This window comes from Solanum dulcamara, chromosome 5, assembly GCF_947179165.1.
Source record: "Solanum dulcamara chromosome 5, daSolDulc1.2, whole genome shotgun sequence".
NCBI lineage: Eukaryota > Viridiplantae > Streptophyta > Magnoliopsida > Solanales > Solanaceae > Solanum > Solanum dulcamara.
In genome coordinates this window covers 67,518,986-67,591,074 of record NC_077241.1, presented here as the reverse complement: position 1 = coordinate 67,591,074, position 72,089 = coordinate 67,518,986, and the positions used below count along the sequence as shown (strand labels likewise).

The 72,089-nt window shown below is 35.3% G+C and overlaps 1 protein-coding gene and 1 non-coding gene across 2 annotated transcripts; both read right to left on the bottom strand.

Moving 5' to 3' along the window:
* Positions 1 to 27,396: 27,396 nt before the first annotated feature.
* Positions 27,397 to 54,340, bottom strand: LOC129890687 (uncharacterized). Its single transcript, XM_055966188.1, has 12 exons — positions 54,193 to 54,340; positions 53,380 to 54,110; positions 51,754 to 52,121; positions 50,057 to 50,139; positions 48,693 to 48,898; positions 47,870 to 48,009; positions 45,726 to 45,833; positions 30,900 to 31,052; positions 29,877 to 30,316; positions 28,921 to 29,297; positions 27,951 to 28,731; positions 27,397 to 27,868 (listed from the first exon to the last, which is right to left on the bottom strand). The coding sequence occupies exons 1-12, from the start codon at positions 54,338 to 54,340 to the stop codon at positions 27,429 to 27,431; spliced, it is 3,975 nt and encodes a 1,324-aa protein (XP_055822163.1). The 3' UTR covers positions 27,397 to 27,428.
* Positions 32,166 to 32,240, bottom strand: TRNAF-GAA (transfer RNA phenylalanine (anticodon GAA)). Its single transcript has one exon. It is a non-coding gene; the product is annotated as a tRNA-Phe (tRNA).
* Positions 54,341 to 72,089: the final 17,749 nt, after the last annotated feature.

Genomic DNA, 72,089 nt, shown 5'->3' with positions numbered 1-72,089 from the left:
TCATAAAATTTTGAAGTTTTGAGTGAATTGAAGTTGTGGTTGTTACTCCTTTAGTGAGGAGTTTTTCCACAAGAAATTCTTATGTTCTTTAATTGTGTTTTTCTCTTAAACTTCAAACTAAGAACCTGATTCCTAGAATAGTTGAGGATATCAACTTTCTTCAATTGGTACAAAGTGGGACTTTTCATTAAAGGCTAACATCTGAAAAGAATCGATGGCTGCACCTTAAACTATGCAGGAAGGATCTTCTTAGACACAACCACCTCTATTCAATGGTAAGTATTATGATTGGTAGAAAAATAGGATGATGGATCACCTCATTAGGGGAGAGTGCTGATCTTTGGAATGTAGTCCTGGATGGTCTTACTATTCCCATGAAGCCATCTGCAGATGGGAATGATCAAGTACCCAAGGATAGAAAAGAATGAGATGTTGCTAACAAGATAGCTATACAAAACAATGCCAAAGCCAATAAAATTTTGATATATGGTATAGGACCTGATAAATATAACAGAATATCCTCTTGTCAAAATGCTAAAAAACTTCTCATGAAGGAATCACTACTGTCAAAAAGGAAAAAATTGACAATCTCAATAAGTAGTATGAACTCTTTAGGATGAAGGAAGGAGAAAACATATAGGACATGCACACTAGGTTTACATGCATACTTAATGAAATCCACTCTCTAAGAGAAGACATTTCCACTGGTAAGGCTGTTTAAAAACTCTTTAGTGTGTTGCCTGAATCATGAGAGAGCAAGGTAGAAGCAATCACTGAAGCAAAAGATCTAGACACTCTGGCTATGGATAAACTTAGTGGAAATATAACAACTTATGAACTAAAAAAGAGTCAAGAAAAAGACATTGGAACTAAGAGAAAAGACGAGACCCTGTCCCTTAAAGCCATTGAATCTATTGATTATAAGGAAGAAAATCTTGCCTTGGTGACTAGAAAATTCCAAAGGATGTTCAAAAGAGGCCAGAACTATCAAATGAGGCCCTCCAGGACTCAAGAGAAGGAAGTTCAAGTCTGTCACAATTATGGAAGTCCTGATCACTTCATAAAATTCTGCCCTTTGTGGGCTATAGAACACAAGAAATCTGCTGCAGAGAAAGCAAGACATCAAAGTAAGGAGCTCACTCTACCATCACACAGGAAGATGACTTCACAAGCGGCTGATATAGCTGTCCAAAAAGCTCTAGCTACTATGGGAGAGCATAGTTATGAGACAGATGATAAGGATCCCCGAATCAGTCATTGCTTGATATGATTGAAGCAAAGAGGGAGACACCCTAGCTTTCCTATCCATGAGTGACTCTGATAGTGAAGGTAAAGAAGAAAAATCAATTTTAGAAACACCTATGGTCATGGAAAAGGAAGTACTCAACAATAACATTGCTCAGAAAACTGAAGAAACCTCCCTTGCTCTCATGGCAGACTCAAATTCAGAACATGATGAACCCAAAGTATGCTTTTCTAATATAAGAACCAAATTACACACTTTTCCTAAAGGAAAACTTGAAACACTGTTTGGAATTCTTATAGATGCTTATTATTCAGTATGTTATGAAAAAGAGAACCTACTAAATGATTATGCATTCCTAAGAATGGAATGTGAAAGTCTTGAGAAAACCAGTGTTACTTTAAAAAACTCTCTAAAAGAATTTTCAGACAAAGGAAAAAATCAGGCTTCTGCTTTTCAAAGATTATTAAAAGAAGACATTAAAAAACTAAACTTGAGACTCTCTGAGTTAACTAAAAAGAACAATGTCCTAAACAATGAGCTACAAAAAGTCAAATTTGAATTAGAACACAATCTAAAATTGTCTAAATCCTCAAGCCTTCTTACTCACATACAAAACAGTCAGTCTTTGTCACGACCTAACCCCGTGGGCCATGACTAGTGTCCGAATTAGACACTCATATACACACCTATTATCTATAGTCAATCGGCAATTAAACATGATATAGGATTTATACGGGCAGCACATCGTCTCAAACTGTCACTTATATATATACCAAAATTACCTATCTCGTGGGGAGTCTTAATTGTCAAAAATACAATAACATAATACGTAAGCCGACAAGGCTTCCACTTCGAATGTAAACGTCCAAAAACATAAGTCATACTAGTACACCAGACAACATCTATACACAACCCACTCATGTGTCTACAGACCTCTAAGAGGATTAACAATAGCATATGACGGGACAGGGCCCCGCCGTACCCCTAAATATACAAATATATATATTATAAGGATTAGTACCAAAAGTTTAGGCTCCGAGACAATGAAGCACTTCAAACCCGTTGAGTAAAATCCTAAGTTGGCGGCTCTCTAAAATGAGTATTTGTATCTGCGGGCATAAAACACAGCCCCCCAAAGAAAGAGGGTCAGTACGGCCCATGTACTGAGTATATAGGCATGAAATACAGTAAGAAAAATCATAGCTAAAGTAGAGGTTTCATGAGACAAGTATGATACTCAAGAAGTCACTGTACCTGTACCTTATAAAATAAAGTCATGCATGCTTATATCATATATCATATCCGGCCCTTTAGGGACTCGGTGAATCTGTCGTATACATGCATATCATATTCAGCCCATCATGGGCTCGACACCATCATTATGTCATCATGTCCTCATATCATATCATCATATACATATATACCGTACCCGGCCCTCTATTGAGGGACTCGGTGAATTATGCAGTGAAACTGTGCACGAATACATACCCGGCCCGGGACTCAGTGAAAGATACATTAAGGCATGCACGAGTAGAGTAGTGAGTAACCATATGCATTTAAATCATCATTTGAGACTCAATAGAATAATTCAAATGAACAATCATTTGAAAATCAAGACAATATTCATTTCAAGTAACCTCCGATTGACATTATAAATTATTCCAAATATGAATTATAAGAAGTATTATTTATACTAAAATATGACTTATACCAACTTGGATGGCTGGAATCATACATATGAGTCAATAAATAATGATATAAATTCTGAAAATTAAGAACATTCGCCATCCTAGTATATCTAAGAATAAGAGTTTCGTTGGAATTTTATACATTCGTCGTCCATTATTTCATAAGATCATGCCAAAAGAAAGAAAGGTTAGCTTTACATACTTTTAGCGTTTATACGAATATGTTGTCCAATATTTTCTCAACCTATATTAAAACGTTAAGCACTATGGTTAAGCTATGGACATGAATAAAACGTACTCTACCGTTACTAGGTTATTTCTAAAAAAATTTGGACAGCACCTCCCCTATACCGCTCACTTTTCCCACTTTCAAATCAGCCATATAATCATCAAGTAATATCAATAATCCAAAATATTGACATAAAACAAAATTTATTATTGACAATAAGCCTAGAATGTTGCCACCCGAATTATGTTACCCAAAATAGTAAGTTCGGAAAACCGAGTACCTCAAGTTGTGTCCACATTTTGAAATTGAAAATGGTAAAACTGGACTTAATGACCTCATGAAACTTTTATAGCTATGTCTTAAGTTTTCAACCCAAAAGAAAGCAATTCAAAACTCATTTTGTACAAAAAGATATCATCAAAACACTAACAACTATACATGAGGGATTTTTCAATCCAGAATCTCGACAGAATTTTTCTCATGATTCATCCCTTTTTTTTGATATAATAACAGCAGATATAGACTACAACATAAACATAAGAGTTGTACCCTCACAATCCCCCAAAACGGATTTGAACCCTCACAATCTTCATACACCTTTTCCCTCCAAATTCAAGAACAAAAACTCATTAACAACATCCAATCAATATCAACCATTATTATACATCATTACTAAGCTAATTCCATCCATTTCAGCTACCTAAAACAACCCTTTAACCCATAAATCTCAACAAATCACCAAACTAATTTATAACGCTATTTTCTCCGTTCTAATCCGTTAAAACTCTAACTAAACTTGTTAATAATGAAAAAGGGACTTTAATATTACCTCAAGTGTGCAGCAAACAAACAAAATCTTCTCTTTATTGGCTGGTATCTAGCTCAAATTGAAGCCAACGCGACGTACAACAATTTTCTCTTTATGAGCTTCGGATTTCGGAACTCGAATTTTGGTCAAATTGGGATTTTCTCTCAAGAACTTCCTCTCTCTCTCTCTCTGGAAATTTATAGATGTTTTCTTATTTGAGGATGAATATAGAAACTTAAACAAATCCCTTAAGGATGTGGTTATTGGGCCTGACCCGAGTTAGAATCGGGTTGGGCCGAATCTACTATTCATCTTGACCCCTCTATCTTAAAACATACATATCTCCTTATTCCGATATCACCTCCAGACCCACGACCTATGGTTGGAAATATATTTCAATTTTATACAACTTTCATTTTGAGGGGTTTCCCAAATTACCAAATTATAAAGGGGTTATGGCCTCCCAAAGTCAGCTTACCCGAAACGTGACTTTAAGAAAAAATATATTTGATGACTTCTATTTTGATTTGGCTCAAGGGTACTTCTTGAGATGTCTTTTACTTCACACAAATTATCCATATAACTAGTCATTTACAACAAATTATGTTATTTTAAAATTCAAAATTAAAAGTCCTTGAATTTATATCCATTAGCTCACGAATAGTCCAAGAAGCAAAAATACAGAATATAACAGTCTTCCTCTAAACATAAATTGAGATTTATACCTGAAACCTGCAAGGAAAAGTACTCCATGAATATGATGTGTACCACCTGTAGCAAGGAGGGGCATCTAATAAATAAATGTCTAAGGCAACAAAGTGTTGTGCAAAAAAACATGAACTTTGTTAACAAACATAACAAATGAAAATCTAGAGCTCATGTAATAGAGAATGTGTACTATGTAAATGGCCTAAAGTATAATCTGCTAAGCATATCTCAAATTGTGACAAAGAAAATAATGTGTTGTTTACTGCTGCTGACTGTACTGTAACAAATGAGAAAAGTAGGAACCTAGTGTTGAAGGGAAAAAGACACAAAAATGTCTATAAAGCTGACATCATAGATCCATTTGAATCAGAACTAACATGCCCCAGTGCTCTATCAAACAACTCACAACTATGGCATAAGAGAATGAGACACATAAGATTTTCAAGCATCAACAAATTATTGGCAAAAGAATTGGTACTAGGACTCCCAAAGAACAAACTCGATAAAACTATTGTGTGTGGTGCCTATGCTAGAAGAAAACAAGTAAGATCTTCCTTGAAACCCAAACAGATGGTCAGTACTACGAAACCATTACAACTGCTGCTCATGGATCTATGTGGACCTATGAGATTTCTTAGTAGAGAGGGAAAGAGATATGTGTTTGTGATTGTGGTTGACTACTTAAGATTCACCTGGATACTTTACTTAAGATCCAAATATGTGACCTTTGAAGTCTTTCATGCATTTGTCAAGATGACACAAAAAAAGCTGAATGTTGATAGCTAGAATAAGATTAGATCATGGTATTGAGTTTGAAAACTCAAACTTCCTTAACTTCTGCTGTGAATATGGCATTGATAATAACTTTTCTGCACCCAAAACTCCTCAGCAAAATGGGGTGGTGGAATGAAAGAACAAATCATTAAAAGATATGGTACAAAAAAAAAGGGCAGCCCGGTGCACTTAAGCTCCCGCTATGCGCAGGGTCCGGGGAAGGGCCCGACCACAAGGGTCTATTGTACGCAGCCTTACCTTGCATTTCTGCCAGAGGCTGTTTCCAAGACTTGAACCCGTGACCTCCTGGTCACATGGCAGCAACTTTACCAGTTACTCCAAGGCTCCCTTTCATTAAAAGATATGGTAAGAACCATGTTAATGGTAAGAACCATGTTAATTGCAAGTGGACTTCCTAAAAGCTTTTGGGTAGAGGTAGTAAACACAACATGCTACCTACTAAACAAATGCATGATTAGACTAATTCTGGACAAAACTCCTTATGAACTTCTGAAAAGAAGAAAACCAAATCTAACCTATCGAAAGCCTTTTGGATGTAGGTGCTATGTTCATAATAATGTAAAATATACACTCGGAAAGGTTGATGCCAGAAATGATGAAGGCATATGCTTAGGATACTCTTTCCAGATCCAGGTTTACAAAGTATTAAACAAGAAAACCAGCTGTATAGAAGAAAACATACATGTCATCTTTGATGAAGAGAAGTGTAAAATGCATTCCACTGATAATGATCCCATAATTAGTTTGTTTCAAAACTCAAAAGATGATCAAAGCGAGGAAATTAAACTCTAAAAGATCATACTACAACTGAGGGAATAAAAGATGCCCAGGGATAGGGGGAATGATCAATAAATCAAGAAGAAGAACTACAGGATTCAGGGGAAACCAGTCATATAGAAAAGTCAAATTATCAACTAAGTGAACTTGCACCCTCTCAAACTATGGTGGAAAGAAACTGGAAATACAAAAGCTCTCATACACTAGAAAACATCATCTCTCCTCTTGACTCAAGTATGCAGACTAGAAAAAAATTAAGAAACATATGTGCCTATTCAGCCTACCTATCAATGATAGAACAAACAACATCAAAGAAGCCCTACAAGATGTAGTCTGGATCATTTCTATGCAAAAAGAATTGAATCAATTTGAAAGAAGTAAGGTATGACACCTTGTTCCCAAACCTGCTGACAGAACCATTATAGGAACAAGATGGATATTCAGAAACAAGTTGGATGATTAAGGGATAGTAATCAGAAACAAAGCTAGACTGGTGGTTCAAGAATACAATCAAGAAGAAGGAATTGACTATAGTGAAACCTTTGCACCTATAGACAGAATGAAAGTAATAAGAATGTTAATTACTTTTGCAACTGGTATGAAATTCAAATTGTTTTAGATGGACGTCAAACGTTTCTTTCTAAATGGGTATCTAATGGAGGAAGTCTATCTAAAACAGCCACATGGCTTTGAAAGTTTTGATCAACCAGACTATGTGTACAAACTGGACAAAGCCCTATATAGTTTGAAGCAAGCACTAAGAGCATGATATGACAGGCTATCACCATTTTTTTGGACCATGGATATTTCAGAGGTAAAATAGACAACACTTTGTTTATCAAAAGAGAAGGAAACAAACTTCTCATTGTGCAGATATATGTTGATGACATTATCTTTGGTGCCACTAATAATGACATGAACCAGGAGTTTGCTGCTCTGATGAGCAGTGATTTGAAATGAGTATGAATGAAGAACTAAATTTCTTTCTAGGACTTCAAATTCACCAGTGTAAGACAAAAACATCAATCTATCAACAAAAATATATCAAGGAACTCCTGAGAAAAGTTGACATGGATGGAGCAAAAACAAATGACACTCTTATTGCCACCATTGCCAAACTAGACAAAGATGAAGCAAGGATAGCTGCACCTGAAACCAAGTATAGAGGAATGATTAGATCATTAGTGTATCTCACTGCCAGCAGACCATATATTGTCTTCAATGTTGGATTATGTGCAAGGTTTCAATCATCTCCTAGAGAATCTCACTTGAAAGTTGTAAAAAGAATTCTAAGATACCTGAAAGAAACTCAAGGGTTGGTTCTATGGTATTCTGCAGGGAACTCATTTGATCTTGTGGGATATGCTAATGCTGACTATGCTAGATAATTAGTAGATAGAAAAAACACTTCAGGAATGACACACCTTTTGGGTTTATATCTATTGTCAACTGCTGAAGCTGAATATGTAGTTTCTACCTTAATTACTATCGATCAAGCAACAACTTAGAGATTTTGGCATCAGTCTGGGATGTATACCTATCCTCTGTGAAAACACAAGTTCTATCAACATGGCAAAAAATCCTGTCCAGCATAAAAGAACCAAGCACATTAATATGAGACATTATTTCCTTAGAGATTGTTTTGAAAAATAACTAATTAAGATAATGTATTATGAAACTGATGACCAAAGAGCTGATATCTTCACTAAAGCTTTTGGAAGGGAGGCATTTGAAAGGAACATGTTGGCCCTGGGAATGATGAATCAACTATAAAAAGGGAAGAACATCTTCACTAGAAAGAAGAATGCATGATCAGGATTCAAAGACTTTATCTCTCTTGCAAAAGAACTACTCGAAAGTGTTGTAGGATCTGGTCCTCCAGGTATGCACATCTTTTTCAAAATAATTTGAAATATATACAAAACTTGTTATTGTCTTGCATATGAGAACCTAATCCCTAAAGCCCCTTCTTGATCCGGTAAATAAAAAGCAGAAAAATTAAAAAGAACTGCGCTTCAAATAATTACCCCTTCTTTCAAAACTGATAACCGTCATTTCAAAACATCCCTAACACTCTTTCCCACACAAAACCTTCTATCTTTCTCTTGATCACAAAGAAACCCTTCCCCCACTACACACAATATTCATCCAAATCAAACTCAAAACCTAAAAACTTCTCTCTCTCTAAAATATTTGCATCAATGACATCCTCACCTTCCAAAACTTTTGCACCCCTCATCGACTACTCAGACAATGAAGAATATAATCCATCAACGGCTCAGAAGGAACGACTCTCTTACTTTTCATCACCCACACTTCCTTTCTTTCCTCCAAAATCACCACTGGTTAGTCCTACATCACCACCGCCTTCTCCCACACCCTAAAAATCTAACTGACTAAACTACTCATGGACGTTTGAAGAACTGAAAGCTGATGTTCCCTCTCGCACTAACTCAAAACCCCCTTCTTCCAATGATGTCAAAGTCAATATCAATGGTGATAGTACTAAACCCTAAATATACAATAACTGAGTCTGTCCCCATTCTAGACACCAAAAAGGAAAAAAAAATCAAAACCCCCTAAAAACCAAGATCCAAAATCTTAATATCCTCCGCACCCTTTCAATATCTGCCCCCATGAGTACCCTTTACAAGAAAAATGGTTGCTAAAGATCAATAGGAAGCATAGAAATACAGAGTTCGTATTGTTAGGGGGAAAATGAATATTGGAGATGATGTTGAGCGTATTGATGCTGATGAAGAGGATAGGAGGAGGAAGTGTGTATTCTCCATGCTGGTAAGAACAAGAACTATGAGAATTTCTTATGATTGGGTCCACATGCATATTATGCTACTCAAGTCTTTCTAAAAGGGAGGGTTCTAGATGATGAGGTAATGACTAATCCTTTTGTATTGTGATTGGTAGATAGACTTTATATTTAGGGATGGGATCACCTATTTAGGATCTTAAATCTAGTGTTGTATAAAGAGGAGGTGGTTGAGTTGTATGCTAATTTAAAAATATTTGATGATCGGGTGGTTAGTAGTAAGGTTAAGAGAGTTGAAATTATTTTTTACCATGTCAAATTGGGTGAGGTTTTAGCTGTTCCTTCAAAGAGGTTTGAGGAGTATGTATGAAAACATGATGAGGATTACTTTCTTACTAGCAAATTCTCACAAGGGAAAGAAAATAAGGTAGCTAGAAAAGTACTTAAGGGAGAGATGTCTCTAGATCACAAGATCTAAGCTCTTGTTTGAGATAGTGAATAAGGAGATACTGCCCCGGGATGGGAGGAGACATGAAGCCAGCTTTAGACATATGAGCATAATGAATGCTCTTGATTTGAATGAAAGGATTAACTTTCATGCACTTATGATAAAACCCATGCGAAGAGTGATAGCTCCTAAAACTGGACCACATGGGTTGGCTTATGATTTCTTGTTAACTTAGATATTTAGAAGTTTTGGGTACCATTGGGAAAGGGTACAGCAGGAACTAAGAATGATAGAATCATTCATACTTTGGAAGAATGTGACTGTGCTTCTGCTCCCATTCCCAAGTAGAAGAGTTCCAACTCTATGACACAATCTTTGTTGGACCTAAGAAATGCCCTGAAAGAAACTGATCAGTTAAAAGAGGAAAATACAGGTTTAAGGGAGTGCTTAACAACTTCACAGCCTCAGGTGAACTCTCTCAAAACTGAGATGATTGACCAATAGAACAAACATCTTCAAAATATTCAGTTGTTGATAAACCTGCTTTCCAAGCCGAAACCCTCTTATCAATCCTTCACGGTCCCTTTATGCAGTTTTCCTACTCACTATCCTGATTACAATTGTTTATTCCTGGTTTTCATTGTCAGATAATATTTTAAGTTTTTGAGTAAATATTTTAACTATTTTTGAGTAGGGCCACATTGTGGCTTAAATTGTGCCCACTTAGAGTAGGCTGGATGCTATAACTTTCAATTGGTTTTTGCTGGTAGAATGCATATTTTTTGTTCTTAATGTTTGCTTCTTCCTGCTGAGGCTCAGTTTATTGCTTGTTTATACTTAATCTTTTTTTCTCTTGATCCTGTTTTTAATGATGTCAAAAAGGGGAAGATGTGTATACATTTAGCTTGTGTATGTGTATGAGTTATGAGTTACCTGCTACTGCTTTCTGTTGCCTGCTTTTTCCAAAATGGTATGTTTAAGGATATGTCTAATTTTACAAAAATAAGGATATGTTTGTCATCATCAAAAAGAAGGAAATTGTAGAGTACTTGTTCGACAAGTTTTGATGATGCAAAACTTATTTTTGGTAAAGTCAATAAAAGGCAGGAGTTAAAAGAAAATAAGAAATCAGTGTCCAACTAGGAAAGGTTTATTTCCTTCCTATCAGAGTTTGTATCCAACTAGGAAAAGCTTTTCTATTGTGAGTCGAGTTATTGCATCTATAAAAGGCACACTTACCCCAAGTCTTCAGCATCTTTTGCACGCATAAAGATTCAACCGTGTTTAAAGGCCTTAATCAAAATCAAGCAAAGCGGTTCTTCAAAGAAATATAGTTAGGATTGTTTTATTATTGTTTTGTTGAGAGTTTTGTCACAAGGAGTGGGTTTGGCTTCTTGTGAGCATTGTGATACTTAAAAACAATTCTAGTGAATTGTTTGGAGTTAGGTATTAAAGGTAGTTCCTTTGATTATTAGTTTGTAATCATAAAACTTTGAAGTTTTGAGTGAATTGAAGTTGTGGTTGTTACTCCTTTAGTGGGGAGGTTTTCCACGAGAAATTGTTGTGTTCTTTAATTGTGTTTTTCTCTTTAACTTCAAACTAAGAACCTGGTTCCTCGAATAGTTGAGGGTATCAACTTTCTTCTGTATAAAATTGAACAAGTAGACATATATGTCCTATATGGCATCCTACATGACAACTTGTTTTCTACGTGGCGTCCTACATGTATGATGCCATATCAGACACATATGGCTACTTGCTCAGCTTTATATTAGTTTAAGTGTTTACTTGTGCATATTCAAAGTTGGAGGACATAAATTAAATGTCAGTTGCTGAGACCAAATTAAATGACACATTTATGTATTATTCCATAAGATATATTGTATTAGGTACAAAAACATAAATAAAGGTAATAAAATTAGAATATGTTTTTCTACCAAATGAAATAAGAATTAGATACAGAATTCTCCGTTTGTTTGTCGCAAATTCTTAAAGAGTAAGTCAAAAGAAATAATTTAATATGAATAAAGTTGTTATAAATAATAAATTATTACTTCTCTTCCATCCACAAATACTTTACATCTGTGAATATATCTGTTACAACATTTATTTATTTCTCCTCTATCTATAGACACTATAATTTTCGATCTTCTTTAAAAAAAAATAGAAATTTAAACAAAAAAGAACGCGATTTGACTCATAAAATTTACTTTGCTCTTATCTACTTGATACTAGGTATGTCTATTGGATGATATTAAACATGTGTAAATAATGGATTGTAAAATGTAATGTTAGTTAGAGGTTAGTTAGCAATGTTAGTTAGCTGTGGGTCCCACACTAATTAAGGAAGTTAGGTGGTTAAAGTAATTAGCTAAGTGTAGTATAAGATAGGGATATGTAGATATTTGTTTCTCTCTCCCTTTTTTGGAATACACACTGCTTCTTCTTCTTCTCTCTAAATCGATTTTCTCAAAAAGTCTTTTAATGGCTACTTCTACATGGTATCAGAGCGGGATCGAGGGATTCACCGACTATTGAAGTTCTAACTGAGAAACAACAGCAGAAGATCGAAGCATATCGAAGCTAAATCAGAAGTTGAGCTGAAGAACATCGAAAGGAGCAATGGTGGAAGGTCAACGCTTGGCAACGCCAGGAGACTCCTCACAATCGCACTTCCTGCGTGAAAGGATGGTTGTTGAGCATGGGCATCCCTTATATGTACACCCATCGGACACCTCAGGGTGCGTGCTTACACCGGTAAAACTCACCGGATCTGAAAACTATGGAGTTTGGAGCAGGGCCATAAGAATATCGCTGTTGGCTAAGAAGAAATTGGGCTTTATAACAGGCACATGCACAAAGGGCTCATTTAATGAGTCGCTTCATGAACAGTGGGAGACGGTGAATGCAATAGTTCTATCATGGATCATGAACACAGTGTAGAAAAATCTACTCAGTGGAATTGTCTATGTGTCAGACGCACATCTGGTTTGGGAAGACCTAAAGGAGAGTTTTGATAAAGTAAATCGTGTGAGAATCTATCAAATACACACAGCAACGACGAATCTTAAGTAAGGAACTGATCCAGTATCTGTATATTTCTCAAGGTTGAATGAACTATGGAACGAATCTGATGTGATAGCCCCTTCTCCAAACTGTGGCTGTCCAAAATCAAAGGACTACATTGAGTACTTGCAACAACAAAGGCAAATATCAGTTTTTAAGCGGATTGAATGAGTCATATGATCAGGCCAAGAGGCAAATCTTGATGAAGTCCACTGCACCAACTGTGAATCAGGCATATGCCTTGATAGTGCAGGATGAGAATCAGCAGGCAAACACTGAGAAGTCTAATCCAATGGCAATGCAGGCTAAGCAAAGGGACAATTACAAGGGAAGTTCCATGTACTGTGAGCACTATCACATGAGAAACCACACAAAGAATGACTGCTACAAGATCATTGGGTATCTTGCAGAAAGAGATGGTAAGTTCAACAGAAGAATGAGAGGTAACTATAAAGGCTGGAGGAAGGACTCATACAAGGATAGATACAGAAGAGACAATGGTGAAGGTTGGAGAAGAGACACACATAATATAGTTGCTAACAATGTAGGTCTATCTCAAGAGAAACACTCAAACACTACTGATAACCGAAGTCAATGTGCTGAGGATAACAGAAGAGAAGATGGCAAGGGTGGCCACTATACTTCAGATGGCAAGGACCCTGAAGAGTATCAAGCTTATATGACAGGTACTATAACTTGTTTGCTATCTCAATTAGGCAAGTGTGAGTGGATAGTTGACTCTGGTGCATCCCACCATGTTACTGCAAATGAGAAGTTACTAAAGAACATATTCAGTACACATACCAGTAGAGGTTTAAAGATGCATTTGCCAAATAGAGACACAGTACCAATCACACACACAGGATGCATTGAGATATTTTACGAAAGGAAAAAATATCAAATATTCTGTTTGTACCAGATTTTAAATATAACCTTTTATCAGTGTCAAAGTTAACTAAGGAGCTATACTATTCAGACAATTTCTTCCCTGATCACTGTGTCTTTCAGGATCTATACAGTGGCAGGGTGAAGGGGATTGGTAGATTGCAAGGAGGTTTATACATTTTTCAAGGGTCAGATGAATATGCAGGGCAGAAAGAAAGTATAAAGCAGGCCTACCTAGCAGCTATTGTTGAGAGATGCAACTTATGACATATGAGACTGGGTCATCCCTCTATTTCTACTATGAAGCACATGCCAAAATTCAAAAATAAGATAGATGTTAATACTCATAACCATTGTAAGATTTGTCCCATGGCAAAACAAACTAGATTGCAATTTCCCTTAAGTACTTCTAGAGCTGATAAGCCTTTTGAGTTGATATATTTAGACCTATGGGGTACTTACAAAACCCCTACATTAGATAAGAAGAACTATTTTCTCACTATTGTTGATGATCACACTAGTTACACTTGGATCTATCTGTTACAGTTGAAGACTGAATTAATTGTTGTCTTGAAACAATTAGTTGCTTATGTTGATACTCAGTTCAATTATAGGATCAAGATTATTAGATCTGATAATGGCACTGAATTCTTCAACTCATAATGCTATGAATTATTTCATAACTTAGGCATAGTCATCAAAGTAGTTGTCCATACACTCCTCAACAGAATAGAGTAGTTGAAAGGAAACATAGACAAATTCTGGAAATGGCCAGGGCAGTTAAATTCCAGGCCCATTTCCCTACTAAATATTGGGGCTTTTGTGTCAAGGCTGCAGTGTATCTCATGAATAGATTACCATCAGCTGTTTTGCAGGGTCAGGCCCCTTATGAACTACTATTTCACAAGAAACCTAATATTGATCATCTTAGAGTTGTTGGCTGCTTATGTTTTGTAACCACACTACCAAGATCTGACAAATTTGCCTCTAGAGCCACAACAGCTGTTCTCATGGGATTCTAAGAAACACAAAAGGGTTACATTATTCTTGATTTAACTACTAATAAGTTCTTTGTTAGCAGGGATGTGGTCTTCAGAGACGCTGAATTTCCTTTTCTCAACACCTCAGCATCAGATCCTGACATGTTTCTTCCACTAGGTCAAGCTACTATATACTCTGATTCTCAAGTCAACCCTCTTCCTCCCACATTCACACCAGTAGGAGTAAGGGGCCCGCATAATAATGGTGATGATATTGTACCTGCACCTGCATCTGCTAATGATGATGCACCTACTAATGATGATGATAGTGGTGATGATGTTTTACCTACACCTACACCTGCCAATGCCAATGATGATGATGGTGGTAATGATACTGAAGCTATTGCTCCTCCAGTTGTGAATGCAAGGCCAGCTAGGATTACTAAGAGGCCTGGATGGTTGAATGACTACATCTCCAATACTAGTCATGATGGAACCAGTAACTATCCCATAAGTAGATATGTATCATATGCAGCAATATCAAATCAGTACAAGATTTATTTAGCTAAATTCACAGATTTAGCTGAACCAAAAACCTTCAAGAAAGCCTCAAATGACAGTAGATGGATAGAAGCCATAAAGCAAGAAATCAAAGCTTTGGAAGAAAACCATACTTGGAAGATTGTTGACCTACCAAGTGGGAAGAATGTTGTAGGCTCCAAATGGGTGTACAAGATCAAGTATAAAGCAAATAGAGATGTTGAAAGATTCAAGGCAAGATTAGTGGAAAAAGGGTATAGTCAAAAGGAAGGTCTCGACTATCATGAAACCTTCTCTCCAGTGGTAAAGATGGTCACTGTGAGGTCTGTGATTGCAATGGTAGCATCAAAGGGCTGGAACCTTCATCAAATAGATGTATATAATGCATTTCTATAGGGAGACCTATATGAGGAAGTATTTATGAAGCTGCCAGAGGGTTTCAAAAGACAGGGGGAGACCAAAGTATGCAAGCTGTTGAAGTCCCTATATGGCCTGAAACAGGCTTCAAGGTAGTGGAACATAAAGTTGACTGATGCTTTAGTAGCTGCAGGATTCACACAGAGTGCACATGATTATTCTCTCTTCACAAAGAAATCAGGTATTGATATTGTGATTATTTTAGTGTATGTAGATGATCTATTCATCACTGGAAACAGCAGTAGCCTTATAAAAGAAGCCAAGAGGATTCTGCATCATGACTTTAAGGTCAAGGACCTAGGGGAACTCAAATACTTCCTTAGGATTGAAATCCTGAGATCACAGCCTGGGATCATCCTCAATCAAAAGAAGTACACATTGGAACTCATATCAGAAATGGGCCTAGCAGGCACAAGACCAGCTGCCACACCATTAAAAACTAGAAACAAGCTGACCACTGTAGAGTATGACAAGATTGTTGGAATCAAAGGTGATGAAGTGTTAGAGAATGCTTCAAAATATCAAAGATTGATAGGTAAGCTCTTCTACATCACCATTACAAGACCTGATATCAGTTTTGCTGTCCAGACACTGAGCCAATTTATGCAAGAACCAAAACAGTCACACTGGGAGGCAGCCATTAGAGTGGTCAAATATCTCAAAACTGCACCAAGACAGGGCCTCATCTTCAGATCAAATCAAACATAAGAGCTGACTTGCTAGTGTGATTCAGACTGGGCAGCATGCCCAAACACAAGGAGGTCCATCACAGGCTATGCAGTGAAGTTTGGAGAATCTTTGATCTCCTAGAAATCAAATAAACAACAAACTGTGTCAAAGAGCTCAGTTGAAGCTGAGTATAGGAGCATGGCAGCAGTAGCAGCAGAAGTCACATGGCTGCTAGGACTATTCAAGGAGCTGGGAGTACAAGTACGTCAACCAGTAAAAATTTGGAATGATAGTAAGGCAGCCATCCAGTTAGCTGCGAATCCAGTGTACCATAAACGCACTAAACACATAGAAATCGACTGTCACTTCATAAGGGATAAAATAAAAAAAGGCACAATCAAAGCTGAGTTTGTGAGCACAAGTGATCAGCAAGCAGACCTATTGACGAAAGGGCTTAGCAGGCAGCAGCATTCATACTTGATGGCCAAGTTGGGAGTGCTGGATATTCTACACCCTCCAACTTGAGGGGGAGTATTGGATGATATTAAACATGTGTAAATAATGGATTGTAAAATATAATGTTAGTTAGAGGTTAGTTAGCAATGTTAGTTAGCTGTGGGTCCCACACTAATTAAGGAAGTTAGGTGGTTAAAGTAATTAGCTAAGTGTAGTATAAGATAGGGATATGTAGATATTTGTTTCTCTCTCCCTTTTTTGGAATACACACTGCTTCTTCTTCTTCTTCTCTCTAAATCGATTCTCTTAGAAAGCCTTTCAATGGCTACTTCTACAATGTCGCATAATATGATAATAGTTATCTTGTTTTATACCATTTAAAAAAAACTTAATTTACTATTTTAATAGAAAATAAAATTTACAGTCTCTTATTGTTAAAGATAAAGACATCCGCAACCACAAATTTGGTTGAGCCAAACTCGACTTTTATCTCCATTTACTTCCTATCCTTTCATCCTCCTTAACTACTCATCCTTATACTGATGTTGTTGCATATTTCCTTGGACTTACTTGGTATGACAAGAATAAAAAGGGCAAAGATGAAAAGAATTTTCCCATCCCATGCGAGATAGAAGTTTCATATACTTTTTTCTTCTTCAATTTAGCTATGTCTGATACGTAGCATAGTTGAATAGGAATAGTGTAGGTTACTCTCTTTTTTCTCATGGAAGGGGAGAGTCTCCCACATTTATGCTTTCCTAATCGATTTGTACCGGGAGGAGTCCTCTCATAGGTTTACTGCTTTCTAGTTATAGTTAGCCTCTCTTTTGTATCGGGGATGAGTTAGCTGACCTTAATAGGTTAGCCGACTTATGAACCAACATAGGATCGGAGGTAAGGTTTATGTCCCCCTTCTTGTATTTTTATTCTGTTTATTTATGTTAAGGCTTGGGGGTGCTGCTCAACCCCTGACTGTGCACGAGAGGTGGGAGCCTCGTATAGGGTCTGTTCTCTTAAAAAAAGAAAAAAACTCGACTTTTATCTAAAGGGGTATTCAAAATTCTATACTTTCATATAGGCTCTACAGGACAAATTGATAAACTACATCAAACAGATAAACCAAAAAAAAACTGGAAGATTCTGATGGGTTTTTTGTGTATTGTGATGCTTTACGAATTGGTTTTGGTTGTGTTCTAATGAAAAATGGTAAAGTGATAGCTTATGTTTCAAGGCAACACAAGACACATGAGAAGAATTACCCAACTTATGAGTTGAAGTTGGCGTTGGTGGTATTTGCTTTGAAATTATGGAAACAATATCTATATGGCATCCATGTGGATGTTTTCACCAATTACAAGAGTTTGCAATATGTGTTTACTTAAAAGGACTTGAACCTTCGACAAAGGAGATGACTTGAACTATTAAAGGATTATGACATGTATGCTATACCATTCGAAAAAGGAAAATGTGATTGTCGACACTCTTAGTAGGCTGTCTATAAATAGTGTTTCTCATATTAAGGATGAGAAAAAAGAGCTAGTTGGAGATATGCATAGAATAGACCGTTTGGGTGTACGATTAGTTGATTCTGAAGATGGTGGTATTGTTGTACAAATTGGTTCCGAATCATCTCTTGTGGCAGATGTAAAGCCAAAGCAAGATAGTGATCCCACTTTAGTTAAATTGAAGAAATTGGTTGCCGAAAAAGACATAGAGGCTTTCTCTCAAGGAGGAGATGGTGTTTTAAGATATCAAGGCCGATTATGTGTTCCAAATATTGATATCTTGAAAGAAATGATATTTTCTAAAGCTCATAGTTCTTGGAATTCTATTCATTCTGATTCCATAAAGATGTATCGAGATTTGAAAGAAGTATATTGATGGAATGACATAAAAAGAGATATTGCAGAATTTGTGGCTAAGTGTCCTAATTGTCAACAAGTGAAAGTTAAGCATAAAAGACCAGGAGGTTTGGCTCAAGACATTGAGATTCCAACTTCGAAGTGGGAAGCCTTGGATATGGACTTTGTTACTGGTTTACCTCGTACTTGTAGGCAACATGATTCTATTTGAGTGATTGTTGACCGAATGACTAAGTCATCTCATTTTCTCCCAGTTAAGACTTCATATTCAACCGAGGAATATACTAAATTGTATATTCGAGAGTTGGTAAAGCTTCATGGTGTTCCATTATCTATCAATTCGGATCGAGGTACGTAGTTTACATCTCAATTTTGGAGATCTTTCCAAAAGGGTCCTGTCACCCAAGTGAAACTTAGTACAGATTTTCACCCACAAATGGATGGTCAGGCCGAGCACATCTTTCAGACACTAGAGGACATGTTGAAGGCATGTATAATTGATTTTAAAGGAAATTGGGATGACCATTTGTCATTAATAGAGTTTGCTTATTATAACAATTATCACTTTAGCATTGAGATGGCTCCATTTAAAGCTTTGTACGATAGGCGATGTAGATCCTCTATCGGTTTGTTTGAGGTAGGTGAAGTTGCTTTAATAGGACTCGAGTTGGTATTTGAGGCTATGGAGAAATTTAGACTCATTAGAGAAAGATTTAAAATGTCCCAAAGCCAATAAAAGTCCTATTCAGATGTAAGGAGAATGGAACTTAAATTTGAAGTTAATGATTGGGTTTACTTGAAAATTTCATGCATGAAAGGTGTGATGATTTTTGGTAAGAAATGAAAGCTATGTCCCCGCTATATTGTCCCATATCAGATTATGAGGCAAATTTGTAAAGTGGCTTATGAGATAGATTTGCCTTCTAATTTGGCATCGGTGCATCCGGTGTTCCATATGTCATTATTGAGGAGTTTGTTGGTAATCCTAGATCCATTGTGTCAATGGACAACATTGAGGTTAAAAGAGTCTTTCTTATGAAGAGGTTCTGGTTGAGAATTTTGACCGGCAAGTTAAAAAATTGAGAAACAAAGAAATAGCATCAATTAAAGTGTTATGGAGGAACCAAGAGGTTGAAAGTGCTACATGGGAGGCCGAAGCCGATATGATATCTCGATATCTTCATCTCTTTCCTTCCATGCCTAGTTGAGGTATTTAGTTCCTTCATGACCAAACCAGCCCAAATCATATATTTTTGTTTTGCTTATGGTTTCATATGCATTCATGTTCATGAAATGCGTTTTAAAGTCATGTTTTAGTTTGAGATTAAAGATTTCATATTTCATGCACTATCGAGATGGTTTGCATTCATGTTAGGTTGGTACGTTCCTTTCCTAGTCCATTAATGCTAGCTTAAGTCCCATTCGAGGACGAATGTTCCCAATGGGGAGATATTGTAAGACCCCAAAAGTTGAAAAGTTAAAAAAATGAGGAACAAAAGATGAAATCTCAGAAAAACTCAGCTTTTGGCACCAGGTGGCCTTCATGAGACTTACTACAGGACATGAAAAGGACCACGGGCTATGGAGGGCCATCGTGGTCCAGGTCTTCCATTTGGGTTTCAGTATTAAGGACAATGAGGGGCTACCACGATCCGTGGTGATGACCACAGACCATTATGGCTCCCGTGGTGGACACCCCTTCAAGTCTCCTGTTAGGGTCACTTCTACGACCCAATTTCACGGACCTTATTGTCCTCTACGGACCGTGAAGGTTTATTTAGTAAAAATCCTAAAACTTCCCTTCAAACTTTGAAATATGCAAGTAAAGGAAACCGCCACGGAGGACCACCACGGCCCGTAGTGCCCATAATGAGCTGTGGTGTGTCTCGTGGTGGATAAACTCCCCAAACTCTTTCAGGAATTTTCCCAAGTTCCTCACTACGGAGGGGACCATGGACCGTGGTGCCTCTAATGGTCTGTGGTGATGATCCGTCATGAGTCCTGAATTCAGCTTTAATGAAGGTTATTCTAGTTTTTTCCCTATATGTCATTAGAATGTGCATGGTTTTTGGGACTAAGTTCATGCCTATTAACTACCCTAAAACATTCTAACTCTCATTCTCTCTATAACTCAAAAAACCCCAAAGTCTTTTCTCCCAAGTCTTCTCTCAAGGTTCTCTTCTCTATCAAGCAAATTCAATAAAGTTCTTCAATTCAAGCTTTCAATCTCTACAATCTAAGGATAATCAAGGTTAAAGTATGTGATACTTCATCTATGGGTACCTTTCACCCATGGAATCCCAAAGATTTCTTCTCAATTCTTAATATGATTTCTTCGAATAAAAGCCCTAATTGTATGGTTTTCTTTGGGTCTTCTCAATTATGATATATTCTAATATTATTAGTCTAATTATGCATAATTTACATCATATTGCATGATTTCAAGTTGAATTTCAATGACCCATAATATATGGTAGTTTCAAGTATGATTTATAAGATATGATCATTATTTTCAAAGTTATATTTTATTAAGAGCTCCATGCTATGAATTAAAGATGCTTTATGTAAAGAAGTTTATGAATGACGATTCCATGATGTTTCAAGAAAAGCCAAAGATAGGGCAAGTTAAGTCCCAAAATATGTTTATGATCAAAGATATGTAATGATGAAAGGTCTACACCCACATTGTATGAGTTATATGAAATATGAGCTAATCATATGTTTTATTATGATGATGATAGATGAGCTTTTCTTATTATGCTTTATAAAGATGGATTGATACGTAGTTACTATCTTTCCCTATAATGTCTATGAACATGTTTTATGAGTTCCATTGGGATATTAACTAAGCACCAAGAGGACTTTTAGATGGGGTTCAGTCCGGTAACGCAGTTAGTTATCCAAGAGAATCCTAGTAGCAACCTTTAGTCCTAAACTACATTGTCCGCGTAGGTTTACATATGCCAGTATGGCAAAGTTAGTGGATCTACATACCCAGTTAAAGAGTTACTTAATGAAGTATGCCCTGGCAAGGTAGCCTCTCATGTCTTGATGCAGAAGTCATTAGATTCCATGTATTATCTCACATGATCTTATATGTCGGTTAAAGGTCCTATCCCACACAGTTTCAGTTGAGTTATGAGTTCTTATGATGATTATGAGATTCTTTTGATGCATTGACCAATGAGATAGATGTTTTAATATTTTCATGACTTTCTTCATGTTTTGAAGATATTGGTCTTGCATCCCATGATTCATATTGATTATCTCCTATATTTATTGTCCATGCATATTCTCACATATTTAGTGCATTTCATGTACTAACACATATTTTTTGCCTATATTTCATCATAATGTAGGGACAACGATCATGTTCATCCTTCTCGGGCTTATGGTTAGAGTTTACTAGTGGCTTCTTATTGGTGAGTCCTCGCAATTCGAGGATATGACATTTATTTAATTTGACAATTATACTTCATTACTCTATGTTGTCTATTGGGTGAGCTGAGAGATTGTCTCACGCCCTCATCTAGTATTAGAGGCATGTTAGATATTACGGAGTCTATGTTGTCAGTGTCTAGTTTTGAGACTTATGATCTATATGAGTTGTTGCTTCTGCATCGTTGATTCTCGTTAACTTATTTCATGTACCTTATGTATGCTCTTGAAGTTACACTAAGAGGTTTGATTGGAGTCCTCCGAGATTCTAATCGCTGTGTTATGGCTAGGCCCTAGGTCAGATCGTGACAACCTCATATGAAGTTTACCCCCTTTCTTTTATTAGACCAAATTTGATCCAAAAACTCCTAAGCTCTTTAGTTGAATGATGAATATGTTAAGGAGAAAAGAGTGAATGAAGAAAAAATAGAGTGTGAAGTCCCCTTAGAAGCTTGTTATAGGTTCTTGAAACTTATGTCTTATGGATAGGGAGTACAAAAAAAAATCAATACCAAAGTGATGAAAAATAATAATGCAATAAAAGTCAAAAACTCCCTATAATATACGTAAGTAGCTTAAAGAAAAGGATAGAATAAAAGAAATTTGGGGACTAGGAAAGAGATACGAAAAAGGTTGTTGGAAAAGGTGTACGAATAAGAAGTATAATGTATTAAAGCGCTTGGGAACGTGAGTCACTAAACAAAACCAAAAAAAATCCCTAACCATCTCCTAGCCTACATTACAACCCACAAAGTCCTATTTGATCTTGAACTTTCACAATCTTAAATTAGTGGAGTCTGAAACTATGGGCAAGCCTATAGATCTTCATGTGTGGCATGGGAATTCATTTGGAAAAGTGAGCGAAACTTGATTCTAACACTCATTTGTCTGAAATCAAGTGTTATGTGAATAATTTTGGGTGTCTCTCTTTTGTGGTGAGGGAATATGTTTAACGAAGGATAGATGAATCATACGAACTTTGACTGAGTAGTGTGCATAAGTTTGCTAAAGTTCAGAGTCAATTGTTGAGGTTAGAATATTTCGAACTAGTCATTTGTGCTACATTAATTGAGGAACATGCTTATTGGAATTCATGTTATCTTTGCGAGTCATTGTAGTCTATACCTAAATACTTTATGTGTAGTGTATTAGAGTCGTCTTTTGTGTAAATGTGGATTTGTTTTGGGAGAAAATCCTATTGGGTCTTTGTAGTTTAGTTGAGTTTTCTTGTTTTTTTTCTAACTTGTATGATTAGGTGTTTGTAGGGTGAAAAAGGAGAAAAAGGAGGTGAAATAGGATGGGAATGGAAGCAAAGATGAAAAAGGAACTGAAAGACTAGTAATAAAGAAAAGTTGATGCGAAAAGGAGATAAAGGCCAAGATCCGCATCGCGAACCTAGGCACTTAAAATTGGCTTCACAAAATTCATAGGTTATGGAGTACGCGATGGCTGTGTCATAGAGAAGAGACACAAATTTTTGTACCTAAAGCGAGGGAACAGTTCCACATCTATTCGCGATACGGAACTGGAAGCTGAATTTTGCCCGCGTTTTTCCAAGACTCTATAAATAGCCTAGTTGTATTATTTGTTAAATTATTCTTTTTTTAACTTCGTGGAGGATGATTTGGACGAGCTATTTTCTCAAGAACACTAGGGTTCATCTATATTTTCTTATCTTTTGAATTCTCAATGCTTTGTAATCAAACTATTATCACGAATCAAAGCATGTTATTCTAGGGTTGTGTCTACGAGTTATGGTTTAAATATTGATTTTTTTGGATGATGATGGGTTTAAGATATTGTTGTATTAGTGCTCTTATTATTTTAATGTATGATCACCATTAGAATACATTTCTTGTCCATTCTTAAACTCGGGAGAGGAATAGAAGAATACAACGAGGAATGCAAGGAACACGTTCATTCTAGGTTAAAACTTAGAGTGTTTTGTATCTAGGATAGGGATATTCCAAGTATACCGCGTTTGGTTATGAAACAAGAAGATAACTTAATGTTCCATAGTTGGTTCATATTTATCCCCACTCAACTATGTATTTAGACTATCAATTGTGCTAGGTGATTATAGGTTGGGAGACCATGATCGTATAATTAACCTTGTAAACTAATAGCTTGATAACCCATCAGATTCTAAAAGAATGAATATTATGCATGAACTCATGCTAAGTTGCAGCCCTGGAATTTCCTTAATCCTTGACTTCTCCATGTGAAATTGAATCCTTAATTAGTAGCTTTAATTTAGGTTATTATTTTTAGTTATTGGAATAACAAATCAATCAAAATTGTTTACCTCACTTTCATTTAATTACGATTACATCGAGAGTAAAGTATTTGCTAGACTAAAGTCATTTAGGTTCGATATCCTGCTCGAAAGAGTCACTGTAATACTTGGTTGACCGCATACACTTGTGTGTGCTATTAGTGGCAACACCAACCCATAAACTAAAATTTTCTACAACTCTCCCTCTTTTCCCTTTCCTTGATAACAGAGTTAATCACTTGGAATCACTTCAAGGTCTTGAATATAACTACGAGACTATTTCCACCAATGCATAATCAAGAGTTTAGCACTAACTTATCGCAAAATTAATTATGAATAAAAAAATAACACCAGAAAGTTGTTCACAACATCACATTCCCACAATCATAAAAGGATACCCCTTTACTCCATAATTCCCAACCAATCCCAACTACTCTGAAATAGGAGTTCTGACCTTTTCTTGACTACAATTTTACATGAATCTAAGCAAGTACACTTCACATAATTTCAATCATTCAAGTTATGCAATGCATATAATTACAATCTCAAACTTCATCAGTAACTCAAATCATGTTCATTACTTTTAATTTGCCTCATGGGTGACTATTAGCCGATCGTAATGCACGTACAAAACTTTTAAGGCCAGATAATAATTGAAACCTTCTTGATTCCGACTTCCTTTGTTTGTGCCATTTCAGTTAGATACAACTACATTCAATTTACTTCGTTGAGATACCAATTGGAATCAAGAGATACCAATTGGACTCAACCCATACAAGCAAATGACAGACCACACAAAAAGAGTGAAAGAAGTGAAACCATTTTCTAAAATGCTTCATATCTTTTAGAAGATTAGATGTGGACGTCAACACACTAATTCTGAGGAATCTATTTAATTTTTCTCATGTATTGGGAGACCGATAACCTAGGATCTTATACAAAATTGTTACAGCCCAACTACCAGATCGTGTGGGCACCTACTCTAATCACCTATAGGAGAACATTTACCACCCCATTTCAAACGACAATGGAGAAATCAAAAGAAACATAAGAATGCATGTAGTATATAGAGCAACTATGAAAACCCCGTTTGAAGGGAGACTTTTACAAATAACTGAAAACCCTCCCTAGGAACTAGTCTAAACAGGTACAAAAATTTCTAAGAATATGAACAAAATAAAAATAGACACAGCTCCCACCATAAGAAAAGAATGAGTAGAAGTTGCCGGAGATCACCATCATCTTCACCTAGGAAACATTATTGATCCTGCTACTAGACTATACTAGGTGGCATATCAAGAGTACTATCAATACAACAACACGTACTGGTAGGCATCATCGGTCGATCCGAATTCACCACATAATATCATGTAAATTTTCACAAGAAACATGCAATATGGAAGTTATTCAATCCCTATCCTTTTCACCATGCCCTTTACTATTTCAGGTATACTATCCATAGGAACTCATACATTTTATCCCTAGCCTCCTTATGACTTATGTTAGACCACATCTTTCTTAAACTTCATATCAAGTCAAACTACATCATATAAATAGGAACGAATTAAGATTAAATTTTTACTAAATATAGAAATGTGTCATTCCTTTTGGGATTGACTGAAAAGGAAAGTGGGTCATATAAATTGAACGGGGTAATTTTTTGTGCCATGTGGCATATTAGGGGTAAATAGTTTCAAAAATTCATGTTTGAGGGGGTAAATAAGACTTCTCATAGTTTAGAGGCCGGATAAATAGTTCTAAAAATCTATGTTTGAGGGGATAATTAAGACTTCTCATAATTTAGGTGTGCATTTAATAAAGGGTGTCAAGTTTAAAGGAGCTTTAAACTATTAACTCTTAATTTTATTAATTATAAAAAATAAAAGTAAACATTTTGTAAGAACATCATGGACTGAATATTTGACAAAAAGTTTAATATTATAAATTTTAATGTCATAAAATTAGTCAAATATTTGACAAAACAATAATTTATCAATTCTTACAAAAATATGAATGTCATGCAATGTGAATACTCCATATTGTTAACGCAAATAGATTGGAACAGTAAATATAATATAAATTCAAAAATAAGATTAAAACGTTAATATAATACAATTATGTCATATTCCAACCTAACATAAAATAAGTTATAACCACAAGTTAACTATAATTTAAAAGAAAAGGAAAAAAATAAGTATATAACCTTGTTAAACAATGAAATTCTACTTTAATTCAAAAACTAAAATCATAATGGAGATATGATAAATGAAGAAAACAAATAAGAAATAAAAAATACGATCAATTGCATGAAATCACAAGAATTAAAGGTTGAGAAATGAGAACAAAGAAAATGAAAGATAGATAATGAAAAATATATCTTAAATTTTTAAAAAATTAAAGAGTAAAAAATAAAATCAAAATTAAATAATATAAATAAAAAAATGTTAAAAAGTAACCTTGCAATTAATTACCAACAATTCTCGTCTCCCCCTTGAAAATTTGAGAGTGTAATTACCCCATTCTAATTACACTCAATACCCTGCTAACCAAGTAATTACTTGGCCAAACAAATATACCAAATTGTTTAATTACACTCAATTTCAATTACTGTGACTTTTCAAACAAGTTCTTGATAAATTTCTAATGCAAATATAAGGTTTAGGTAAAACTAATGGGTTTATCTGAATTGATAAATAATACTTTACCTCCGCTCCTGCTGATGATTATTCAAAATTTTACTGTGAATACTTGATCGCAAATCTTTTCTTGCAAAAATCTTCTTAATGGGGTTAAAACTTAAACGGTGACACTAAAACATCTTATTTGTGTCGATCTTCAATACATATATAGGGCTAAAATATTTCAGAAAGTAATAATCTAACCATCTGATTTCATAGAAAAAATAGTTCATAAACAATTTGATTGGAGGAGTGCAAAATAAGAAAATTTATAATTTGGGGAAGAAGTCAAATTCCTAGTAAATTACAAGGTACTCAACTAATCAAATTCCTAGTAAACTACAAGGTATTCAACTAATCTCAGGTTATGGCAAGAAATAATTTAGAAAAAGGACATCAAAATTCAATTTTGATAACCATAATTGAATTCAAGTTTGAGGAAACAGAACCTTTTGCACTAAAACAGTAGTCTGTAAAATTCAAAAAGTGTTTTTCACTAACCGAAGAAGCTTAAAGAGTCACCTAGCTCATTCCTAACACAAAAGAATCAAAACATATATCAGAAAAATAAAAAAAAATGAAGATCAAAGTTGATTTATCTCATTAAACTATCTGTATAAAAAGGTTCAAAATGCATCAAGAAAATAATTTTGGGTGAAAGTAGTTGGATTAACATCTATTATGCTCCAAGGAGAATTAACTTTTCAAACCAACAACTGGCATTCTCCCTGACCTTTCCTTTCTCCTCTGCCTCTGCCGTCCATCCAACTTTACATCAACTCCAGATTTTCCCCTCAACGAACTCTTATACCAAATTCTTTGATCCTCAACAGTTCTGAAGTACCTTTCATCATCAGCATCTATAATATCAGCAGGATTTTGGTTTAAAAGGCAAGGAGGATCTTTTTTAGGAATGCTAATGACAGGCAATACAGTTGCAGGGGTACTATAGCCCCTCATGTCCATTTTTTTGGAAATATCATCATCCTGTATCAGATCAACTTTTGGATCAGAATCTCTTGTGGTGTGTAGAAGGTCACTTGAAGATGCAGACTGTTGTAATTTTCTTCTGCCAAGTTGTTCAAGTGCATGAGTCTTTCCTTTTTTCTCTTGGGATCCGAGAGATACACCTTGATCTATAAAATCAACAACATTTTATTTGCGTGAAACAATAGTAAATGCACAAATCATATGGACATGTGGGGAATTCAAATTTACCCTTATAGTAAGAAACATGTTGGCGGGAGCTTTGAACTTCAGTAAAACCACTCATATAAGCATCAGAGGACTCCTTCAATTGATGATGAGGCAAGAAGAATCCATTGTATATACTTGGATTTTCGTGCATGAGAAACGGTGAGTGGATGTTTTGGGGGGTAAAATGTCTCTCTTGATATCGGGATAATTGTGTTGCTGACATGCCCTCACTAGAAAAAGAATTCAAAGACCTCATACCTTTGGTTCTCATGACCTCTGCTCTCGTTGAATTCACACTTTTAAGGTCACTTATAGTCTTTCCTTTTTGAATTGAGCTAAGGTTAACTTGTTCACGTTTATGATTTTCATCTAGATTGTAAGGTAGAAAAGTTGTGTTCTGTGCAATAGAAAATCGTATAAGATTTGATCTTGCGACATTCTGCAGCCTCCATCCGGCGGGGACATGAGAAGAAACTTGCACTGAATTTGGATGTTTGATTGGTTGCTCCTTAACCTGCGTCATTGCACTACTACCTCTGAGGAATCCAACATTAGCATAAAATGGATTGAAGTTTGTTGATTCAGGATTTATCCATGAAAGTACTCCATTTTGGGCTCGGGGATGACTCCTTTCATGTCGATTCCTGAACGTCTCCATATTATCCATTGGTGGTACATAAGTTGATGGTCCTCTTTCTGTAACCTTCATAGTTCGTTGATTTTTTTTTGTAATAGTTACATATGAATTATCTTGAATCTCATTAAGGTTTATCTTGTTGCTAGGGTGAGGAGTTTCCTGCAACTAAATCACAATTGATTAACAAGAAAGAATATTAGCCAACTAGTGTTAGGTATCAACAATTGCAACAACTTACCAAGTTTTTGCTTATAGTTTCAAGGCAATGTTCAATTTATTAGTTGGAAAGAAACATTTTAAGAAATTTGACGTAGAAAATAAAAGCAATATTTCTAACATAATACCAAGACTTACCACTAATTTTTGAATTTGATGATTTTTTCGGTGAAGTGGATTTGGAGAAAGATGAATCTCTTGCCTATGATTGAGGTCAATGGTTTGATTAAGATTGATGAATCCATCTCTCCTATATTGATCTGATTGAACCACAATTGGTTGTCTTACTGTAGGGATTACTCCTTTTTGTAAAGGTTGAATTGGTTCAACTCCATTTGCCTTGAGAGGATCACAACTCTTATTGCCCTTCGGTATAGTAAATGGCCAATATGGTATGATATTTCTTTGAATTGTGTCATTTTTAACATATTTCTTAGCACCCGTGAAGCTGCTTAGAGTTTGGACTAACTTCTCTTTCAAATATAACTCATTTTCTGGCTGAGAAGTCACCATTCCCATACCAATCGATATTTGTACAACATCGTCCCCTTTTGATAAACTTCTTCTTTGCAAATTCTTGTGTTGAACCATATTTATATGAGAAGAGGCACGTGGATCTTCGAGCAACTTGCTCAAATCAAAGTCTTTTTTTGTAGGCAATGATTTATTGCTATTCCTCAAATGACATTCAAATTTTTCTATACTTGGGGAAGCATGTGACGGTTGAATGAGAATGTTACCATTGGATCCTTTAGTGCCAAGACCACTGTTTTTTCCTTTCAAGGGAATTTGAAGATAACATCCACTGACAACTTGAGCCTGCTGGTTATGTTTCCTTCTACTTACTCCAGAGTCCTTTTTACTTTCATGCTTAATCTTGACACTTTTGGTATCATTTTGTAGACAACATTGTTCTCTATCATATCCATTATCTCCTGGACGTGCATTAGTAACTAAATTTTCCATAGAACTCCTCATGACTTTTTCATTTTGATTAAATGCCTTCAATCTTTTTACCGATTCCCCGTCTAAGTTATTCATCCCAAACCTACAATCATTTTCTTGAAACATATTCCTCTTTTTCTGAGAAATCTTGACACCCTTATCTATAGGTGCAACAACTGTATCTAGCTCCATGGATATAGTATTCATTGAAAATAGTTCAGCTTTCGTAGAACTCCTCCCCAAGTTGCCTTTTCCACTCAACAATTCGGCCATCAACCGCACTTTTGGTGTTTTACGACGCTTTGGATCATTTGCAGTATCCTCACGCAAATCACACCGACTATTTTCTGCCAAATTTGCATCACCTCCCTTTGATGTTTGATCAATTCCCTTTCTCAATCCAAGAGAAGGTAATCCAACTATGTTTCCTACACTTCCATCAGCTCCAATCTTATGACTGTAATTAGCACACCAGAACCGCTTAAGTTCTGGAACTTCTAGAGAAGAAAGTTGCTCGGAGGAGTTACTGCTTGTTCCAAAAGGTGAACAAAATGTCATGTCCTTCTTTTTCATCTCAGCAACATATTGACTGTGTCACAAAGAAATTGACCAATAAATATATTGGATTATTTCCTTGTCCAATCTAATGGAAGAGTTAATATCTCAAGCGATCACTCAACTACTAGTTATTATCTCAGAATTAGTCACTTTCTTTGTTGAAAAAATATGGAATCAATAAAAAAGATGACTTTCTAAAGTAATAATTATTAGTATAGTTGAGTAATTATATGAGAAATCAACCCTCTAATGGAGAAGAGAGAATTGAATCCTTTCACAAAAACTGCCTTATCTTTTAACTAGACAAAAATAGCAACGTAGGGAAAAGAGAAGAAGAGAATTTGCTCTCTAGTATCATGAAAAGAGTACTACAGCTTCAATACACAAGGCTAAGTAAACTTTCAAATCCAACAAAATTGAAAGAGGAAAATACAAATGGAAAAGGAGGAATATGCATTCAACCAAAGATAGTCAATACATACATACACATTTTGAAATTAATACTGTAATTATGTCATAAGATTGATTTTAGATGACTTAATTAAGTGAATAAAAGAGAGGAGAAAAAAGAAAAAAACTAATTCAGTGTACACATGGTAACAAAAAAGACTAACCGTATCGAAAATTGCTGACAATCCCTCCCATTCACTATCACTGGCAATGGAAGACTAAGATCAACAGATAATTCAGTTCGCCTTAGCTCTGATCCCAATGATTTCGAATCACTTGCATCATGACAATCTTTTCCAACTGATGTCTCCATTGAACTGTAAAAACAACTACATAAAATAAAATTATAATCATACTTTTATATGTACAAATAAATGTTATTTGTATCAAAATTGGAACATATCGTCAAAGATATATACAGATCAGATCAACATGTGTTTAATTTATATCCACCTGTAATTCAAAGCTATATGATACAAATCTAATACATTTAGTGCAATAGTAATGACATGATTATTACACATTCCATTCTAGTGAATTGAGTGTGAAAGGCTTTAATGAATCCTAATTCTCAAATTAAATATTTTCTTACATTCAATCAACAAGCGTTACAATCAAAATTCCTGAACAAGATCAATGAATCTTTAAAATGAACAATATAAATATATGCCAATTAATTTCAAGCTACTTTAGGATTTTTCTAAGCACATTCACTAAAATTGAAAAAGTAAAAAAAGACAAAGCTTCATCAAAAGTTCCAAAATTCACATAAGAATCGTCATAACACAATCAAGCTCCGTTAAATTCATATCAGATCTAAACAAAAGTCATCTATAATAAATTCAAATGAGAATTTTTCATGGCGCCGATGATTTCGATACACTCAAAAGATAAACCTAAGAGAGGAAAGAAACAAAGCTTGAACCAGAATCATAGTAAAATCATAGATAAAACAAAACCTAGAAATGAAGTACAAAAAAATAATTCATAAACCAGCCATATAACATATGACAACTAATTTCAAGCTAATTAAGTGTTTACAAAGCAAATTCACTAAACTTGAGAAGGTAAAAATGACAAAGTTTCATCAAAAATTTCAAAATTCACATAAAAATCGTTATAACACAATCAAGCACCACTAAATTCATATCAGATATAAGCAAAAGTTATCCAAAAAATATTCAAAAGCCAAATTAAGTTTTTCCATGGTGCCGATGATTTTGATAAACCCAAAGGATAACCCCGTAGACAAAAAACCAAAGATTTAACTAGAACCACTGTAAAATCATAAGTAAAATGAACCCTAGAAAGATAATACCCAAAAATAAAAGAGAAACAAAAAAATGACACCACAAAAAATATTTCATTTCAAGAAAAGTCATAAACAAAAAAAATAATTCTAGGGAAGAGAGACCCATACAAATTAATCATGTACCAGGAACCAGATTTGAACTGGTGACATGAGGATTTTCAATCCTCTGCTCTACCAACTGAGCTATCCCGTCTATTTCCAATCTCGATTGAAACCACTAACATGAAGATTTATAGTCTTTTGAGTGGTATCCTCATTTTATTATAGAACTGGGGTCTATGTCAATTAAAAGGATAAAAGTAGATTATTTTTTTATTTAAAACAACAAAAATCATACCTTTCACCTGAATCGAGACCTCGAAATTAGAACAACACCCACTTTTTGACCCAAATAAAGAGCAAATATGAATTTGGAAGGCACAAAGTAGGTATTTATATAAGAGAACCGAAGTGTTGAGGCTTTAAATTTTTTGTAATCTTATATCAGATTACGTGTATATATCTCTTTTCCAAATTTGCATGAAATTTGACCAAAAAAATCATCACCCAATCATGGGAGGCCACGTCTAGAATAATGTTAGAAATGCTTATCGCCACTCACTAACTTGCCAAAAACCCTAGTCAAACAAAAGTATAGTGGTATATGACAATTGACACGTGAAAAGTTATTTTTTTTAAGGAGAAATGAGGAATAAAAACCCTAACTATATGCTGTGTTCTAAATAAAATGGAAAAGCATAAGTGAAAATTATGAAAAAATAACCCTAATGCTTAACAAAATGGGCAGGTAAATAAAAATCAGTAGACTAGAAAAAAAATGATTTCGCTAAAGAGAATAGTAGAAAAGAAAAGTGGGGGTGGGCCCTCTTGAAAATAAGGAAAAATAATAATAATTGTTTAGGATAATAAGAATTCAATATTTGTGTAATTTGTGGTTTCTTCTTTGATTGTATTATTATAGCAACTTGTTCACTTCTTTTCATGTATAATGTCTTTTCAAAATTTATATACATTTTCTTATAAAAGAAAAGGGTTTTGATTTATATTATATACTCTAGTCGTTTGTTTCATTCTGATTAATAGGGGAAAATAAAATAGGGTGTTTCATATATAAAGGTAGAAAAATTTGAAATTCCCCTTTACATAAAAATAGAACATTTGCTCAATTTGTGGTTGTTGATGTCTTTAACAATAAGAGAATGTGAATTTTATTTTATGTTAAAATAGTGAATTAATTTTTTTCTTAAATGGTGCAAAAATAAACATAACTATTGCCAGATCAAGCGGCATAATTAATATCAAGTAGATAAGAACAAAGTAAATTTTGTGAGTCAATAAATGAATGTTATATTTGCCTTGCTTATTTCTTGGACTTATTATTATTATTATTTTGGTTTTGTAACGATAGTGAAACTTTACAATGATATGAAATCAAAGAACGCAAGGAAAATTATGATATCTGCATTTTTTTGCGAAAAGATTTTCTTTTAAAAACCTATACATCATTAACTAGTCTAATCAAAAATATTTCAGTAATGGTTAATTGTCATTGTATTCTATCAGAAAAATTGCGAGAATTTTACGTATTCAAACAAACAAAAAAGATTAATAATGAAAAACAACAATCGAGATTGGATAGTAAGATACATGGGCAACCTGCACGTGACAAACAATGAAAAAGCTGAACTACTAGCCCTCTTACAGGGTCTCAAACTGGCTTTAGAAAGGGGGCTTATATAGCTGGAAATCAACACGGATTGTAAGGATATTATTAGCGTTAATAATAATCATCCTCCTTATGAAAACATCTTATGTTATTGCAGGAGCTACTCAGGCAACTGGGGAACACCCCCCCCCCCCCAACCCAATACACCACAGCTTTAGGAAAACAAATCATGTGGCGGATGTTTTAGCAAGGGAGGGCACAAATCTACAGGCTAACTCCTTTTTTGTATGAAAGTTCCTCTTGTGTTTGTTTCAGAGAAATTAGCAGCAAACAAAGAAAGAACTCTTTTTGTTCGACAGACTAGGCCATCTCCAAGCTCGAATACTTGTAAAAGTACTAAGTTTTGTAAAAGTACTAATTTTTGTAAATCCCCTCCACTAATTCCGACGTTTTCAGCTCCGTCATTCCCATGTAATGATGCATATTTATAATTAATATATTAAATTCTGTTTTAACCAAAAAAAATAAAAAAATTAGTGATGGACAACTTCTACTATAAAACATTAAAATTTATTGCTAATCTTTTTAACAATGAATTGTCAAAAAATTATATTAGATCAACTGGCATAACCGATAGCCAATAGATAATAACAAATTAAAATTTTATGGGTTAGACTGCCTTTCTTTTTGTTCTATATAAGCATTTCAAAATTTATCTTTTTTCTTTTACACAAAAGTGAATAAGATTGTCAAGTATAGTCGGATGGAAGAGAAGTAATAATACATTGTTTTTTGTGACATTATCTACATTAAATTATTTCTTTTAAGAATTAGCAACAAACAAGAGATGACGAATTATGTAGCTAATTCTTATATTATTTTGTAGTGAAATATATTCTAATTTTATCTTTAGTATATGTTTGTATACGACATATAATTTTCGATTTCAAACTACTAAACCAAGTTGTGTCTTGCATGTGCTATGATGGGTGTCATATTGTACGTGTTGAGAGAAATAAACCTAAAATTAGATAATAAAAGGGAAAGGAAAGTAAACAGGTGGAAATAATTAAACCATATTTAGTTCAAAACAATGGACAGGTAATAATAACTTCATAAATTAAAGAGAAAAATATAAATTAAAATAGAGTGAAAAGGGGAGGGCCCTTTTGCAAATATAGAAAAACAATAATGTGTTATGATCGTAACAATAATCCTTTATTATGATTTTTCTTTATTTGTATAACATCCTCCTTATTATTTTTCTCTAATTCTTTTCTTATAATGTCATCTCAAAATTTCTATTTCCTTACAAGGAATAAGGATTAATTATAGGAAAAATTACCTAAATACACAACTTATTTTATCATATTCTCTAAAATTTTCTATCATTTGAAAAAATTACAAAAATTCCTACTCTCTCATATTTTCTGATACATCACACATCACATACAGTGATGTATCGAAAAGTCGGATACATAACTTTAGGCGATGTATCAATCGCATACATCACGTACGTAATGTATTAGGACGTCAGATACATCACTTTACGTGATGCATTGGTCGGATGCATCACTTTATGTGATGTATCAGAACGTACGTGATGTATCCGAAAGTGAACAAAAAGAAAAAATTTTGGGTAATTTTTAAAAGAATAGGGATAAAATGTAATTGAAAAGTATCACTATATGATTTACAAAAAATTTACTTAATTATATGATATACTAGTTTCATTTATTTCAATTATCATGCATGATAATATAAGGGTTTCGCATAAAGGTACAAATTTTCTTTTGCTATTTACATAGAAGGTTAGATAAAATGTGAGACTTTATTTTTGTGAAGAGTGAAATAAGATTTAAAATCAAGTTTTTCAAATTAATGGTTTTAAATTTAAAGAAGAAAATTAAATACATTTGATAGATCGAAGTGATCTATTGAAACTTTGTTTTACATTAAGAGTTAATCAAGATTTTAAAAGATAATGATTCTAAAAAATAAATAAATAAAATAAAAAATAAATATTTATACATTGACCTGTATTTCGTATATCAAATCAAATTTTTATAGCCTGGTCAATTCCAACTTCTTTACACTTTATAAGCATTTTAAAATTTAAAAAGTATTTATATAACAAAACGAATTGGATTGTACAATATTCATAAATGGAGGATGAGTAATGAAATGACTCATTATTTTATTCACATTAATTTTTCGTTTGACTTTTTGATTTTTGGAGTTTGCAACAATAATGATAAAACTTTTCAACTACATGATATCAAATTAAATCAAATGCGAGGAGAATTGGCATATTTTTCCCATTTTGCTAAAAAGAACTTCTTTTACCAACACATCGTTATTGTTTGTCAAATAAAAGGCATTCAAGTAATAGCTAATTGTTGTCTTTAAATACTTCTCACAATAAAAATTAGAAATTAGCTACAAAATTATCTTTAACATGATCATAAATAGCCATAGGTTATAAGATTTGTTAAATTATCTATTAATAAATATGAAGATTGATCAATTTTAGTAGTTTAACGATAAATATTGTCCATGGTAATTCTTAACTTTTTTGGTGTTTATGTAATGACCCTCCAAGTCATTTTCGCCATTCTCCGATCTTTTCAGTCTTTAGAGCTTTTCTGTAGTGATCCCAAGTCATTTATGACCTGTTGGGACTGACAGTTTGGTCGCCTAATGGTTCGTTTGGTTTTATGCTTGTTTCTATGTTTTGGAGCTCTTGGGGTTTGAATGATTGGTTTCGAAAAAACCTCTAGGAAAAAGGCCTCAAAATGCGATTTTGACGGGTCTGTTAGCTTCGAAACATCGAGTTTGGTCTAAAATGACCTTTCATGCGGGTCTCAAGGCTTCCGAGCTCATTCTAGGATCCTTGTAAAATTTGGTTTAAAACGGCGCTTGGGTGTGGGACTCACTTTTTATCGAGACGACCTCAATTCGAAGTTTTAACATTATCGTTGAATTTGAAATGCTGAATTTGATAGGATGGCATATCTCATTTGCGTGCACAGAGTTTTGAATTAATCCCAAGCACCCGAGAGGAGTCCGTAAAGACTTAGCTTAAATTTCTGGTGCCTGACACCATGTTGGTGTCTCTGCCTTTGCGGCCATGGCTTCACTTTAGCGACCATCGCTTAAGTGGCCAGGATATCGCTTAAGCGAGGTTGGCCAGCGCAGGGCTAGTCGCTTAAGTGGTCGTAGCAAGCGACCATCGCTTAAGCGAAGCCCACTTCCTTGCCCCCTGTCACTTTAGCGACATTAGTTTTCGCTTTTGCGAGGCCTGATGGTCTTTTAAGACCCATTTTTGGGTTCTTTAATTTTGAGAATCAATTGGAAAGCTTCTAGCCTGCTTTCTTTGAGGTTTTGGTGTGTTGTTGCTAGGAATTTCTAGAGAAATGTGTGGGGACTCTCGGGGGAGCATTTTCGCATCATTTCAGAGGTAATTCCCTTGCCCCTTTACCTCTAATGGCCTCTAATGGTGATTTTTGGATAATTGAGTGCATAGGTTGATTTCTTCCTTTTAGAGCATTGAATTGTGTCTCATTTTGGAACACAATCTCAGTAAGTCGATATGAAACTTTTCACAGAGCTGATTTCAAGATTTCCAACATGGGTTCCACAATCCCATTTTAGACTCAATTTTAAGTCCATCTCCAATTCCTGGAAATTTGGTGTTGAAACATCAGTAATGACGTCGCTATCGATATTTTATTAGCGTGGAAACAATTGTAGGTGATTCAAAATTAGAAAGCTTCAATTTGGCAGATTCGGAGTGAGTGTGATCGCTTTGAGATAGGCTACTATCTCCTATTTTGATTGGGCTTTATTAAATACTATTTAAGTATGAATTTCATGTGATATAGGTTGGTAATGACCAAGTATTAGATTTGCTTCCTTCTATTCTATTTTCTTGACTCTAGTTGAGCCTTAGACTAGCGTAGTCTCGAGAATGTCAAATCTAAATCCGGGTGAGATTGTGCTTATTCATTCCCATCTGATAAGTCATCTTAAATCTAACAACAGCGGAAAATAATGTGAAAATAGTTTTTAAATATATAGATAATATACAAAAGTGGAAGTCTTAGTCAACTACAATACCCCCAAAGGCCTGGTGAGTCTCGTATGGATTCCGACATGCTAGTCAGCGGATGTGTATCATTAAGACAGACATGCATAACTATACGTGGCATTTCTTTGCATTGCATTGCATATCTTTTGCAATTTGTGGATTGTGTTTACCCCTTGTTGTCCCCGTGATTGATAATATTGATCTTAATATGATTTGACTGAGATGTTGTTGAGTTAATACTAATTGAGAGTTATATCATATTTGAATTGTTAGGTTAGACTGATTTTCATACAGGTTGTAGTTGAGGAGGTTTGGTTGGGACGACGGAAGTACGTCTATTCTAATTAGCTTTGCTTAGTGTTAGTAATCCTCTTGATGAGTACCGTGTTGTTTGGTACTCATTCCTTGCTTCTACACTTGTGTAGATTGTAAGCCTGGACCCGGTGATTTCCTCTTTTCCTACCGCATCCGAGGCTTCTATCTTGAGTGGTTGAGGTAGCTGTTGCATCCTTTTGGCGGGCACCTCTTATTTTTTTTTATGTTTATGTTTATGTCCTGTTCTTGAGACAGACATTATGACTATATTTCTTTTCATTTATTTTGTATTACATTAGCGGTTTGTACACTTGATAACCAATCTTGGGGAATTTTGAGTACATTTATCCGTTTGGTTTAAGTTATGCTTTGTATTGTCTTAAATTCATTCTGCACTTACTTCTTGTTGGGTTATAGACTGACTCGTATTGGTGGGTTAAGGTGAGTGTCATCACATCCGAATTTGGATTGTGACACTACGGTCTCCTATTTTGATTAAGCTTTATTAGATATTGTTTAAATACAAATTGCAAGTGATATAGTTTGGTAATAACTCAGTACTAGGTTCGCTCAATATTTTTATAACTCAAAAATTATGCATTTAAATAAGTGAAAGCAGTTTAAAATAGTTTAAAAGCTGAGTTTCCAAAAAAAACATGCAGCATAAAATCCCTAGAACCTAAAAGTCATTGTACCAAAATTCTATCGAAAGTCTAAGATATAGGGATGTAACCCCAAAAATAATAAACATAAACTAGAAAGTCTAAATAATCTGAGTCCCAGAAAAAAGGACTAAGAACCAAGAAGAATTCATGGCAGCCGGAAAGAAGTAGCTCACCCTTGAATTTGATCGATCAAGTATCTTAAATGCACCTATAATGACCCTGGAGGTCATTTTAAATTTTTCTAGAAAATTACTATTTTACCCATCCCAATAGTTACCCCGAGCCATGTTTGATCAGTTTGCAAAGTTAGTCTTGAAGTTTTATTGAAAATATGTGAATTTGGAAGTTTTAGAGCTTTGAAGCCTTAAGTTGTTAAAAAATGAGCTTTGGCGTCTTTCGAAGTTATGAGTCTCAAAATAGAATTTTATTAGATCTATCAACTATCGAATGCAAAATTTGGCCTAGGAGTGCCATCATTTTCTTTTTCGGAGTTGTTTCATGGATTTAAGCCCTTGAGTTGGAAGTTTAAGTAAAAACTAGGCCAAGAGTTTACTTTGGTCAATATTCAGAATTCGGATGCTCAATTTGGATTTTTGATGATTCCATTGGACTCGAGGAATGATTTTAGTTCTAGGTGAGGTCTTGGTTGAATTTTTGAAGATTCCAAGATCAATTTGATATTTTTGAGTATTAAGTTCGTTTTTTGTGACTAGATTGAGTTTCGAGTTAAGGGGACCTCGTATTTGTGATTCGATGGTTCCATTGAGTCCAGTACGTTAAATTTAATAGGGTAGCATATCTGGATGCTTGGAATTTCGAATGAATCTTGAGAGTCCATTCAAAGACATTTGTGCCTTGTGTTTGCTGCTATCTCTGGTCACTGATACCAGGTGCAATGTTCATCGCAATCGCATGGCTAGGTATCGCAATCGCTTAGGTGTATAATCGTGTGTTTTGTTATTATGATGAGGGTTTCACGATCGCGAAGGAGATGCTAAGTCGTGAATCACAATCATTGGGCCTGCCGCGATCATAATGGTCAAATTAATGAATTGGCCAAGCTTTACACATTGCGATCGCAAGGCCTTGGGTCACGATCACGATGAGCAAATGTTACCTGAACAGTGTTTTTTTCCAGAGGTTAGGGTTTACGCTATTTTCATCTTTTTTTAGAGTTCGGTGGAGGCGATTTTTAAAGTGTTTTTCAAAGTTCTTGGTAAGGTTAAGTATTTGAGTCCTCAAATCTTTATTTTCCATTAATGAATTCATGATTTTAACATCAAATTGCTAGTTCTGAATTTCAAAATTGAGCATTTTTCCAGAACTTAAATCTTTTTGATTAATGGTGATTATGGGCTGATTTCAACTCATTTTTCAATGGGGTTTTCACTGTTGAGTTCCAAAACTTTTGGGTAACATAATTTTACATAAATTTTCAGATTTACTCCTAGTTTTTCAGAAATGGATTTTTGGGTTGTTTTTGATTTGGTATTCAAAATTAATGATTTGGGTGCTATTGTTCTTGAATTCTCATTTTGATTCCATATTTGCTTAGATTGTATCAATTTGGAGACTCAAAGAAGAAGGAAGGCTCAAGTATTGTATTAATTGATTGGTTGTTGAGGGAAGTGGACTTCTTGACCATTTATTAAGCATAGATAACCTTGTATTCTTATTTGTATATGTTGGGGAGTAATGGGAATTGGTGAAGGATTTGATAATTGTGTCACGTTTTTCATATTGAATGATTCTAATGAAGAAAAAGTAGAAATAAGAGACAACTTGATGATATAATAATGTGTGATGTGTTGTGAATGGTTTGAGTAATTTGGTTGATTCGTTATTAATGATGTATCGTGAATGTATTCATATGAATTGTGTATTGAAATGGATATTCTCATATTATCATTATACACATGAATGTGATTGTTTACATCGGTTATATGACATGGCAGTGATGAAATACTTTATGGAAATAATGAGAATTAAGGGACGGTTCACACGCTCCGTGGAAAATTCTATAAGAAATAGGGATCAAGCCACACCATGACAGGTTATATATGAACGGTTGGGTCACACATTTTGTGGTAAGGTACATGGATAGATATGTCCCCCATGAGTTCCGGACTGAGATTCAGTGGGCGTGTACCATTATAACAATCATGCATCACTCTCTATGACATTAAACTTCATCCTTTTATCTGGTATTCATGTGTGATGATTTGATCTAGTGGATTGTTGAATTAAGAAATATATGTGATGATGTAGCTGTATATATTATACGTGTCGCGGTGCAAGTGCTGTATAGAGTGAGAATTGTTAGTTGGACTAATTCTGTGCATATTATAGTTTTAAGGGTTCAGTTAGAGTGTTGGGAGTACATGTGTTCTGTATGATTTACTTAGAATTAGTTATTTGCTTGTTGAATACTGCGTTGTTTGGTACTTACTCCCTTACTTCTACACTTGTGTAGGTTACGAGCTCGGATGGTTGTGATTACTCCTTCTTCTCTTTTGCATTCGAGGCTTGCTATTGAGAGTTGAGAGGTAGTTGTTCGTCATCTCGGCGGACACTTCTCCCTCCTTTATTATATTTTTGTTCTGTTCTAGAGACAATGACACTGAGACTTATATTTTTTTTAATTATTGTAATACTTAGATGCTTGTACACGTGACAACCAGTCCTTGGGGGATTTTGAGTTATGAGTATGTTTCTCTGATATGATAAGTTTAGACTTTCCTTTCTTTAGTTTTACTTCTTCATATCCTGTTTTGTTAGGGTTTAGGTTGACTTGTCTTGATGGAATAAGGTAAGTACCATCACGTTTGGGTTTTTAGGTCATTTTAGTACTGGTGTGGTACCCGATCTAAATGTACCGGTGTAGTACCAATCCAAATATACCCGATCCAATAAGAAATGAAATATCATAATCACAATCACAATGAACATCAATCATACTTGTACAACCAAGTAAAACATTCATTGCAAGAAATTTGATCATAATTATCATTGCAGTTCATGTTCTTTCCTTTTTTCGTAATCATATATCATGCATGCAATATTGACGGAGTAGTTAACAAGCACATACAACACAAAAGGAAAAAATACAATCATCACGTACTTCGAATTAAGCCTGAATGCTCAAAAGAATCTGAGCTTTCCCTTTTTAAAGTGTCCTGGCTTGTTCTTGGTCTAAAATAAATAAAAAAATCAAAGAATCAATGAAAAATGACCTAAATCACCCAGATTATACTCAAATATTAACCCTTGGCCGATTTCATGATCCTACTACCCAACTAGGACTCTTTCACCATTAATTTCAGGTCAAGACCCCTCCCCTAAGGTCATTCCCATGAAATCTAAGGTCTAAGAATCAAAAATACAATTTAGGAGAGTAAACAACTTACCTTTAGCTCAAGAATTGATGGAAACTTGAAGGAAATAGCTACAGCTCTCCCCTTACTCTCCAAAGAACAAAATTGCAGAAATAATAACATTTTGGGGACTTTTCCCTACTAATTCTGTGATCGGCCCATTATAGCAGAAACTATCCCTCTATAGCTGGATTATTCCAGCCATAACGCCGTGTATGGAGAAAGGAACTCAAAATTCATTCCCCAATCCCCCAATATGCAACATAACCTCAAACCTTAATATTCCAAAATACTTGCATCATGTCAAATTCGATCTCGGGAGTTATACTCACCCGAATTCACTTCCGAATGGCTCTACTGATTCCTTAACATCTTAGCTATTATAAAATCATATCCAAACATAGACATCACTCCCAATATATTCTTAGATTATCCTAGATCTCATATGTAACATCCCCTAAAAATGTTGTATACGATGTTTCAATTTTTGCCTAAACATGATACAGCCTCTGTATTTTGGTCATAACTTTTCATAGGAATATCCAAATTGAGTTATTCAAATTTATTAGTAACCATAAGATCATTACCTACAACTTTTATGAAGACCATATTTTAAGATTCGGAGGTTAAGTAGGTCAACTAAATTAATCTTTGTAAGGTAGGATGCTGTGACGGAAATGAGTGTTTATAGAAGAAAAATCATATCTCACTGTAGGTTTATCCAAATTGGTTGATTCTTGAACTATATGAAACTAGACTTCCATATCTACAATTCTTATGAAGACACCAAATCCTAATAAGGAATTTATCTTATTCAAACGTAGCTCCCAAAAAGAGTATTCTGTCAAAGATAACTCATTTCACCTACCATAGAAAGATCTAGATACATTTGACATCACTCATGACATAAATTGTCCTCCACTTAACATCATCCATGACATCAATATATTCCACTAAATTTTCAGATTTTTATTTATAATTATTTTATTTATTGTTAGGTCCTCTTTCCCACCTATAAATACCCACCTTATTTCCTCATTTTATTCATCAAGCTTTCTCAAGCAAATCTTCTCTCTATACACTTCTTTACACATTCTCAAATATAGTTTTAGTTCTTAGTAGTGAAGAAATACTATTCCGGTAATTCATATATTCCGGGTAGTACACAAAACGTTCCGGCAAGGAGAGAAGCTAGGACTCAAGAGTGGTCATTAAGTCTTCCGGTACCAACTAAAGCTTCGGTTTCCAGGTATGTAAGGCTTTAATGAGAGTATTCCTTCCACTCTCATGTCTAAATTATTTTGATTATATGATAAATTATATTTATTTTCTTTAAGCTCTACTCTAAGTTATGTGTGTATTTATCCATGGGTTCTTCCACCCATGTAGTCCAAAAACTCTTTCAATTAAGTCTCTTGATTTCAAGTAATATTTTCTTATGGTAATTCTTAATTTTACTTAATAGTATGAATCATGGTTAAACTAATGATTATTGTTCTATTTTGATGTAACATAATTTCATATGTATGAATTGATGGTTTACAAGTAATTCATCTATTTATCTATTTAAAGATTCTTGAAACTCATGGTGGGTTGTTTAAAGCATGATTTTTAATTAATGGATTTCAAAGTATTTATGTATATTTATTTACATACATATTTGCAAGTTGAAGTGATTTGAACCCACCTAGTTTTACTATGTTTTTAATAAAGTTTGACTTGAAAGCTTTGACTCCAAATAAATGTTTATGAAAGCAATATCTATGATAAAAAAGGAAGTCTTATGAAATGAAAGAATGATAAAATGATATGAATGATGGATTCTTTATGCAATAAGGACAATTATTGCATATTTGAATTATCAAATGTTTTAATGAGCTATTCTACCGAATATGATGTTTGAATTCTCAAGTTATATGCTATGAATATTTTGAAGTATTAAACTATTCCGTGGGATTGACTTAGCACCGAATGAGGCATTGAGGTGGGATTCGGTAAGGGAATCCTAGTAGCAACCCCTTGTCTCATTAACTATGTGCCAACATAGGAGCCCTTGTAGGCTTAGGCTAATGGATCCATAAATAGCCCTTAAAGTTAAAGTTAAAGAAATGAATGAAGTTGACGGAGTTCTACCTGGCAAGTAGTCTCCCCGGCCAACATAGGGGGTTATGTTGGATTCCATGTAATAGCTCGCATGGTCTTAAATGTCGGTTATGGTTAATTTCCCATAAAATGAATGTTTTAAAGGATATATATATGATTTATTATGCATACATTAAATTATGTTCCATATTACATAAATGTTTTAATGTTTTCTCAATGTTCATGCATCCTTACATACTTAGTACATTCAAAGTACTAACGCATACTCTTTTGCCTACATGATATCACCATGTAGGGATCAGTGCTCCTCCTCATTCTCCTACACGTGACTAGTTGATATTCCATTGAAGACTACTTTTGGTGAGTTCCCATGTTCCGGGAACAATACTCCTTTATCTTTCTAGTTTATGATATGTTAAGATATTTTACTATGGAATTTCTTCTATTATGATTGAGGGTGAGCTAGGGACTTGTCTTAGCCCCGTTAAATCTAATAGTTAGAGGTATTGTTGGACATATGTAAGTTGAAGATTTATTATGATTTCCGCTTGTTTATTTATCATCATTACCTATGAAAGGCTAAAAGAATGCTAAGAGGCTTGTTTGAGGTACTTTCGGGTTCCTCATTCGCCATGTCACGTCTAGGCCCTAGGCTTGGGTCGTGACATCATATCACTTAGATTTCATCTAAGACTGGTCTAGCCTAAAATTTTCTAATTTACTACTCAAAAGTTTTTCTAGCCAAAATCTTTCACTATTGGCTTCCCATAATGATCTGAATAAATCGTTACACTAACTCTTGTCAAATTCTCTTTATTATAAGTCACCTGAACTAGTATAAAGTGTACAAACGTAGTCAAATTGTCTGCAGTCACTCAAATAGAATCAAACTTGTCAAAGGTCTTCGAAAGATCAACCACGAAATCTATAGCAATCCTTTTCCACTTTCATTAAGGAATGGGCATCTTCTGACGCATACCTCCCGGCCTCTAGTAATCATACTTAACCTGGTGGCAATTTGGATATTGACCGATAAACTCCACAATATCACTGTTCATCCAACCCCACCAATAGTGCTGCTCAAGTCATGATACATCTTGGTGGCTCTCGGATGTATAAAAAAACTCAAACAGTGAGATTTGGTCAAACTCAAATAGTGAGCCTTGATTTGCTCTAAAAACAAAGATTTTTCCTCTACAAGAGCCAAATATACTCTACCAAAATCTGATCACTCACGTTTAGCCTAAACCTCTCTAGCCAATGTATATATCGAAATATCCAAACAAGCCAAACTACTAATGTTCTCAGACTTCCTGCTCAATACATCATCTTCCACATTAGCGGTACCCGCATGACACAAAATATTTATGTCATAATCCTTGAACAACTACATCCATATTCGTTGTCTCAAATTGAAATACCTCTAAGTGAACATATGTTGAAGGTTGTAATGGTTAGTGAATACCTCCCATCAGAAACCATAGAAATAATGCCTTCAAATCTTAAAGCAAATACCACAGCTGCCAGCTTTAAGTAATGAGTGGAGTAATTCTTCTCATGAACCTTCAACTGCCTAGAGGCATATGAAATGACTTGGTTATCCTACATTAAAACAGTACCCAAACCTGAATGTGAAGCATCATAGTAAACTACAAAATCTTTATCTTCCACAGGCAAAGCTAGAATAGGTGATATGGTCAACAAAGTCTTGAGCTTTTGAAAGCTCTCCTCACATTCAATAGACCATTGGAGTAGAACCTCCTTCTGTGTCAGATGAGTCAACTTAAAAGCAATAGAAACAAACCCCTTCACAAACCAGTGATACTAACTATTTAATCCCATAAAAATATAAATCTCTCAACCCAAAGTGGGCCCAACCCAATTCTTAACTGCTTCTATATCCGTTGATCAACCATCATTCCTTCTTAGAAACCACATACTCTAGAAAGGACACTGAAGGCAACTAAAATCACACTTAGAAAATTTAGAATATAACTACTTCTCCTTCAACAAACCCAACAGAATCCTAAGGTGATCCTCATGCTCCTTTTCACTTTTAGAATACACCAAGATGTCATCAATGTGAATAATAACAAATGAATCCAGATATGGCTTGAATAAACCATTCATCAAGCTCATAAAGGACGTAGAAATATTAGTAAGTTAGAAATACATAACTAAAAACTCATAATGCCCATACTTGGTTCGAAAAGTTGTCTTGAGAATATCCTCAGCCGGAATCTTAAGTTGATAATACCCAGACCTCAAATCAATCTTAGAGAAGATTGAAACACCCTGAAATTGATCAAACAATCCATTTATAAAGGAAAGGGGATACTTATTTAGAATAGCAACTTGTTCAACTAATGGTAGGCAATATACAAATGCATAATCACGTCTTTTTTCTTCACAAATAAGATAGGGGAACCCCAAAAAGATGTACTCAAATGAATAAACCCATTACTGAGAAAATCCTGCAACTGAACTTTCAACTCCCTCAACTCAGTGGGTGTCATTCGATATGGCAAAATACAAATAGGATGAGTCCCCAGCTCCAAGTTAATATTAAAATCAATACCCCAATTTGGTTTCATACCTCGTAAGTCAGAAAGAAACACATATAAGAAATCACATACCATTTGTATCCTGAAGGTGAACTAGAAATGTCAAACACCCCTCTTTTTATTAACTTTATAACATGAATATAGGATATTATATTATTAGGAGATGGTTACAATTCCCTTTTCACTCTAATCTAGACATCCTGGCATAAAAATAGAGACAGTTATAGCATGATAGTCTAAGATAGCATAATACAGAGACAACTAACTCATCCCAAAATAACATCAAAATCGATCCTGTCTAGGATCAGTAAATCTATCCAAGTATTATAACCCATCAAAGTCACTTCACAAGAAATGTAGACTACATCAACTATCACAAAAACCCCTATCAGAGTAGAAACATGAACATAAATATCAAGAGAGTCACAAATCAGATCTAGACCAATAATAAAGTAAGTATATACATAAGAAAGGGTGGAACTGGATCAAATAAATATGTAGTCATTCAATCAAAAACTAGAAGGGTACGTGTGATCACTGTGTTAGACACCTCCGCCTCGGGTCTACCTAGGAAAGTATAGAAATGCGACCTACCCTTATTCCACACACACCTCTACCATGTTGAGTATTGTTTTTACCTACCTAACCACCACCTCTGTTAGGCTGAGTGCCATCTCTACGAACTATGTGGCCACCTCATCCAAGTTGAGGATGATCCCTACTAAATGAACTCCTACTAAACGAACTTACTTCTCTACCTACTGGAATAATAGCCTGAGAAGTCTGCTACTGTGGAACTATCTTCCCAATCTGCCTAAATCTAAAACATCATTTACGAAGTTCGTAGCAAACTAAGTCCAAAGTCAGTCTCTGTACTAATGTAGAAGAGGTAGAATATTATATCTGTCCTGATGGCTACTGACTAGTCCCAAATAAAGTAGTCCCAAATGAACCCCCATATGATATCTACATAGATGACTAAATAGGGAATCAAAAATACCCCTGAGAAACTAGTGCCAAAAGAATCGATCCCTTAGAAAAGTACCCACTGAAACCATCACCTTTCTTGCCCTTATTCTTCATAGACTTAGCATAAAAGTCTTGCTTCTCACTATCTACATTCTTAGTATGATCAACCAACTCCTGAAATGACTTGCCTGAAGTTACCATCTGAAGAGTTGCAAGCTGGAGCCCCACATTCAGAACTTAACAAACTGTCAGGTCCTCTACTTCTTTGTGGGCAATAAATATGGAAAATTCCTATATAAAAAGTGAAAATGAGACTCATATGTTGTGACAAATAGACTCTTATTCTCTATATTGGTGAATTCATTGTGTCTCATATCTCATAATGTATGAGAAATATACTTCTCCAAAAATAAAGAGAAATTGGGTCCACATCAAAGAAAGTGAACCAACAGGTCTGCACTCAACATATGCCCTCCACCATAACTTAGCATCTCCCAACAACTGAAAATTGATGAGATCTACCCCATATCTCTCGACTGCCTTCATCTTATGGAGCCTCTCATGATAGTTGATTATGAATTCATATGCGTCCTCAGATTCAGTACTATAGAAAATAGGAGGCTTCATCTTAGTGAACCTTTTTAACAGATTATGTTCCTTACCTGTCATTACTACTCCAGTCACCGGCCTAAAAAATATACATGCCTCAAAAATCTCGTTCAATTGAAATCTATAACTATAGTGTGTTAAACGCTCAGATGCTGACCCACAGGAATAGTAGGAACTGCTGAAACTACAGGCGTAGTTCGATCACCTACCGAGCTACCTAGTAATGTCTTCACCTGAGATATTACCTCTAAAGAAATCGGAGTGGATTCAACCTTCTATCTAACTGGTACCTCTACATCCTGACTCACAACCTCAAGAACCTCTCTAGGTGAAGAGGACCCAATCCTTTCTCGCACCAGCTTAGCAGCTAGAGCTTTAGCCCCGACTGGGACTATTGCTCTCCCTCTACCTCTAGTACCACCTCTAGTTTGTCCTCTACTGTGAGTCATGGTAGCCATAACTTTCATGTAAACATTGTCTCTAGCCTTCTCACCATCTGTGAGAGAAGAGAGTGAAAGAGTGTTAGATACAAATTTGGATCACTAGATATCAATTAGAATAAAGTAATAGCTTGAAGGAAATAAATAAGTGAGTTTTCCTAGTATCCAGTTGCCTCTTAAAGAGCAATACATACGTCTTCATACCGTTCTGCTAGACTTTACTGGAAATACTTTAGTATGATGAGATCGATCAAGGGTTCTGATACCAACCTTGTCATGACTCGAGACTATCCCCTAGATGTGACACGGTTCTTAGAGCCAACCAAGAGATATTCTATACTAGGTGTGGTACCTGAGTCAACCAATCAATCGCAGATATCATACAATCATACTCATAATAAATGCAATCACACTTGTAAAGCCACAAGCAATTAAGACAAGATCATTGCATGCGATTGACAATAAAATAGCATTTCATATTCAATCCTTATGTTTTCAAACCCAACATGCATTGTACAAGTAATACTATAAAATAATTAACATGCACACATTACATAACTTGGAAAACATCAACCATCACCTACCTCGATTCAAGCCTGAGTGTTCTATTAAACCTAAGCCTTCCTTTTTTGTGATGCCTTATGTTGATCATGGTCTAAAATAATAACACAAGTACAATAATCAATTACAAATGTCCTAAATATTCCTGTATTATAACTTAATCCCAAACCCCGAGCCAAATTCATGATCTTTCCATCCAATTCAAGGCTTTTCCACCAAAAATCCACCTAGAACTACCAATTATGTTATGCGTGAATTATGGTAAATAAGTCAAGAACAAATAATTTTGTAGATAACCCAAGGTTTTACACCTCAAAATACTCATTAACCCATATTTTTTCCACCTTAGGATAAATTCAAACCCTTTCCTAAGGCCACGATTATCGTCTTGAAGGCCTAGGAATCAGAATATCAAGTTAGAGATTTTCTTACCTTTACAAAAGAATTTCAATGAAAATCTGATAAAATTTGATCTAGATCACCCTTGATCTTCCCTAAAATGCACTTGCAAACTAATGAGCAATTTTGGGAGATTTTCTGCATTTACTATGACTAACCCCGCTATAGTGGCCCAATCCCTCTATTATAGTGGCGCTGTAGCGGGATCTCTCGCTATGGCGAGAATTAATTCCACCACTATAGAGGTTTGTCACCTGCTATAGCGCCTTTCATGGGACAAAACCTCGAAAACCTCTCAAAAATTGCTCTTTCAAAATACACCCCCAAATCTTGATGTCTTTAACCAAATATTTCGCATCAAGTTCAATATCAGAAGTTCTACTCACCCGGATACACTTTCAAAAGTCTTATGGAGTCCTTAAATTCTTAGCTAATAGGAAAACCAACCCAAGGTTAGAAATTTTACCCAGTCCTTTTAAGGATTGCCCCAGACTTCACCTCGCTCAAATTTTGTCTAAGACTAGCCAGCCTGAAATTTTCAACTCACTACTCCGAAAATTTTCTTACTCAAATTCTCTCACCATTCGCTTACCAATAACGATTGGAGGGGTCGTTACAAGTACATAGTGGCTTGTACTGATACTACCCTATGCTCTTTTTTCATTGAGTGCAAATCATGTTTCAGAGGTTGTTTCGAGACCCTAGATCTAGCACAATAAGAAGATTCCAATCCAAGGGTGAGTGCTCCATTTTTCAGATTACCAAGGATCATCTTGCAGTCCATGTCCATCTTCCGAACACTAGGACATCCTATCTTATTTCAGTCATTAGACATTCTATTTGATTGATTTTAGTTAGAAGTTTTGTACGATGACTTTCAGTTCTTGGGGAGTTGTTATATGATGATTTAAATTAGTTTATTTATTTATAAAACCTCAATTGTATTTAATTATTGTTTTATTATTGATTGGTCTTAATTTTTCTAAGTCTGGGGTTTCGATGATACTCACATCGAAGGGTTAGTGTAGGTGTCACTCACAATCATTTGGATCGTGACACCTTAAAAATTGGAGTGTAATTACCCCCTTTCAGTTACACTCAATTCCATGCTAACTATGTAATTACTTGGTCAAACAAACATACCAAAGTGTATAATTACACTCAATTTCAATTACCATGTACTTTTCAAACAAGCTCTTAATAAATTTTCTAATGCAAATATAAATTTTAGGTAAAACTACTAGCTTTATCTAAATTAGTAAATAATGCTTTACCTCCACTCCTACTGATGATTCTTCAAAATTTTACTACGATTACTTGGTTGTAAATCTATTCTTCCAAAAATCTTCCTAACGGGATCAAAACATAAATAGTGATACCAGAACAGCTTATTTGTGTCGATCTCCTACATGTTATAGGGATAAAATATTTCAGGAAGTAATAATCTAAATATGGTTACCATTTTATTTTATAGGAAAAAAAAGTTCATTAACTATTTGATTAAAGTAAAAATTAGAAAATTTACAATTTAGGGAAGGAGTCAAAATCTTGTAAATTACAAGTTAATCAATTAATCTTAGGTTATGGCAAAAAATGATTTAGAAAAAAGACTTTTGAAAATAATTTTTTGATATCCCAAATTTAATTCCAATTTGAAGAAACAGCCTTTTGCACCAAAACAGTATCATGTATAATTGAACAATTATTTCGCAGTAACTAGAGAAGCTTAAAGAGTCACCTAGCTCATTCCTAACATAAAAGAATCAGTAAATATAACAGAAAAATTAAAAAATGAATATCAAAGTTGCTTTGTCTCATTAATTGTCTGCATAAAAAGATTCGAAACATAACAAGAAAATATGTTTTGGTGACAGTAGTTGGATAATAACTATTATGCTAGAATTAACTTTTCAAACCAATATCTGACATTCTCCCTGGCCTTTTCTTTCACCTCTGCCTCTGCCGTCCATCCAACTTTACATTAACTCCAGATTTTTCTGGCAATGAACTCTTATCCCGAATTCTTTGATCCTCACCAGTTCTGAAGTACCTTTCATCATCAGTATCTGCAATATCAGCAGGATTTTGGTTTAAAAGGCAAGGAAGATCCTTTTTAGCAATTCTACTGACAGGCAATACAGTTGCAGGTGTACTACATCCCCCCACATCCAATAGTTTGGAAATATTATCATTTGGATCAGAATCTCTAGTGGTGCACAGAAGACCACTTGAAGACGCAGACTGCTGTAATTTTCTTCCGTCAAATTGTGTAAGTGCATGAGCCTTTCTTTTTTTTCTCTTGGGATCCGAGAGATACACCTTGATCTGTAAGATTAACAACCTTTTAATGGTGTGAAACAATAGTAAATACACAAATCATATGGACATGTAAGGAATTCAAGTTTACCCTTAAAGTAAGAAACATGTTGTCGTGAGCTTTGAACTTCAGTAAAATCACCCATATAAGCACCAGTGGACTCCTTCAATTGATGATGAAGCGAAAAGGATCCATTGTAGATATTTGGATTTTCATGCATGTGAAACGGTGGGTAGATGTTGTAGGGGGTAAAGGGTCTCTCTTGATATCTAGGTAATTGTGTTGTTAACATTCCCTCACGGGAAAAAGGATTCAAAGATATCATACCTTTGGTGCTCAGTTCCTCTGCTCTCATTGAATTCACACTTTTAAGGTGACTTATAGTTCTCAATTTTTGAAGTGAGCCAACGGCAGCTTGTCCACATTTTTTATTTTCATGATTGAGATAGTTTTTTAGATTATAAGGTTGAAATGTCGTGTTTTGTGAAACAGGGAAACATACAACATTTGATTTTTAGACATGATGCAACCCCCATATGATGGGGACAGGAAAAGAAACTTGCATTGAATTTGAAAGATTGATTTGTTGCTCCTTAATTTGTGTCATTATAGTACTACCTTTAAGGAATCCAACATTATCATTAAGTGGATGAAAGTTGGTTGATTCTGGAGAAACCCATGAAAAAACTGTATTTTGGGTCTTGAGATGACTCATTTCATGTCGATTTCTCAACATCTCCACATTATCCCTTGCTCGTACATAAGTTGATGATCCTCTTTCTGTAACCTTCCTATATCATTGATTTCTATGTGGTATAGTTGCATATGAATGATCTAGAATTTTCCTAAGGTTTATGTTACTTCTAGGCTGAGGCATTTCCTAAAAGTAAATCACAATGAGTTGACAAGACAAAATTTTAATCAAATAGTATTAGGTAACAACAATTGCAATAACTTACCATGCTTTTGCTCATAGTTTCAATGCAATGCGCAATTTATTAGCAGGAAAGAAACATTTTACGCAATTTGTTGTAAGTAATAAAAGCAATATCTCTAAGATGCATTTTAAGCAATTTATTAAAATTAATAAAAGGAATATTTCTAAGATGCATTTTAAGCAATTTTCTACTGGTATGTAATTCTTCAACCACAATAGTAAAAGATACATAAAGGTGTTACATTAAGGTGTGAAGGGGGCTTGGGGAGGAGGGAACTTACTCAGCGGAAGTGAAAATTTTCAAAAATAATACCAATACGTACCATTAATTTTTGAATTTGGTGATTTTCCCATTGAAGTGAATTTGGAGTAATATGAATCTCTTGCCTGTAGTTGAGGTCAATGTTCCGGTTGAGGTTGATGAATCCATTTCTACTAGATTGATCTGATTGAACCAAAATTGATTGTCTTATGGTAGGATTTACTCTTTTTTTAAAAGATTGACTTGATTCAACCCCATTTGCCTTTAGAGGATCACAACTGTTATTGTCCTTCAGTATAGTCAATGTCCAATTTGGTATGCTCTTTGTTTGGATTATGTCATTTTCAACATGTTTCTGAGCACCCATGAAGCAGCCTAGAGTTTGACCTAACTTCTGTTTAAAATATAAATTACTTTCTGGCTGAGAAGTTATCATTCCCATACCAATCAACATTTGTACAATATCTTCCCCTTTTGATAAACTTCCTCCTTGCAAATTCTTTCCTGGAACCATATGCATATGGGAAGAGGCATGTCTATCTTCGGGAAACTTCCTCAAATCAAAGTCATTATTTATATGCAATGATATGTTGTTATTCCTCAAATGATGTTCAACTTTTTCAATACTTGGGGAAGCATGTGATGGTTGAATAAGAATATTAGCACCGGATCCATAAGTGCCATGATCATTGTTTTTCCCTTTCGAGGGGATTTGAAGAGAATATCCACTAACAACTTGCTTAGATAATATCACCTCGGTAGTTGGACTATTAGTCTCCTCAACTCTAACACCTTCAGATCCAGGAGAACAACATAGACGCTTTGAAAATAAACTTAGCAGAGCCGGTGTTCATAGACTCTTCGCCAATGTTACCTCTTGAACTTTCATCAGCTCCAATCTTATGGGTGTAATTAGCACACCGCCACCTCTTATGTTTTGGAACGTCTAGAGAAGTAATTTGCTCTGAGGGGTTACAGCTTGATTCAAAAGGTGAATCAATTTCCATATCCTTCTTTTTCATCTCAGCATCATGTTGACTGTATCACAAGAAATTACAAACAAATATATTGAATTATTTCTTGTCCAATCTAATAGAGGAGTTAATTTCTCAAAGTGATCACGCAACTACTAGTTATTATCTCAAAATGAGTTACTTAATTCTTTGTTGAAAAAAATTAGAATTAATAAAAGATATAAGTTTTTGAAATAATTAGTGTAGTTGAGTAATTATATGAGAAATCAACCCTCTAATGGAGGAGAGAAAATTGAATCCTTTAACAAAAGAACCCTTATCTTATACAAAAAAGAAACAGAGAACTTGCTCTCTAGTATCATGAAGAGAGTACTACAACTAGCTTCATACAAATCCAACAATATAAAAGAGCAACATACAAATGCAAAAATAGGAATATGCGTTCAACCAAAGATAGTCAATACATACACACACATCTTGGAATTAATATTGTAATTAAGTCCTAAGATTGATTTTAGATGACATAATTAAGTGAAAGTAAAGGGAAAAGAAAAAAGTAAAAACTATTCGGCTTACATAAGATAATAAAAGATACTAACCGTATTGAAAAAGGCTGACAATCCTCCCATCCGCAATCACTGACAATGGAAGATTAAGATCAATAGATAATCCAGATCGCCTGAGTTCTGATCCCGATGATTTTGAATCTCTTGCCTCATGACAATCTCCATCTAACTGAAAACCAACTACATAAAATCAAATTACAATCAGACTTTTATATACATGAAGAAATATTATTTGTATCCAAACTCAAACATATCGTCAACATGTGCACCTGTAAATTCAAAATTATATGATACAAATATAATATATTTAATGCAATAGTAATGACATGATTAGTACACTTTTCATTTTAGTGAGTTGAATTTAAAAATCTTTCATGAGACCTACTTCTTAAATTAAATATTTTCTTATTATTCGATTAACAAGCGTTACAATCAAATAAATGCTTGAACAAGCTCAATGAACCTTTAAAATGAACCATATAACAAATGCTTATTAATTTTAAGCTACTTTGGTGTTCTCTAAGCAAATTCATTAAAATTGAAAAGATAAAAAGACAGCTTCTTCAAAATCAGGGGTGGCTTAAGAGTAAGACTAGTAAAATATTTGCTATAGGTCTCCAAATTTGAGGCCTCAAAAATTTTAATAGTGAATTTTATAATTTAATTTCACTTAATATTATATTGAAGATTGTAAAAAAAAAGTTAGATAAAAAAAATTATCTATTTTTTATCAAAAATATTTAAAGACTTTGAATTAAACACTCAAACTTCATATAAATAAATAAAGTTTCTACAACAACATCCAAGGTAATATACTTGAGACAAATGACAAACATCATATTAACTAGAATTAGTTCTTAATTTTAATAATAATAATAATAATAATAACAACAACTCTAAATTATTATTATTATTGTATGTTTTTATATTTAATGTTCCCTATTAAATTTGGCTTTATGCCTGTAATTTTATTGTGACCAATAATAACAACAACAACAAAAAAAAAACTCTAAATTATTATTATTATTATTATTATTATTATTATTATTATTATTATTATTATTATTATTATTGTATGTATGTTTCTTCTTAAAATTTAGCTTTATGCCTCTAATTTTATTGAGACCTCAAAAGCTTCAAATTCAAATAATAATTATAGAAACAACAACAACACAACAACAAGAAAAAAAACTCTAAATTATTATTATTATTGTCTGTATATTTTTATATTTAACGTTTCTTATTAAAATTTGGCTTTATGCCTCTAATTTTATTGAGACCTCAAAAGCTTCAAATTCACATAAAAACTATAATAACATAATCAAGCTCCGGTAAATTCAAATCAGACCTAACCAAAATTTGTCTATAAAAATTTAAATTACGATTTTTCGTAGCAGCGATGATTTTGATACACCCAAAAAGATAAACCCCATAAAAGAAAAATCAAAGTTTTAACTAGAATAACAGTAAAACCATAAGTAAGGAAAAACCCAAAAAGGAAGTACAAAAAAATAAGTCGTAAACCAACCATTTAACTACGACAATTAATTCCAAGCTAATATAGGGTTTTCCAAGTAAATTCATTTAACTTGAAAAGAAAAAATGACAAAGTTTCATTAAAAAAATTCAAAATTCAAATAAAATCAAAATCATTATAATATAATCAAGCTCCAGAAAATTCATATCAGATATAAGCTAAAGTCATCATAAAAACTTCAAAACTCAAATTAGGGTTTTTCGCAGCGCCGATGATTTCATACACCCAAAGAATAACCACGTAGACAAAAATCAAAGATTTAACCAGAACAACATCAAAATCGTAAATAAAAAAATGACACAACTAAAACAACAATAAGAAATGAAGAGAAAAAATCATACATTATTTCACTTGAATCGAGAGCTCAGATAAAAAAAAAGAAGAGGAAGAACTAGAAACACCCAGAAAGGAATCTTGGATTAATTCGACTGGAATTCAAGGTTGGAATGAAGAGAAAAACATAATGTTTGAGAAAATACTCTTAAGGGAAAATATAACATGCAATTGAAAGGCACAAAGGAAGGATTTATATAGGAGGTCTCAAGGAAGGGCATTTTAGTCATAAAACAAAAATGCCGGTGGATCCACCACCGGACGTCGGAAAATTTCGATCCAAAGATGGGATCGAAAATCCCGTCAATACAAATCCAACGCAAGTTATTACAGCTTCTAATTCCAAGTATAGCTCCTCTAATCAGCAAAACAATGAAGCGATCAATACTTGTGTCACTGCTGAGGAGCTAAAAAAAATTCAAAAAATCAACTATCTTCAAAGTCGTGGATTGATTCAACTAAAAGGAATTGGAGGAAATGAATCCTCATCAAAAGGACAACATACAGTCCAAATTTCACAAGAAAAAATTGATATCAGTGCGCACAATGAAGAGGCGCAATCTACAAGAACAGCCGCAGCACCTTCGCCGGTGCGCCTTCAAATTCGAACCAACTCCGGCGAGATTCGATCCATTGCACCATCTGGGGTTTGTTCGCAAACACCTGAAGCAGCTATAGGAACAAAGTTCACTGGAGAAATCATCTCCGGCGAAGAAATTGTGGTCATCGCCGGAGCTCTGGTAACGTATTCCATTCAAGATCAATGCCAAAATGTTCGAGAAGTCCTTGCGGACCACCCTAGCAACATGCGCCAGTTCGAATCATGCCATGGTGCGTCGAATTTCACTTCGACCTCTGAACATATTGGTGTCGCCGGAGCTCCGGCGAACCAAATGCCCCAAGCTCAATCCCAACAGGTTCGTGACAATGTAGAGATTATTCCTAACTCTATACCAAGTCTCGAATCACTACCAATCAGCTCAAATGTGAAAAGTCGTCAAGACGACAATCATAGAGGAACTGCCGGAGCTCCGGCGATTCAAACGATGAGTGACCAATGCCAAAACTTTCCCAAGGCTGTTGTGAAGACTTCTGAACAAACCACAGACCCCAAATTATCTCCAATAAGTTCAAATCAAAAAAGTCGTCAAGACGCAATTGATGGAGATAGTTACAGTTATAGTGGTGTTCGAACTGAGGAACCTACATTGGCTAATGTTCAACATCAATATCTTGACAATGGTAGTCATTCCCACAATAATCAAATGACTTGCAATGACCAAATGCCAAAAAGCTTGAACCATCACCACAACAGTAGTTTAAGCACAGGAGCTCCAGGTAATGTTTCTCAATCTCTTGACTTCAATATGCAGGATCAGTTTGTTTGTTCTCCTAAGGACAGTCAACTATATCCTAATCATCTTGAACTTCCTAATAGTCGGCAATGTTTAGAAAATAATTTGGTGCCTAATGCTGATACAAGGAAACTTGATATGGGGGTGCCTGGTAATGCTATTCCCTCTATTTTGAGTACGGAAGATGATGTTGTGTTGAAAGCCAGTGATGTTCATGCAAATGAGCACCCTAGTACTGCTGGTGCTACTTCTATGCAGGGTACTGATACTTTGGCTAAAAACAATCCTGAAAAAACTACCAAGGTTCATATCAATAATAATCCTCAGCAAAACAGTCTCCCACAAGTCAACAGACCTACCACCTATCAAAATAACTTCCCTAAGATTTCTAATAATTTTGATAGGCATACTCCTAACAATCAAGGTTCCAAAATTCTCAATAATCAAACTCATCATAATGACAATACCAACCAAAATGCTCAGAAGACTCAGTTCCCTAGCAGAAAAGAACAGGTCCCTCAGCCAGCCCCTTATACTGTAACTCAAACCTTTGCTGCTAAATTGAGAATCAATCAAGCAAGAACTGAGACCCCTGTAGAATTATCTACACCTATATACACCACTAGACAAGGTCTTCCTGCAGTGCTATATGACAACAATGATTTCATGGTCAAATTAGCTAAAAAATGTAAATTTACTCTAGTGGGTAAATTCACCAATACCATGCCCAAAATAGAGCTTATCAGGAGAAGCTTCATCCTCCAAACTCAACTTGTAGGAGGAGTTAAGATTGCTCATTTTAATGCAAGGCATGTGTACATTGACCTGGATAATGAAATGGACTACACCACAGTGTGGACCAAACAGAGAATGATAATTGAGGGACAAGGTATGAGAATACAGACCTGGACACCAACATTCAGGCCTGAGGAAGAGACTCCTATTGTGCCAATTTGGGTGGCCCTTCCTGAGCTCCCCTGGCATTGTTACACTAAGGAGTTTGTGACTACTTTGCTTGCTCCTGTTGGCAAAGTATTATTCATGGATGCAGCATCCATTTAGAAGACTAGAGGGAGCACTGCCAAGGTGAGAGTTCAGGTTGATATCACTAAGGAGAGACCTCCTCATGTGTGGCTTGGCCATGATAAAATGGATCCCAACATAGGAAGATGGCAAACTCTCCAATATGAGAATGTCCCAGAATACTGTATGTACTGTAAACACCAGGGACATATGCAGCATGCTTGTAATATTAAGAGGAGGGGTGATGAACAAAAGAGAAGAAAGGATGAAGAAGCTGCTAAAAAGAGCAAGACCAGGGAGAACAGAAATGGAAATGACCAAGAGGACCCTCAAACTTCTGTTGTACAGAAAAGGAACCACACATTACCAACTGAAGTTCCAAACCAAACACAGACCATGAATGATAATACAAATGAGAATGTGTGGCAAGCAGGAACTGCAGCAGCCAAGTCTAAAGACCATGAACATCCACAAGCTGACAGGATTCAAGTCTAGAACAACCATTCAGCATCTAATATACCACCTCAACCACAAAATGCCAATGCTAATAGAGAGGAAAATGGTTGGCAAATTCAAAAAAGAAAGCAAAATAAAGGACTCAATACTGTTCAGCAGAACCAGGGCATCAAAACCACAGCAGCACAAGCCAAAGGTAAATATGTGCCAGTGCAACAGAACAACACAAGCTCAGGTAAGTTTTCTAACCCTAAAGCTATTTCCATTATCTCCAATACTTATACTGATCTTGTTCCACAAGATCAGCCCACTAACTCAAATGCAGGACCACAAAGTACTCAAAAAGGTAATGTTATCTCTGAAGTTCAGAGACAACCCCATAGAAATGATGCTACCAACTCCCAACATCCAAAGAATCAAGGAACTCATGGTAATGAGATCACCAGGCATGCTACTAATTCAATTATCAATGTGGAAGCCAATGAAATCAATGCTATAAACCCAGGTATTGACTTAATTCTCCCACACCCCCATGGCTCCCCCACTACTTTATTGAATGTTTTATCTGTTGATGCTGCTGAAGTAGTTGAAGGAGGTAAGGAAGGGGGAAGTCAGGAGATCCCTACTAACCTGCAGGAAGGGGGTACCAAGGGAAGGGAATCTAATTTGATTGACCATAGGCAAGACTATGAAACCCCTGCAACCACTCTTCAAGCTACTCTATTGCTCAGTCAACAAACAGATGTACAACATACTACAGAGCAAAGTTTGCAAGTCAAGGTGCCAGATAAAGGGGATACTGAACAAAATCAGTGTGCAACACCTCATTCATTGAATAACAAATCTACTCTATCACTGAGTAAAAAGAAAAGGGAGGCACTGAAAAAGAGAAAGACTATACAACCACAGCTTGAGACTCCGCCAAGAGTAAATTATGTCCTGGCTGAAAACCAAGCAGGGATTCAGGTGCCTTCTATAGAGCATTGTGAACTTAATCAGAAAACCATATCAGATGATTCTGAAGAAGAGTACTCAGTTACTGATCATGCCATGCGTCTGCAAATTCATGATGTATCCAATGAGAGGCAGATGCTGAGTAAAGAAGGCAGTTCAGAAGACTTATATGATGAATATAGGGTCACTCACTCTGAAGATGAGGAAGACCCTGACCAGTGGGAGGATGAACAACAAGAAAACCAACTGGAGGCATTCAGATCCACTATGACAGCCTCATTGCATAAGGAAAATCAGCAAGAAAAGGAGAAGAATGTATCCAAAAGTAAGCAAGAAAGGAAGAGGAGTAAACAAAGCTTAATCAGCAACCCAGATAATGTTGCAGTCAAAAGCAACATCAACACAAGGTCTAAATCCCATAGGTTATTATGATCAGTACACTCTGTTGGAATGCAAGGAGTATTGATACTCAAGGTGCCTTAGACAGACTTCAAAGGTTGAAAGACTACCACAAGCTCTCTATGATTGCAGTGCTGGAACCTTTCTCCAACAAATCACAACTCCACTTCTATAGAATTCAGTTGGGAATGGATAATGCCATGTCCAACTCCAACAACAAAATATGGCTATTTTGGAACAAAGACTGTGTGTGCAATCTTGTGGATGAGGATGAACAGCAGCTTACCTGTAAGATCAGTCATGCAGCTTGGCCTAAACAATATCTCATTACCTTTGTATATGCCAAATGCAAAGACTATATGAGAAGAGAACTATGGGACAAAATGCTTCAATTTTCTGATAGGGAAGAACCTTGGTGCACCATTGGAGACTTCAATGTAATTACTCATGTTGAAGAGAAGATGGGGGGCCAACCTTACAACATGAACAAGAGCTTTGAGTTCATTAGTTTCATAGAAGCTTGTGGACTCACTGATCTTGGTTTTCATGGACAACAATTCACATGGTGCAACAAGAGAGATGCAGATGCCAGAATATAGAAGAGACTTGACAGGGCCATGGTCAATGATGCTTGGTTGGAGGTCATGCCTGTGAGCACTCTTAATCACCTGGCCTCTACAGGTTCTGATCACTGTCCTCTCCTGCTGGAATGTACTGAAAGACAAAGTCATACTATCAAATATTTCAAGTTCTTACACTGTTGGGTTGAAAATGAAAACTTCCTTGATACTGTAAGATCTTGCTGGGAAAGACCTGTGGATGGAAATCCAATGAGGACTTTCCATCAAAAACTGAAAAGAGTCTCTAATACCCTTAGCCACTAGTCTAGAAATCAATATGGTGATATATTTGCTTCAGTCAAACAGTTTGAGGAACAGGTGATGCAAGCTGAAGAAAATATCATCAATGACAATTCTGAAGATAATAGAGCCAAGCTAAGTCAGATAAATGCCCAGTATATCAGATATTTGAAGATAGAGCAGTCTATTTTGAAACAAAAAACTCAATTGCACTGGTTCAAAGATGGAGATGCTAATACCAATTATTTCCATGCCATCATCAGAGGGAGAAGAAGAAGGTTGTTCATCCATCAGATTAGTGATGAACAAGGAAACTCTATCCAGGGTGATGACAATATTGCAAGTGCAGCTTATGCACACTTTGAGAGAATCTTTACTGCTGAGGAGAAACAAATCAATGAAGATGTGATTAAATGCATCCCAAAGATAGTTACTGATCAGCAGAATGAACTACTACAGTCCATACCTACAAAAGAGGAGCTAAAGGAGGTAGTATTTTCTATGAGTCCTACTTCAGCTGCAGGGCCAGATGGCATGAGTGGCAAGTTCTTTCAATCATGTTGGGATATCATTAGTGATGATCTGCTGAAGCTAGTGCAACACTTCTTCAATGGTCACTGTATTCCCAGGTACATATCTCATGCATGTTTGGTTCTACTTCCTAAAACTGAACACCCCAACAAACTATCAGAGTACAGGCCCATCTCCCTCAATAATTTTAAGCAAGATCATATCCAAACTACTCTATCTCAGACTTGCTCCTATTCTACCTCAGCTCATTTCAAACAATCAGTCAGGATTTGTTAAAGGTAGGAGCATATCAGAAAATATAATGCTGGCACAGGAAATTATTCATAACATTAAGAAACCCAATGTAGGGGACAATGTAGTGATCAAGTTGGATATGGCTAAGGCATATGACAGGGTCTCTTGGTCCTTCACTTGTATGGTCATGAGAAGGATGGGATTTGGAGAAGTCATTATTGATATGGTGTGGAGGATCATGTCTAACAACTGGTATTCAGTCATCATCAACAAGGACAAGAGCCAGTTCATGCTTCCTCTTAATACCAATCCAGATGTTATTGATAGGATAAGCAGGATCACAGGCTTCAAGTGTACACATGGTCCTATTACTTACCTGGGTTGTCCACTCTACATTGGAAGGCAGAGAATCATTTACTATACAAGTATGGTGTCCAAAGTTCTAAGCAAAATCAGAGGATGGCAGACTAAAGTGTTGAGCTATGGAGGCAGAGCAACATTGGTGAAATCAGTGCTACAATCACTACCAATCCACTTGTTGTCTGCAATCAGACCTACTGCTACCACTATGAATCAGATCAGAGGCCTCATAGCTGACTTTTTCTGAGGGTGGGACAAGGAGAAGAAGAAATATCACTGGGCATCATGGGAGACCCTCAGCTATCCTGTGGAGGAAGGGGGTATTGGTATGAAGAAAATACAAGATGTGTGCTTAGCTTTGCAATACAAACAATGGTGGACCTTCAGGTCTAAGAAGACTTTATAGGGAGAATTTCTGAAGGCTAAGTACTGCCAGAGGGCTCATCCTGTGATAAACAAATGGCACACAGGTCAGTCTATTATGTGGAAGCACATGATGGCTAATAAAATTGATATTGAGCCACATATACACTGGCACATCAACTCAGGTAGAAGTAGTTTCTGGTGGGATGATTGGTTGGGTATTGGCCCCCTAGCTTATCATAACAACCATCTACCTAGACTCAACAATACTAGAGTATCTGAATATATTGAGAATGGGGAGTGGAATGTGCAGAAAATCAGAAAATATGCCCTACCTCAGCTGGTGCAGCAGATACTAGACACTGAGATAGACTATCACCCTAACACAGCTGATCAAGCCTGTTGGAAGTTGACTTCACATGGCAACTTCACTTCTAAATCAGCCTGGGAACTAGTTAGGAAGAAAAGAGCCAAGACCCTGACTGATGGGTGCACTTGGCACACTAACATTCCCTTCAAAGTGTCTTTTCTACTATGGAGAGCTTTGAGACAGAAACTCCCTACTAATGATAAACTTGTCCAATTTGGAGTAGTACCAACATCATGTTCTTGTTGTTACAGACCAGGATTGGACAATGTAGATCACATATTTGCTTCAGGAAATTTTGCCAAGCATATTTGGCAACACTTTTCTAGCTCATGGGGGATAATGCAAGGGACCTGCTCACTAAGAAGCATTCTGATGAAGTGGTGGACTGCCAAGTCCAGTAATGAGGCTCAGAAGCTCATGTTGCAGGCCACTCCTATCTTTGTATGTTGGCATATATGGAAGAATAGATGTGCAAGTAAGTATGGAGGAAAGAAATCTAGTACTACTAGAGTTAAATTCTCCATAGTCAAGGACCTTTACATGCTGATACACACTGCTTTCCCCTACATTAAGTGGCCACAGAGCTGGAAGGAACTGGTTCCTATGATAGAACAGTGTCAACAAGACATGAGAGTGACCAAAGTTATGTGGATCAGACCTCCATCCTCCATTGTGAAATTGAATACTGATGAGAGTGCATTAGACAACCCTGGGAAAATTGGAGCAGGGGGAATATTAAGAGACCACAATGGTAAATTAATATATGCCTTTGCAACTCCATTGGGAATGGGTACTAATAACCAAGCAGAGGTGCAGGCAACAACTATTGGCCTCACTTGGTGTATTCAACATGGACATAATAGAGTGATATTGGAAGTTGACTCTGAATTATTGACTAAGTGGCTGAAACAGGACCTTAAGCCACTTTGGAGTATTCACAGATATGTTACAAAGTTACAATCCCTAGTCCAACAATTGGAATTCTTTCAGTGCAAACATATATTCAGAGAAACAAACCATCCTGCAGATACCTTATCAAAATGCAGCCACATGTTCAATGATACACAACACTTCTACAACCTCCAGCAGCTACCACAGGAAACAAAAGGTTACATCAAGATGGACAAGCTAGGAATGGCAAGTTTCAGAAGGAAAACTCTGAAAAGAATTAAACTACCCTCTTGACTGATCCCATTCCCAATGTGTAATAGACTATTTACCTGTATTTTGTTTTACTTCTTCTTATTCGACCTAGTTATTTCCTATTGTAAGGGGAGAGTCTCCCTTGTTTATTGCTTCAGTAGAAATAATAACACAATGCTAGAAGTAAAAGATAGAGTAGGAGTGCCCTCTTGTGTGGAAGCCTTGTGCAGGTACTCTACACATCTGCACCCTCCAAGAACAAGAACCTCCACCTATCACAACACTCAAGAGCATACAACAACAACAACCCAAACCAGCAACACAACATCACACACATGGATCCACACTCAACAGCCATCAAAAAGGAAGCTTAAGTTCCAATTCTGGTTACTGTTGGGTGTCTCATTGTTCAGGTATCATGCAACTTTGAGCCATGTGGTGGTGTTGCAGCAGCTGAGCCTGGAATTCATGCATCACCTACCATCTACATACATACAACAACTCTACAACAGCACATGGAGCAACTACAGTACATCAACAGCAGGTGGAGGCTCATTCAATTCTAGGAGTTCCCTTCTTGTGGGTTTAAATTATGCAGGAACAATGGTTAAGGACCAACAACCCACCATAGACCTGCATCAACTCAATAACATCAATTGCAAAAGCTCCATTAAATCAGCAGAAGTGAATGCCACTAATCATCAGCAGCAGCAACCTAACAGCAACAGCAGAAGCAGGATGCAACATGCCACAACTGGGAGCTTGCCTAACTCACCTGATGCAGGCCCTCTTTGGATTTACTCTAAGGGTTGCAGTAACACAAGATCCTGTTCTGGGACTCTTTTGTATAGCAACTTCAGCCTGCATCTTACCTCTATCAACAACAACATCCTCCAGCACCAGTTCCACCATCATGCAATTCTCAGGGAACACCTACAAGTCATTTTGCAGAATTGTTTGTGTATGGGTTTTTCTGTTTTTGTTTGTGGGTGCAGGTACTCCTTACCAATTGTCTTTACAGGTTCAAAGCACCTCAGCAGAAGAGAAGCTACAGCAGGGCATGGTAGGACCTCTCTTCAGCCTCTCATTCAAGCCAACCTCTTCCCTGCAACATCTGTAACTAAGCTATAGCAGGGTATGATGTACAGGGTGAGTTGCACCATGTGGACCTGTCCAAAGGCCTCCAAACTTTGCAGGATTGCAGAAAATACTATAGGGATAAGGCCCAAGAAGTTTCATCATAAACGGACAATTGGAGACGTTAGGCGAGCGACCTTGAAAAAGTCAGTTGCCTTAAGCCTAAAGAGGGTGCCTTTTTTCCAACTTGTGCAAAAAGCCTCCAAATCTTGCAGAACTAAAGAAAGGGATGTTTGGGTATATCTCAAGAAGTTTCGACTAAATTGGATAATTGGAGACGTTAGTTGAGCGACGTTGAAAATCCTAACAGACCCCAAAGCACTCTTGGAGGTCCTTTCCTTTTTGCTGGCTGGTGCAAGTTCTTTCTTGCCTTTGGTTGTTTGTTGTATTGTTGCAGGTTGCTGGATTGATTCATCAACATGCACTGACAACAACTACATAGAATACATCACAGATACAACCATCAAAGCAAATAGAATCTCCAAGACCCCTGCACAAGGCCCAGCCTGGTTTTTCTGTCTGGTTGGCTATTTGTTTTTCTGTGATGGTTTTTGTGCAGGTACAACAACTGATGGGGAACCTTGGCAAATGAAAGGCATCAACATAGAGACTACAGCCTTCCAAGATAGGACCTCACCAACACACCATCCCTACACCCATACATATTCCATCCCTGCAGCACCTGCAGCAGATCCACTACTTCCCAAAACTCTTGAAACTCCTTGCTCCTTTAATTATTATGTGCAGGCACATAAGATACCTTCAAAGGAGCTACTCAATTCTCTTTTGGAGGCAACAAGAAGCTGCCTACAGGTTTGCAACAACCCCCACAACTATCACACTTGTTTGGTTTTTTGTTTGCTTGTTTGTGCAGGTAAACAAAGTCACAGACAAAGGGACATAACAGCCACAATTGCAAGGTCCTCACCTACTCCCATCAGCTCTCCATGCATACCTGCTGTAGTCCTTCAACACCTGCAGGAGCCCCCTTTCATCCAAGTCTTTTGGAACTCCTTGACTGTTTTCATTGAGGAGAAGACAAGAAGATGGAGCTCCAACAAACACAATGCTAATTATACAACAACCATCTGGAACTCTTTGCTTGTTGACTTGCTGGTGTGCAGGCATATCAAACAGCAACAATGGACCCTTCCAAAGTGCAAGGCACCTTCAGTCAAACATTTAAGCCAGGGCTGCACCCTAGGAGCTCCTTCTTGGTTTATTTGTGGATGTGCAGGTACATCCCTGATCAGTCGACAACAATGGAACCATGCAAAGTTCAAGGCACACACTGATAGACTTCCGACCAGCTGTTCAAGTCAGGGCTGCACCACATACAAAATGCATGTTACACCTACTCTGTCCCTCAGCTTCCTTAACAACAACCCCAAGGTTGCTGGATGCTATGGCTCCATTTACATCATTTCCTTTCACCCCCCTTAGCTGCTATTGTTGTGTTGCATACTTCCTTGGGATCTACTTGGTACGACATGACTAAAAAGGGCAAAGATGAAAAGAATTTTCCCACCCCATGCGAGATAGAAGGTTCATATACTTGTTCTTCTTCAATTTACCTATGTATGGTACGTAGCATAGTTGAATAGGACTAGTGTAGGTTACTTTCTTGTTTTCTCATGAAAAGGGAGAGTCTCCCTCATTTATGCTTTCTTAGTCGATTTGTACCGGAAGGAGTCCTCTCATAGGTTTACTGCTTTCTAGTTATAGTTAGTCTCCTTTTTGTATCGGGGATGAGTTAGCCGACCTTAATAGGTTAGCCGACTTATGAACCACCATAGGATCGGAGGTAAGGTTTACGTCCCCCTCCTTGTATTTTTTACTTTATTTATTTATGTTAAGGCTTGGGGGTGATGCTCAACCCCTGACTCACGAGAGGTAGGAGCCTCGTGTAGGTTCTGTTTTCATAAAAAAAAATCTAGGAGGAGTGAAGTGTTGAGGCTTTAAATCTTTTGTAATCTTATATCAGATTACGTGTGTATATCTCTTTTCAAATTAAATTTTGCATTACTTTGGACCAAAAAAAATCATCACCCAATCAGGGGAGGCCATGTCAACAATATTGTTAGAATTATTATTACCACCCACTAACTTGCAAAAAATAATAGTCAGACAAAAGTATAGCAATATGTGCCACGTGGAAATTTGTTATTTTAAAAGAGAAATCGAGGAATAAAAATCTTAAATATTTGAGGTCGGGATAAAGAAAAAGTTAAAATTGTGGGAAAATAACCCTAATGTTTGACAAAATAGGCAGGTAAATAAGAGCAACAAATCAGAAAAAGAAAAATAACAAAACGATTTGCTAAATAAAAAAAGTAGAAAAGAAAAGCGGAGTCCTCTTGAAAATAAGGAAAAATATAATAAATTACTTCGGGTTGTAAGAATCCAACATTTGTGTAATTTATGATTTCTCCTAATATATATTTATATATATAAAGTTTCATATATAAAGGTAGAGAATATTGAATTTCCCTTTGTATAAAAATAGAGTTTTCACTCAACCAATTTGTGGTTGGTGATGTCTTTAACACATAAAGAATGTGAATTTTATGTTAAAAGAGTGAATTAAGTTTTTTTAAAATGGTATAGGAAAAAATAAGATAATTATTGCTAGATCACGCGGCGTAATCAATATTAAGTGGATAAAAACAAAGTAAATTTTGTGAGTTAAATCGTGCTCTTTTTTTGTTCAAATTTCAAAAACATTTGAAAGAAAATTGAATCAGATTATAATTTCCGTAGATTGAAGAGAAGTAAATAAATATTAAAACAAATATATTCGCCTTACTTAGTTCTTTGACTTATTTTTTTTGTTAATTTTTTTGCAATACTAATAAAAATAACTTTACAACAACACGAAATCAAAAAATGTAAAAAGAATTATGATATTTGCAAATTTTTGCAAAATAATTATTCTTTATAACCTATTTAATATTAACTAGTTTTAACAAAGGCATTTTAGTAGTGACTAATTGCGATTGTTTTCTATTAGAAAAATTCTGAGATATTTGCCTATACAAACAATAAAAAAAAATAGCAACGGACTATTTGTAACAACCCATTCTAATTATTATGGATAGATCAATGGTGACAGAATTGGGTCTTGAAACTTTTTGGGTAGTGATTTGAAATTCTAACCTAGGCCAGTGTCACACGAAATCTGAGTGAGGTGAGGTCTAGAAAATACGAGAATGGGTTGGGGATAATTTCCAAGTGTTGATTGATTTTCTAATAGCTAAGACATTAAAGAGCCCATAGGAGTTTTTAAAATTGAATTCGGGTGAGTAAAACTCTCAGAATTGAACTTAGTGTGAAAGAGTTGGTTCGGAATGTCAAGGGGTGAAGGTATGTTGCAAAATAGGGGCCTTTGGGGGAGTTTTCGAATCTCTGAATTTGTGCAAACTGCTACAGCAGGCGGATGCTGCTATAGTGGGATGTTTTATGCAGGCGCTATAGCGGGAAACTCAAGCGCTATAGCGGTGATTTCGGGCGCTATAGAGGGGAAGACCGCGATGGCGAGGCCGCTATAGTAGGGTGGGACCACTATAGCAGGATAAGTCAGGTTTTATGCAGAAAAATTCCAATAACTTTTAATTTTCTACAACTTCATTTTTGAGTTTGAGATTAAGGGCAATTTAGGGCAGTTTCCACTTAGTTTCCTATTGTGTTTAACGATAAAGGCTAGTTAATTACTCCTCAATCTCGTAAATTGATTCTTAAGCCTTAGAATCTATAATATTACTCTTGGAAGAGGGTTTTGACTTGATTTAATGGGAAAAGTCCTGGTTTGGGTAGAATGATCATAAATTGGCATGGGTTAGAATTTGAGTATAATTCGAGTTTAATTAGGTCGCTTTCATTGATTATTGTGTTTATTTAATTGTTTTAAACCAAGAACAAGCCAAGACATTGCAAAGAGGGAAATCTCAAAATTTTCTAGAGCAATCCTTTCCCAGATTGTCCTAGACTTTACCTTGCTTAGATTTCGTTTGAGACTGACCTAGCCTGAAAATTTTAAGTTACTACACCAAAATTTTCTAGCCCAAAGCCCCAAATCTTTTCACCATTGGCTTTCCCATAACAACCGAAGGGGTCGTTACAAAAGGAAAGTAATAAGGTGAAAATAATTAAACCATATTTAATCTAAAACAATGTACAAGTAGTAATAACTTCATAAATTATAGAAAGAAATACAAATTAAAATAGAATGAAAAGAGGAGGGTCCTCTTGCAAATATAAAAAAACATTAATTTGTTACGATCGTGACAATAATCCTTTATTATGATTTTTCCTTATTTGTATAACATCTTGCTTATTATTTTTTTTAATTCTTTTCTTATAATGTCGTCTCAAAATTTCTATTTCTTTATAATGATTAATTATATGATATACTAGTTTCATTTGTTCCAATTATCAAGCATGATATTAGAAGGGTTTCGCATAAAGGTGAAAATTTTCTTGTGCCACTTACATTGAAATTGAATTTGGCTCAACAAATGTTATGGTTAGATATCATGAATGTGAAACTTTATTTATGTGAAGAGAAAATTAAGATTTAAAATCAAGTTTTTAAGATTAATGGTTATAAATTGAAATAAGAAAATTATAAACACTTGATAAATCAAAGTGATCTATTGAACCTTTGTTTTATATTAAGAGTGAATCAAAATTTTAAAAGATAATGATTCTAAAAATAAATAAATAAATAAAACAAAATAAGCACATATACATTGACAGTTCAATTTGACCTGTATTTCGTATATCAAAATAAATTTTCGTAGCCTGGTCAATTCCCTCTTCTTTTACACTTTATAGTTTATAAGCATTTCAAAATTCAAAAAGTATCTATTTTCTTAACAAAACGAATCAGATTGTAAAGTATTCATAAATGGAAGATGATTAATGAAATGACTGATCCTTATAAGTATTACTAGGCACGGGCTCAATATGTATTATTTTTTTTATTTTAATGACACAAATAGAATTTGGAAGGTCAATCAAATTTAATATTATTTAGATATTTTAAATTATTAATTATTGTAATTTATTGTTCTTTTGATATAATTTTTGAATAATAGATGTTAATACCCATGTTTCAATTTATGTCATAGTAACATAATTTTGAAAGTCAATCGAATTTTTTTTATGTCTTTTAAATATTTTAAGTTTTTAATTATTGTGGTTTATAAGATTTTTTTACATAATTTTCAAATAATATATATTACTCATTTGTCCCAATTTATATGGTACATATAGAATTTTAAGAGTCACCTAATTTTTTATATGGTTTTGAATATTTCAAGTTGTTAATTATTGAGATTTACAGTATTGTTTGTGTTGTTGTCAAATAATACATGTTACTTTTTCTGCTTCATTTTATGTGGTACCAAAAGAATTTTAATATTTTAAGTTATTAATTACCGTAATTTATAATATTTATAATATCAATATGATTCTAACCAATTATTAAATAACTCCTAATTATTTTGATGATTTATTTATTTACTTATTTGAAATTTTATTGATAAATTTTAGTCAGCAAAAAAAAGAGATAAATATGAAGACATTGTTATAAAATAAATTAACTTGGCAAAATAAGAAGGAGAAAGTAAAAAAAGGGGAGAACAAATGAGAGAAAATCGGGTATGTATCTGTGTATTCTCTCATTTTTACACTGAGAAGGGTCAGTATATAGCCACAAGATGAGTGAAATAACAAGTGGGCAACTTGCCCACTTTAAGTGGGCCCCACATACAATTGACATTCATTTATCATAAGACTCTCCCTTGGATGTCCAAAGAAAAATTTTAGTAAAAGAACAAATATATATGTAGTTATTTTCAATATCCATAGATGTTGTGCTTCGTTAAAATCTTACTAGAAAAAAAAACTCAAAGAAAAAAAGTCTATTGAAGGAAAAAGAGTACACACATCTAGTAATACGCCTTGAGTGCTGCCTCATTGAAAACCTTACTAGGAAAATCCAGTGGGACAAAACCTTGGTTAAGGAAAAAAGAGTACAATACGTATTTTACTCCCCTTGAAGAAAACTTCATTTTATATTTTGAAAATGACGCATTCCAATCTTATATCTTAGCTTCTCAAAAGTTGATGTTGATAATGCCTTTGTGAATAAATCTGCATGATTTTCACTCGAA

What these genes read in the sequence shown, in the direction of transcription:
- LOC129890687 (XM_055966188.1), bottom strand. Translation starts at nt 54,340, where the DNA reads ATGAAAAAGAAGGATATGGAAATTGATTCACCTTTTGAATCAAGCTGT. An exon ending in TTGTGAGTCAGGATGTAGAG is followed by an intron (nt 48,010 to 48,692) that starts GTACCAGTTAGA and finishes GTGGGGCTCCAG; the next exon opens with CTTGCAACTCTTCAGATGGT. An exon ending in ATCAAATTCAAAAATTAGTG is followed by an intron (nt 28,732 to 28,920) that starts GTAAGTCTTGGT and finishes ATTGTGATTTAG; the next exon opens with TTGCAGGAAACTCCTCACCC.